General features: G+C 39.2%; 1 protein-coding gene and 5 non-coding genes across 8 annotated transcripts; 3 read left to right on the top strand and 3 right to left on the bottom strand.

The window, feature by feature from the left end:
* Positions 1-380: 380 nt before the first annotated feature.
* On the bottom strand, positions 381-24134 carry ZNF322 (zinc finger protein 322). 3 transcript variants are annotated; one of them, XM_069492944.1, is made up of 4 exons: positions 23849-24134; positions 22934-23022; positions 9975-10045; positions 381-4753 (listed from the first exon to the last, which is right to left on the bottom strand). In XM_069492944.1, the coding sequence occupies exon 4, from the start codon at positions 4576-4578 to the stop codon at positions 3370-3372; it is 1209 nt and encodes a 402-aa protein (XP_069349045.1). In that variant the 5' UTR covers positions 4579-4753; positions 9975-10045; positions 22934-23022; positions 23849-24134; the 3' UTR covers positions 381-3369. The 3 variants fall into 3 exon arrangements, with proteins under 3 accessions (XP_069349045.1, XP_069349047.1, XP_069349046.1); XM_069492946.1 differs by lacking the exon at positions 9975-10045; XM_069492945.1 differs by lacking the exon at positions 22934-23022.
* Positions 24135-38735: 14601 nt separating this feature from the next.
* Positions 38736-38808, bottom strand: TRNAA-AGC (transfer RNA alanine (anticodon AGC)). The gene has a single exon. It is a non-coding gene; the product is annotated as a tRNA-Ala (tRNA).
* Positions 38809-47326: 8518 nt separating this feature from the next.
* On the top strand, positions 47327-47399 carry TRNAM-CAU (transfer RNA methionine (anticodon CAU)). Its single transcript has one exon. It is a non-coding gene; the product is annotated as a tRNA-Met (tRNA).
* A 5767-nt stretch (positions 47400-53166) lies between these two features.
* On the top strand, positions 53167-53239 carry TRNAA-AGC (transfer RNA alanine (anticodon AGC)). The gene has a single exon. It is a non-coding gene; the product is annotated as a tRNA-Ala (tRNA).
* Positions 53240-55747: 2508 nt separating this feature from the next.
* Positions 55748-55820, top strand: TRNAI-AAU (transfer RNA isoleucine (anticodon AAU)). The gene has a single exon. It is a non-coding gene; the product is annotated as a tRNA-Ile (tRNA).
* A 4611-nt stretch (positions 55821-60431) lies between these two features.
* On the bottom strand, positions 60432-60504 carry TRNAM-CAU (transfer RNA methionine (anticodon CAU)). The gene has a single exon. It is a non-coding gene; the product is annotated as a tRNA-Met (tRNA).
* Positions 60505-60948: the final 444 nt, after the last annotated feature.

The raw sequence follows: 60948 nt of genomic DNA, 5'->3' as shown, positions 1-60948 counted from the left end.
CTGGGAATTGCAAATTCAAAATTTTCCTTGATTTTGAGAGTGTCAGTTACTCAAAAAACCACCAAACCACAGATGGTTTTGTTGCTACTGAATTTGAGCAGGGCCCCAAATATGGTCAGTTCAAACGACTACCCCTCCCTGTGCTCTTTACGCAATGCAGTGAGGCGGCTCCAAAAGGATCCAATATCCACAGTAGAGCATAAACAATATTCTTTCCAGGTTCCCATTCCTCTCTGCCTCGGCATCAAAAATTCCTGGATTTCTAGAGATGGTCTGGTGGTTATCTCCACCACCAGGCCTAAGCATCACATGAATATCCACTTTATTCTAATGCAAGTGTAGGGGAAATGCTGTTTCTCTTAGTACAGTGGAGACAAAAATGGAGTTTTTCAGAATAAATGTTTATTTAAGAATTAAGGGCAAACAAAAACATTAAAGTATAGGAATACATCAACTGAATACAAGTTGTCGCGTTTGGTCTGAAATCTTGAAAAAGTTACTCTAACTACTTACCTGAGGTAGATTTAGGTTGGCACTGCTTAAAGGGAACCTCCATCCATCCCAGAAGTTACCTTCTAGTTTTGGTTACAGGCTCCCAAGTGGTCCTCTCCAACCTCAGGTCATGCTATATGAATAATACCAATACCTTTTTTTCTCATGGTTAAAAGCTCTCAGACCTATTTCATACCCCCAAAGTTTTCTGTTTGAGGGATGGTCCTTCGTTAATTTACTTAAAGACTAGAAACAATTACCAATAAGATTAGTTGAAAGAAGGGGCAAGACATTGCCCTGCTAATGATACCAACTCTGTCCCCTTCTCCAAGTTCTCTCTAATGATTAACAAGTAGTCACAGGACTAATTTTCATCACCACCATGCCTTACACCCCATACTATTTTAAGTATTACAACTGTCAAACATATACTAGTGATAGGCATGATTTTCACCAAAGAGAAAAAAATACATCTTGTGTGTTTTATCATACTGGGCAACTTTTCATGGTACAAGAGCTATTTATAAAAATTACTGAAACACGTCAGATCAAATAAACTTCCAGGATCTGTTTTCTAAAAGAAAAAAGAAAAAGATATCCTAGAATCAGATTCCTTATTATCACTATGAGCTAATATTCACTGGCCCTAAGATTACCATGATCATTAATGAGTTATTAGGATCAAAGCTTAGAGCCATACACAAGGTAGCAGTGTAGCAGCTGGCCAACTCCGTGAATCCAAATGCCAATACTCTCTGGAGTTTAGGGATTTGCTAGGATAAATGAAACCAAAATCAGAGAACTCAAACTAGCAACAAAATACTTATTTCCCAGTCTACAGAGTTCTAAATACTACAAGAATCTAAAGTGTTTGTAGTAAATGTTTTTTAATCTGAGGGGAGAAAAAAACTGAGAAGTGACCACTGATAGATCTCTAGATTAATTATAATATTTCTACAGAATGTTAAAGACAATCATAATTATCCTGTTAAACTCGAGAAAAGTGCTTATCCTTAAACCTCTGATGACTCTGCCAACTACTTTTCCCTTCTAGCATTTAGAATCCTGCATTCTAAGCCAAATATATACCTTATATTGTGGTGATGGCAATCCTTTCCCTGTGATTAAAAGGTATTCTCTCTTTCCTTGGCAGAACTGAAATAAATGAAAGATGTATCATTATGGGGCTTGAATTGCTATAAACAGCAGGATAATGGAGTGAAAAGAACACCAGGTTTGAAGTTACTCAAAATAAAAACAAGTCTTGTTCCTCTATTAATAATGCATCATTACATGTTTTTTACAGTGCCCACTCAGGCTTAAACTTTCTTTCAGACTTTCCCTAGCCATTTTGCTAGGAGCTGACTATGGGTGTCTATCACTGAAAGAAATGGTAAGTGAAGTCACAAAAATATGGATACTGACAACATTATAACCATTATCCTGGAATTTGCATTTTGAGTTGAAAAAAATCTCTAAAATAGAAATTTCAAATATCAGTGACACCCTGAAAGATATTTTAGGGAAAAGGAAACGTTTGAGGGTATGCTTCAACTCACACTAAGTAAAAAGCTGAGTATTCTGCCTTTTTATGTGGTTGGTCCTGCAAAGGGGAAACTATTGGGAGAGTTTTGATCTAGGATAACTACCGTCGCTTCTTAGTGCTTTTCACTGCCAGCAAGATTCCCATGTTACTATCAACTTACTAGTACCATTCTAGCAAAGGATAAAAAAAAATCAACAGAGGCAATATACTCCTTTCCCCCAACAGTAACACGTCATACCTTCTATCACAAAGTTACAGTCCTTTCCTTTATTGGATTTCTGAATTTAAAAAAGTAAAAGTAAAGCAATCATTAAGTGGTTCAGATAAAAGAAAAGCATCTTTACCTGAGTTACCCATCAGGTCTACTCTGACCTGCCCTATCTCCTCCCAGAACAAGTTTCTGGTTATCTACGAAAACTATTTCCATACCGACTTCATTTAAAGTCATCTCTACTATATGGGTCAACTATGAGAACAGTTCTTCTCATATATATTATACGTACACAGATTCTCACCCACAATTGAATCTCTCACTGGAGCAAACTTCTCAGCAGAATGGGTTCTTTGGGGCCCAGTAGGATAGGAGCTTCTAGCAAAGCTTTTTTCAGACTCAAGGTATTTATGGGGTTTTTCACTTATGTGAGTTCCCTGATATACCACAAGAGCTGATCATTGACAAGTTTTTCTCATTCAGACACTTGTTAAAAGTCTTTCCTCAGGTTGCTGTGGTTTTTTTTAGGGGGTACAAATCCAAGTAAGGCTCTCCAACTAATGCTTTTGCCACACTTGAGACAAATATACAATTTTTCACCAGTATGGCTTCTCTGATGGGTAAGAAAGTCAGAGTTCTGTTAGAAGCTTTTTTCACACTTGCTGGGGTTTCTCCCCAAGGTGGGTTTTCTTAAAGTCCAATGAGACGTGCATACTGTCTGAAGCACTGTTGACACTGAAGGCATTTTAAAAGTTGTTCTCCGGTGTGAATTCTCTTACAACGAGGAGGGCTGAGCTTTGCTAGAAAGCTCTCTCATACTCGCTGCATTTGTAAGGTTTCTGACCTGTATGAATCCTCTTATGAGTGATGAAATTTGAGCTCAGACTGAAGGTTTTCCAAAACTCCGGGTCTTTGCAGAGTTTCTCATTGGAGTGACTGATAAGGTACTCTGTTAGGGCAGCTCTCTGGGCAAAGCATTTCTTGTATTTCCTACAATTGCAGGCTTTCTGGTCCCCACTGAATTTTGAGCTCTGGAAAGTCTGAGATTTGCCTAGGGTTCTTCATCTTAATGAGTTCTCTGACATGTAAATACATTTTTATGGTATTATAACTTGTCTAGTTAAGACATCTGTGAGGCTTCTGATGCGTGGGGAGGGCTGAGCTCAAGACCTTTCTCACCCATATTACAGATATATGGTTTTTCACCAATGTGTACTGTCTGATGTTGAAGAAGGGCTGAGCTCTGGCGGAAGCTCTTATCGCATACACTGTATTTATAATGTAGCTCTTCTGTCTGAGTTCTCATTTTCTGTTGTGCAACAAAGTCCATACCTAGCAGGAAGCCACTCTCACATGTAGACCACTGGTGTGGCTTCTCTTCCATGTGAATTCTCTGATGCACTATAAGGTCTGAGCTACAGTTGAAACTTTTCTCATATTCAAGGCATTTAAAAGTGTGAGTGTGAGTTGCCTGATGCCTAATTAGGTTGGCGCTCCGAGTAAAACTTCTCATACATTCCAAGCATTTATACGGCTTCTCACCTGTGTGCACTCTCTGGTGCACAATAAGGTCTGATTTCTGGCCAAAGCATTTCTCACAGGCTCCACACTTATAGGGCTTCTCCCCAGTATGAACTCTTTTATGTACAATGAAGGCTGAACGGTGTCGGTAACTTTTCTCACACTTATTACATTTGTAGGGCCTTTCACCAGTGTGAGTTCTCTGGTGGCTAATAAGATCTGATTTCCCACTAAAAGCTTTTTCACACTCCAGACACTTAAATGGTTTCTCACCTGTGTGAGTTCTTCGGTGCCTTATGAGGTTTGTACTTCTACTAAAGCATTTATCACACTCACTACATAGATACGGTTTCTCGCCTGTATGGCTTCGCTGGTGAACAAGCAGATCAGAACTCTGACCAAAATTCTTGCCACAAATGTCACATGTATAGAATTTTTTACCTGCATGTGTTCTCTGGTGTCCTGAAAGGGCTAAGTGGTGCCAAAAGCTCTTCTCACACTTGCTACATTTATAAGGTTTCTCATAATTGTGGATCCTCTGGTGTGAAATAAGATCTGAGCTTTGGACAAAGGTTTTCTCACACATATCACATCTATAAGGTTTCTCCCCAGTGTGGGTTCTCTCACACATAATAAGAGCTAAGTTTTCACAGAAGTTTTGCTCACATTCAAGGCACTGGTATATCTGATCATCTATTTGAGTAATCTCATGCACACGAATAAAAATCTTTTTACCCTTCTGAGGGCATACATGATATAGTTTCCTTTTGTGAGTTCTCTGATTACATCTCTCTTCTGAAGTGTACATTTTCTATGGCTCTCTCCTAAGGAGTTTTCCACTGGTCTTCTTGACCCATCATTGCTTTCATAGTCATTTTCTTGATAAGAACTTAGAAGATACATCTGTTTCAGGCCTTTCAGTCATGAGCCTCTATATGTTTCCAGCATCATATACACTAATTCCTTACTTGGTATTTCCAACCCTGTGAGACAAAGTAGAAATATTATTTATATTCCTGTAACTAAGAAAAATTCTCAAAATTAAAATCATTGCAGAAAAGATAGAAATTCTATATCAGAGTCTGTCTTCTAGGTATTGAAATGGATTGAAATCATCCATTTAGTTTTTCCCTTTAATAATATAAAACTGATCAGCAATATATACGGGAAACTACCAGGAAGAAGTCTTTCTTTAATGAACCCGGGTAATCTCAAAACCTCTTCTTCTTCCTCTTGCTTTAGTTGAGAAATCAAGACAGGTCTAATAATTAGTACGCCTGCTCATACTAATGAAGAAATCAAACAAAAAGGGTCTATAAATGACTCTCTGTAGTGCTTTCTGTAGAAGGGTTTGGAAGGAAATGGTTAATGACCATTAGCATTCCCAGTGCCCAGACAGAGAAGTAAGGTTCCTATGATTCTATCTTCCTAGCTGGGTGATATTAGACAAGTTTCTTAACCACTCTGTGCCTAGTTTCTTCATCTGTAAAATGGGTTGAGTTAAATAATAAATCACTGTTAACCTCATGGTAAGTACTCTGTGTTAGCTCTTATTATCACTATTATTATGATAAAGGGGCCTAAGATTCTGCTTTGATACAATAATATAAACACAAACTTTGCTCAAAAAGGAAAATCCTGATTGATTACAGATAAAAGTCTAGGTTTGGAACATAGCTTTTATGCCAGGCTTTTCTGTGTACAGTGAAGAGTTGTGAAAAAATGTTATTTTCTGTATTCTGAGGTTTAGAAGAATTCACACTTACAGAAATGCCTAAGGATTGAGCATCTTAAAAAAAAATAAACCCTTACACACAGAAAGACCACAGTGATATAATCCTTTTATAACATTAAGAGAAAGGGCCCTCTGCTCAGACTCCAAATGCTCTTACTCCTCTTGAGTAAGGGATGCAGCCACATCTTCAAGTGACTAGGAGATTAAAATGGAGAGAGAGAGAGATTGAAATCTTTCTACTCAAAAGCTGTTTTCCCTAGGGCTACAACACTACATGAGTTAAAGATATCATGGCCAAAGGGAAATACAGAAATGTAGACTACTGCTAATAAAAAAATGTTGGGTTGATTCAAGAGAGAAATTCAGAGGGAGTAATCAGTCACTATATTTATCAACTGCCAACTATACACTAAAGAAGAAACATGAGAAACAAAAGGGGAGGAAAGGCTATTTTCCACATCCTTCACTCTTACTCTGTTCAGTAATCTTTTCATATGGTTGATCCTCTCCTCATACATTCAGCACCCCCATTCTTCACCTAAGAATATAAGCTGACAATTTTGCTTCCTATGTTACCAAGAAAATGGAAGCAAACAAGCAAAACAACAACAAAATACAAATACAAAAACAAAAACACAAACTAAAAAATCCTTCCACATGCTCCCACCACATCAACCAACCTCTTGCAAGTGTGGCCAAGCACTCCATCTTTCCATCTGGTACCATGGAAGACAAACTGCCCCTGCTCAATCTGAGGACAGCCTTTCCAACTGTATACTGCATTTTACTCCCTTTCTTCACAAAGACACCACTCCAGCAATTCTACCCATTCTCTCCTGCATTATCAATTTATCCCTTTCTACTGGATCATTCTAATTAGTACACTGGTTATTACCTCTTCTAAAAACCAAATCACAGCCAACAAGAAAACTTCTCTTAGCCACCTCAACCTTGAGCTACCATCCCATGTCTCCATTCCTCTTCACAGTAAAACTCCTCAAAATAAACCAATCTGTTAATTGTCTTGAATTCTTGTTTTCCAAGGTTTCTGGAACATACTCCAATCAGACATCCACCCTCACTATTCCACCACAACTTTTCCTGTTAGAAACCTACAAGCTCCTAAGAAATCTGATTCCTAGTTATCATTCTGATTTCTCTGCTCTTCCCCTACTTACTCAATGCACTCCTGTCAACCTGGGTCTTTGTTGTTGTTCAAACAAGCCAGATCCACTCTGATTTCAGGGTCTCTGTCCTTGCTACTTCTCCATGGCTGAAGGGCTCATCTTCCAGGTATCTTCAAGGTTCCCTTCCTCACCTCACTGAAATCTTTGCTCAACTGTCATATTCTCAGTGAGGCCATTTCCAATCATCTTATTCTAAAGTATACACATCTCCATTCCAGCTGACTCATACAAACAATACTCCTCTCCTTTCCTGTTTTGTTTTTCTTCACAGAATCTAAGCTCATAAAGGACAGGGGTTTCTGGTCGTTTAATCCACTGCTGTTTCCCTAGCACCTAGAAAAGTACCTGACATATAGTCAGTGTTCAAGCCTAGAACAGAAGTTCTTATTTGGCATCCATGAACTCCCAAGATAACCTATGAAACCTCTGAAATGGACTGAAAAATATTGTTCAGTGTATGTGCATTTTTCTGGGGAGAAAGTCCACAGTTCATTAAATTTTCAAAAAGGTCCAATATCCAATGTGTGGAGCCTACATTCATTTGTAAAGGAAACAATATTAACACATTGACTACCACACAAAAAACCCAGAAACTTTTCTTTGGGGCCACAGTGTTTTATTATGAAAATAGAAGGCCGGATACCATGGCTCACGCCTGTAATCCTAGCACTCTGGAAGGCCGAGGCGGGAGGATCGTTCAAGGTCAGGAGTTCGAGACCAGCCTGAGCAAGAGCGAGACCTCCATCTCTCCAAAAAATAGAAAGAAATTATCTGGACAGCTAAAAATATATTAAAAAAAATTAGCTGGGCATGGTGGCACATGCCTGCAGTCCTAGCTACTTGGGAGGCTGCAGCAGAAGGATTGCTTGAGCCCAGGAGTTTGAGGTTGCTGTGAGCTAGGCTGACACCTTGGCACTCTAGTCCGGGCAACAGAGCGAGACTCTGTCTCAAAAAGAAAAAAGAAAATAGAATAAAAACTTTGATTGTAATTTAAAGGTAAACATAAATAGAAAGATAAAATTTATTGACTTCTATTCATTTATCCACGTTTTTAGAATTAAATTGCCAATATTAATTGTAACAATAAGAACATCAACAAGATTTTATATATGCTTCCCACGGTCCTGGGGTCAAAACTAGAGTGAGTTAAATACAACTTTCATGGCAATTAATGTGTTAAAGCTCACTGAATACAGTATACTAGTAAGTATAATGGATTAGAACTCAAATTAACAACTGCACACACAGAAAACAGTGAGTCAAAATGATACTGCAGGCTTTGAGGGTTGATTGTGGCAGTGACAAAGTATACTCTGGTCTTATAGTCTAAGGAGTTTTTCTATGTACTAGAAGATATGGTACTAACATGATTATCTCCAGGAAATGAGATGACAGATGACTTTCTATTTCATCAATTTGCTAACTACAGTTTTCTAATTTCCATTCAGCAATTTGTATACTTTCCTTGTGAAAGGCACAGAGACTGCTCTTGTAATAAGTAAAAGTTATTTATAAATATGAAAATATATAGCAAGGCTTCAAATGTCAGTTCAGAAATGTACTTTCAGGGGATAGGAGAAAGAACTGAATGGGGTGGAAATAGTGCAATTTCTTCAGAGTCAAGACATACATCCACTGCTGCATTGTGACCACAGAGGGACAGAATGGGAAAAAAGGTGCTGCAAGGCTAATAACGGGAAGTTAAACAGTCTTTGAGAAAATAAAGTAGATAAGCTTAATAAAATAGACATGTTTATGTGAAATATCATGACTATAAATCTTACATTTCAAATATTATATCATATGTCCATGATCTATGAACTGTCCTAGAAATTACATTTTTTTGGTTCAAATTACATCTTTTAGGTGATTCTCATAGAATCACAGAAGAACGCCTTAGACTGTAAGACCAGAGTATACTTTGTCCCTGCCACAATCAACCCTCAAAGCCTGAAGTATCATAAAGAGCATTACTATTTTCTTTTATTAAACTGCATTTATAAAGCTAATGCCAAGTATATATCTTTACCTTACAGTCAAAGGAAGTAAACAAAGGACCTACACTGGGGCTGAACTCCAAATCTAGTCCACCCATCACCTGCCTCATTTCAGTTACGGAAAATTCACCCTTTATTTCCTAAGGCTAAAACTTTTGAGACATCCTGCATTCTTCTATCTCACACTGCAAAATCAAGCAGTTAAAAATTTATTGGCTCCATTTCAGATCTCATCCGGAATCTAACTTCTCACCAGTTTCTGCTACTACTACCCTAGTCCAAATTACCTTTTTTTTTTTTTGAGACAGAGTCTTGCTCTGTTGCCTGGGCTAGAGTGCCATGCTGTCACGCTCACAGCAACCTCAAACTCCTGGGCTTAAGCAATCCTTCTGCCTCAGCCTCCCAAGTAGCTGGGACTACAGGCATGCGCCACCATGCCCAGCTAATTTTTTTTCTATATATATAATTTTAGCTTTCCAGATAATTTCTTTCTATTTTTAGTAGAGATGGGGTCTCGCTCTTGCTCAGAGCTGGTCTTGAACTCCTGACCTCGAGCGATCCTCTCACCTCGGCCTCCCAGAGTGCTAGGATTACAGGCGTGAACCACCGCGCCCAGCCCCAAATTACTCTTATTATTTCTCATTTTCATAATGACCCAAGAGGCCCCACTTGAGTTGTCCCACCAGTCCCTGTCACTGCCTCTCTGACCTCCTTTCTTATTACTCTTCTCTTTGCACAGTCCACTCCAGCCATAATGGCTTCCACAATATGTCCTCATCCAGACATATTCCTCTTATATGCCCTTCCTTTCTTCTGCCTGTAGACTTTTCCCTCCAGTTATGTGCATGGCTCTCTCTTAATTCCTTTGATGACTATTTTTTCAGGTGTCACTTCTCAGGGAAGCCTCTCCTGACCACCCTGTTTAAAAAGGTATGAATTGCCCCCATGTCCCAGCATTCCCTATCCCTCTTTTTTGCTTTATTTTTCTCCATTGCACTTATTGCCTTCTGACATACTGTGTAATTCACTTATTAGTTTATTGTCCATTGTTAAAATAAGGCAAGGATGTCTGATTTGTTTGATGTTCTTTTCCTAGTATACAGAATAGTGCCAGGTACAAAGTGGGTGCTTAATAAGCACCTGCTGAGTGCATGAATGAATTATTGAAATTCTACCTCTCTCCTTATCCAATAAAAGAAAAGGACTGACCACCACAGGGGATGGGAGCTACTCTGACGAGAAGCAGTATGGAAAAGAGAAGGAGACTGAAGTAATTGTAGCTTACCTAGAATCCAGGTGGAAGAAAACATTCATTTCCTGGTTATGAGAATTTGATTTCTCAAGGAGAATAGCATTCTGTAAAACATAAGGATAAAAAACCATAAATGTGAGATTTAGCATTAGATCATTTGCACTCAAAGGACCCAACAATGTCTAAACTAAATTTAAAATGAACAGATGGGTTTTCTTATGTAATTCCTTAAGTTCAATTCTGTAGAGAATAGCTATAGTCCCAAACCATCCCATATGACTCTGTGGAAAAAAGGACAATAAAGAATCTATAATCCATCTGCATAATCTATAGCTTCCTTCGGGATTATGACAACATTGAAGGAAAGGAACCTTAAACACTAAATCTCAGTGTACCCTAAAAACACTAAGGCACCATCTTCCCCACAGGAACTCAGGTTGTTCTGATCTAAAGTACAATAGGGACTACAAAGTATAATTGGGACTACAACAAAACCACCACCTAACTATCACTGGAAGCCATGCAATCATCACAATTTTGGTTTTTCAAAATTTACAACAGCCTAAGTTGATTTATATTTCAGACATAAATAACTCAGGAGGCAGTCAATAATGGGTGCAAAAAGAAGTCAGAGAGCATAGACTTAACTACTGGCATCTTTCTTTCCTCAGAAGCTTTAATCTGCCTTATTCTCAATTATTGAGACTTTCAGTTCCCTAAACAACCTTTCTGCTACTAAGAATTAGAAGGAAAAATGAAACTATTTAGATCCAGACAACATATGGGGACATGACACTTACCCAAAGCTGCCAGTATTAAGATGACAGTTCTAGTACCAGGTAAGACAGAGTAAACGCATGCCAACCTGATTCCTCCCACTGTATACAACTATGAAATCTGGACAGAATATATGACCTAGCTATTTGAGAACTCTGAAAAGTAAATAGCAAGCAGATCAGGGAAGACCAGAATTTAAAACACCATCCAACCAGCAGTGACTTTACTTTTACTTTTTTTTTTTGGTCTCCTTCGGTATCCTCTGGCCTGAACTCAATGCAGCCTGAAACGAAGATGTGAGGGAAACCATGAAACATAATTGTCAACTGAGACTTTTCAGAAAACCTATGAACTTACACACCAATTTTTTAAAACTGACTTCCCAGGGAAGTCAATGGACAGAAAACTGACTTAAATGTGGAAAAGAAGAAACAAAATATTTCTGGAGGAAATACAAAGAACATGGTAAGAAAACAAAGTCAGAGGGGATAAGGGTGGCTGCAAAAACCCAAATCTTTCAACACATCCTTTAAAAGCAATAAGAACAATAAGCAGAAGAAATATAGTACACAAAGCTCACATTGTCCCCAAATTCCAGCTATCACATTCTAGCCACAAGCTATCAATGACAGCAAGGACAATCTGGGAATTCGAGTAAAGAGATGAGGAGAGCTAGCAGTGGACAAGACTGACCTAAAATTTACTGCCAGAAAGAACAACTCATCCTAAGTACAAAAAAATGAAAAAGAGTTCTGATCAGAGCAGGATACAGGGAAGAGATTTATAGTACACACAGGACTTGAAGAGGCAGTCCTGGAAAGGCAATTCTTCAGGCAACAAAAGAATAAAAAGGAAGGGAGGGAACTCTTTGGAAACTGCACAGTGAAGGAGAAAAGAAACAAGAAGGGGAAACTTGAGGTCCTTTAAGATGAAGGAAAATTAAAAAAAAAAAAGTATCATCTTTCCCCTGACTATGCTCTAAAAATACTATCAAAGTTAAAAAAAAAAAAAAAAGCAACTTAACAAGAATGACAAAAGAGGGAACTACTGAATTAGTAACCTTATGACACATATTATAATGTGTAATAATTCACAAAAAGGAGAAAGAGGGAAAGAACTAAGTAAAATAACTTCATTAATTACAGTAATTCCCCCTTATTTGCTGTTTCACTTTCCAGTTTCAGTTATCAATGGTCAACTGAGGTCAAAAATATTAAACGGAAAATTCCAGAAACAAACAATTTATAAGTTTTAAATTGCATACTGCTATGAGCGGCATAGTGAAACCTGTCACAATCCTGCTCTGTCCTATCTGGTACGTGAATCATCTCCCTTTGTCCAGCATATCCACCCTGTACAGACAGTCCTGTCTTAATGATGGTTTGTCTTAAAATTTTTCATCTTTACAATGGTGTGAAAGTGATACACATTCAGTAGAAACTGTAGTTTGAGTATCCATACAACGTTTCTGGTTTTCACTTTCAGTACAGTATTTAAGAAATTACATGACATATTCAACACTTCACACAAATTAGGCTTTGTGTTAGGTGATTTTGTCCAACTGCAGGCTAACACAAGTATTCTGAGCACGTTTAAGGTAGGTTATGCTAAGCTAAGATGTCCAGAGGTTAGGTGTATTAAATGCATTTTCAACTTCAGATATTTCAACTTGATGAGTTTTGAGTTTACCAGGACACACCCCCATTAAGGAGCATCTGTATACGCTAACCACCTGTTAGTCACTTAATAGCTGTCTTGTTTATCAGATGACTGTCATGGTATCACAGTGCTTGTGTTCAAGTTACCCTTATTTTACTTAATAATGACCCCAAAGTACAAGAGTAGTGATGCTGGCATATTGTTATAATTGTTCTATTTTTAAAATTAGTTATTGTTAATTTCTTACAGTGCCTAATTTATAAATTCAACTGTATCACAAGTATGTATGTATAGGGAAAAAGCCATAGTCTATTAAGGTTAAAGTACTATCCGCAGTTTCAGGGTGTCCACTGGGGGTCTTGGAATGTATTGCCTGTGAATAAGAGGGGACTACTTACTGTATGTATATTAACGGCAGGTGAGAGTTAAAAGATACTATTAAACACTAAAAAGAAACTCAGATAATTAAAGGTTAAATACAAAATTGGGACTAAAGGCATTACAAAAGATCTAAATACAAATGTAGCCAATATAACAAATATCAAACATTCAAAAAAAATCATGGAAGGGAATTGAAAAACATACCATGTAGGAAAAAAAAACCCTGAACAAATATAACACGATGCAATTATACGTAACATGACAGTGTTAAGACCAAACATCAATCATGTCAATGAATATGCATGAGTTTGAAACATCTATTAAAGAGATTTTCACCTTGGCTCACAAAGCAAGAACTAGATAATAAATACAACAGCCACCTAAAGCAAAGTGATTCAGAGAGGCTAAAAAGAAAGAGATGGGAAAAGGAACACAAGGACATAAAAAACATAAAAAACAATAAAAGTAGGGCTTTGCCTGATCCCGGTATCAGGCAAAACAGAGCTCAAGCCAAAAGGCATTAAACATGATAAAAAACACTTTTTAAATTACAATAAAGCTTGTAACTGTCATAATTATCTATGTACCACATTACATAGCAGCCACATTTACAAAGCCAAAACTGTAAGAGCTACAAAGAAACACAGATAAAAATATTTACAATAGGAAAGCTTAACATACTACTCTCAGTAAAAGACAAAGGGGGCCAAAAATAAGTAATGATGCAGAAGGCCTAAATAATCTAATTAAAAAGTTCAATATATATTACACCCTAAAAATAATGAGTACACCTTTTCAAGCACACATGAATCATTCAAAAAAAATCTGTCATATATAAGATCATACAGAAAGTATCAAGTTTCATAAACTGGCATATTGTAAGAAACACTTTACGTGTAAAACTAGAAATTTATTAAAATATCACATAACAAAATGTCCTCTCAAATGTGAAAAAAATAAACTATTAACTCTTCAGTGAAAAGGGAAATGAAAAATTTAAAAAAAACCAAATTTCTAAATATTGATAATTGAAAATATTACATATTAGAATCTACGGAATAAATTTCAAGCAGTGATCAAAATAACATTCATAGCCTTAAACACTTTTTTTTTTTTTAGAGACAGGATCTTGCTCTTTGCCCAGGCTGGAGTGAGTGCAGTGGCCCAATCATAGCTCACTGCAGCTATGCTCCTGGACTTAAGAGATCCTCCTGCCTCACCTCCCAAGTAGCTGGGACCACAGGCATGCATCACTATGTCAGGCTTTTTTTTTTTTGAGACAGAGTCTCACTCTGTCACCCTATGTACAGTGCAGTGGCATCATCACAGCTCACTGCAACTTCAAACTCCTGGGCTCAAGCGATCCTCCTGCCTCAGCCTCCTGAGTAGCTGGGACTACAGGCACATACCACCGTGCCCAGCTAATTTTTTCTATTTTTTGTAGAGACAAGGTCTCGTTCTTGCTCAGGTTGGTCTCAAACTCCTGAGTTCAAGCAATCGTCCCACACTGGCCCCCCAGTGTTAGGATTACAGGCATGAGCTACTGTGCCTGGCCAATTTTTTTTTTTTTTTAAAAGAGATGGAGGTCTCACTATGTTGTCCAAGCTGGTCTTGAACTCCTGGCCTCAAGCAATCCTCCCACCTCAGCCTCCTGAACAGCTGGGATTACAAGTGCCAGCCACCATGCCTGGCTCTTAAGCACTTTTTTAATCAATAAAATTAAATCGACTTTAACCAGGGTACAAAAATGTTTTCTGTCCATGACATAAGGTGGGTCATTTTATTAAAAATAAACACATTTGTATGTAAAAGAAATTAAAGTCAAAAGCCAGTGGATAAACTTAGAGAAAGCAGTATAACAGTATTTGAGATAAAGGGATAATATACCTAGCATATAAAGATCTCTTAAAAATTGAGGGAAAACAACAAAAACCTGATAGAAAACCAGGCAAAAGACAATTCTCGCACACACACACAAATATAAAAATGTCCTTTAAAGATATGAAAAGATGTTCATTCTCACTCATAATTAGAGAAATGCAAATTAAAAGAACATGAAATAAATAGGAATAGAGAGGAACTTCCTCAAGTTGACAAAGAACATCTACAAGAAAACTACAGCTAACATCATACTTAATGGTGAGAAACTAGAAGCTTTCTAGCTAAGATTAGCAACAAGGCAAGGATGCCCCCTCTTACCACTACTCTTCAACATCATACTGGAAGTCCTAGATAATGCAATAAGAAATAAGACCAGAGGAAGAAATAAAAAGTATACAATAGGAAGGAAGAAATAAAATTGTCTTTGTTTAAAGATGACATGACTGTCTAGGTAAAAATCTGAAAGAATGAATAAAAAACCTCTCAGAGCTAGTAAGTAATTACAGTAAGGTTGCAGGATGCAAGGTTAATATAGAAGTCAATTGCTGTCTTCTATACTGGCACTGAACAAGTGAAATTTGAAATTAAAAACACAATACCATTTACATTAGCGCTCCCCAAAATGAAATACATCAATGGTCCTTGCTTTACAAAAAAAATAAAAAGATAGTCTTTTCAACAAACAGCACTGGAATCCACATGTGAAAAAATGAATCTAGACACAGAACTTACACTCTTCACAAAAATCAACTCCAGTTGGATCATATAATGGAAGAATGAATAAATAAAATGTGGTGTGTGTATACACACACACACACACACACACACACAATGGAATACTATTCAGCCTTAAAAAAGAAGGAAATCCTGCCATTTGCATCAACATGGATGAACCTGGAGGACATTATGTTAAGTGAAATAGGACAAGCACAAAAAGAAATACTGCATGATCTCTGGAGGCAGGGAACTTGTGGCCTTGGAGCCACATGTGGCCTTCTGGATTCTTGAGTGTGGCCTTTTGACTGAATCTAAATTTTATACAACAAATTCTTTCAATAAAGGAATCTATTCTTGTGAAGTTTGGATTCAGTAGAGGGGTCGCACTTGGGGATCTGGAGGGCCACATGTCTTGAGGTCGCAGGTTTCCCACCCCTGGGAGAGGATGAGATGTTGGTCAAAGGACATAATTTCAGCTAAACAGGAAGAATAAGTTCAAGAGACCTACTGTACATCACAGTGACTACATTTAATAATGATACATTGTTTATTTGAAAATTGCTGAGAGATTTTAAGTGTGTTCTCACCATAAAAAAAATGATGAGGTAATTCATGTTAAACAGCTTGATTCAGCCACTCCACAATGTATACATATATCAAAACATCATGTTTTATGGCATAAATATATACAAATTTTACCTGTCAATTAAAATAAATACATTTAAAAAACCAAAATAGATTATAGACCTAAATGTAAAATATAAAACTATAAAACTTCCAGAAGATAACACAGCAAAAAAATCTAGACGACCTTGGGTATGGTGATGACTTTTCAAATACAAAACTCAAAGGCACAATCCATGGAAGAAAAATGATGATAAGCTGGACTTTATTGAAATTAAAAACTTCTGCTCTGTAAAAGACACTGTCAAGAGAATAAGACAACAGGAGATAGACTAGGAGAAAATATTTACAGAAAACGTATCTGACAACAGACTATTATTCCAAATGTATAAAATATCCCAAATATGCTACGCATGTGTGTTGTATGTATATATTTATATTCATTATTATTCTTAAAACTCAACAAGAAAACAAACTGGATTAAAAAAATGAGCAAGTCATGAAAGACACCTCACCAAAGAAGATATACAGATGGCAAATAAGCATACGAAAAGATGCTCAATATCATATGTCATTAGGGAAATGCAAATTAAAACAATGAGATACTACACATTCATCAGAATGGACAAAATCCAAACACTGATAACATTCACTCATTCACTGTTGGTGGAAATGCAAAATGGTACAGCCACTTTGGAAAAGCCTGGCAGTTTCTTATAAAACTAAATGTGCTCTTACCATATAATCGAACAATCGCACTCCTTGGTATTTACCCAAATGAGTTGAAAACTCATGCTCACACAAAAACCTGCACACAAATGTTTATAGTAGCTTTGTTCATTATTGCCCAAACTTGGAAGCAACCAAGATGTCCTTCAATAGGTCAATGAATAAACTATGGTACATCCAGACAATAGATTGTTCAGTACTAACAAGTAATGAGCTATCAAGCCATGAAAAGACATGGAGGAACTTTAAATATATTACAAAGTGAAAGAAGCCAACCTGAAAAAGCTACATACTGTACAATTCAAACTATGATATTCTAGAAAAGGCAAAACTATGGTATCAGTAAAAAACATTAATGGTTGTCAGGGGTTAGTGAGGAGGAGGGAATAAATAGGTGGAGCACAAAGGACTTTTAGGGCAGTGAAACTATATTGTATACTATAAATGGTAGATAAATGTCATTATACATTTGTCAAAACCCACAGAATGCACAACATAAGGAGTGAACCCTAACGTAAACTATGTAGTTTAGGTGATAATGATGTGTCAACCTAGGTTCATTGATTGTAAGAAATGTACCAATCTAGTGCAAGATGTTGACAGTGGGGGATGCTGTGCATGTTGGAGGAGAAAGGGGATGGTAGGAGACATAAGGGAAATCTCTGTGCTCTTTGTTCAGTTTTGCTGTGAACCTAAAAGTGCTCTAAAGAATAGTCTATTAAAAAATGAAATCATTTTTAATAAGTACAAAAAATACCATTTCTCACCAAACTGTTGTACATTAAAATGTATGACAACCTATTTTGTTGCCACTCTAGGGAAACGGATACACTCATATATTGCTGGAAGGAATGCAAATTGGTACAACTCTGTGGGGGGAATGTGGAAATATGTAACAAAACTAGATACGCACTTACTTTTGACTTAGCAATCCCATTTCTAGAAATGGACTCTAAAGATACATCTCCAATAATATGAAAATATACATACATAAAATTATTCATTGTAGCAATGTTTGTAATGGGAAAATATTTAAAACAACTTAAATGCCAGTATCTAGGAGAGTGCTGAATAGACTATGGTATATCCACATATAATGGAATACTATGCAGCTGTAAAAGAGAATGAGGAAAATCTTTATGAACTGATGGGCAGTGATTTCCAGGAGAAATTGTAAATTTTTAATAATTTATTTTATTTTATTTTTTTTTTGAGACGGGGTCTCATTATGTTACCTGGGCTAGAGTGCATTGGTGTCATCATAGCTCACTGCAAATTCAAACTCCTGGGCTCAAGTGATCCTCCTGTCTCAGCCTCCCAAGTAATTGGGACTATAGGAGTGTGCCACCAAGTCCGGCTAATTTTTGTATTTTTTTGTAGAGATGGGGTCTCACTATATCGCTCAGGCTGGTCTCAAACTCCTGGCCTCAAGCAATCCTTCTCCATTGCCTCCCACAGTGTTAGGATTACAGGTGTGAGCCATCACACCTGGCCAGAGAAACTGTAAATTTTAAAAAGCAAAGTGTAAAAAAAAGTTACATTTTGTGTAAGAAAGTACAAGTAAAAAATAATACATGTATTTATTCATTTGGCAAAAAAATTATGAAAAGATAAACAAGAAACCAATGAGTCTGGTTATCATCACGAAATAGATGAAAATGGGATCCAAAGGACAAGGAAAATGGTATTGGTGTAAAAGGGTGCAGGAGGAAGACTCACATTTCTCTAAGAATATGTTTTTGTACAAATGCACACATGCATTTTTACATTTGGAACTATGTCATGTTCACAAATTCAATATTAAATAATGACCTAAACTAAATAGACAAGATGGGGAAGAAAAGCAATACAAACAAAAACAAATGAGTTTGTGTTTCCAATGAATAACCACCACCCAGAAGAGGAAAAAGGAAAAAAAATAACTCTTTAACGGTGCTGGGACTACATAAATTCAAGCTAAAGATAAAAAGAATTCTAATTAGTAGAGATTTTCCCCATAGTGGTAAGGGTACACTACTTAGGATTGAACAAATAAGTAAACATACTATAGATAATGGCACTTAGATTTCCCACTGTCAGAGAAGGAAGCTACAAATATAGAAAAGAAAAAGGCTAGAATGAGCTCTGTAGTGTTTAAGTGAAATCAGAGGTATCAGTATGTGGTCAAGGTTTTAAGGTATATATAGAAAAAACAAAAATATGCGTATATGTAAAATCGTGTTTTTTTTTTTTTTTCTCCTAATAATGTCTGCTAAGAAGTCATAGAAACAATGAAATTCTAGCAGTAATGAGCATACCAAGCACCCAGATCTTGGTTTCTAAGTACCGTTCTCCATTGAAAGGAATCAGGACTCCTTGGAGAAATGGCTGATTCCAGGGTTTGGAATGTACAGGATAAACCTGGAACATCCAGTTGTGTCAGAAAGTAAAGAAGTGCTCAACAACTGGTGCAATATGCCAAAAGGACCCAGGAGCCAAGATGAAGGGGCTGCCACTGTACAAATCTGGAACAAACAGAACACCAGAATAAATAATCATAGTAATAAATTAGTAACACAGTAAGAATTCATGAATTTCTACTCATAAAAAAGTGAATAAAGGAGAAGGGAATTTTTCTTTTATAGTAGAAAAGCCAACAATAAAATGTAGAAGAAATGATGGAATTTAAAAAATCAATATGCTCAATCAAAAGAGGAATACTGTTTTAGGCAAATATGTAGTGGGTAAAAAGTTTTATGAGAATCAAGATATTCACACAATTTGAAAATACCTCTCCACCAGATAGTTAATAATTACGCAGACAAAAAGAGTAATTTCATAGTATAGAAACCTGAAAGGTACCACTGTAATCAAGCAACCAAAGTTAATAAAACTCATAATGAGAGAAAGCAACAAACATCAAGTGCCTCCTGATACGATGCAAAAAGACAAGAACATAACATTGCTTCCATGGTATCTTGCCAAAAATGTACAATCTGAATCTAATCATGAGGAAACATCAGACAAACCAAAAGTGAGGGAAATTCTACCAAATAAATGGCCTAAACTCTTGAAAAAATATCAAGGTTATGAAAAACAAAATCTAAGAATATGTCCACAATAAAGATGACGTTATAATTAAATAAAATGAGTGATGCTGGATTGGATCTTAGACCACAAAAAACCTTTTATCCCCCTTTTGCTGTAAAGGACATTAGTGGAGCAACTGGCTAAATTTGAGCAAGTTCTGCAGATTAGATAATACTACTGTATGAATGTTAATTTCCTGACTCTGATACCTGTAATGGTAATTTAAGAAAATATCCTTGTTTTTAGGAAATAAACAATTGAGTATTTAGGACAGGCTTTTTCAACTAGGGTTCTGGTCCTACAGAAAATATATTTGAATAACTGTTTTCTCAATTCTCCCAAGAATGGTATAAAGCTAGAAGTATAGTACCTGCATAGGAGAGAAATTAATTCATTAAATATCTTTGGACTTTAGGGCTTCATTCTCTCACAGTTTGAGAAGAGGCTTAAGTGTACAACTTACTCTAAAATGGTTCAGAAAAAATGTACATGAGTATATGTGTGTGTTATTTGAATGTGTCCTCCAAAGTTCATGTGTGAGAAACTTGATCCCCAATGCGGTGATATTGGGAAGTGGAGCCTAATAGGAGGTGTTTGCGTCATGGGGCACTACACTCATGGATTTATGCCATTATTGCGAGAATAGGTTCATTATGATGGGAGTGGGTGCCTCATAAAAGGATGAGTCCAGTCCCTTCTTGTACTCTCTTGCTTGGTCTTGCCTTCTTTTTGTTCTGCTGCTGTGCATTACACAGCAAGAAAGTCCTCACCAGATGCCAACCCCTCAATCTTGGACTTCCCATCCTCCAGAATCATAAGCCAATAAATTTCTGTTCATTATAAATTACAAAGTCTGTGGTATCACCTGTTACAGCAGCACAAAATAGACTAATACATGTGTATACATAGAAAGACAGAATCATAATGCAAACATGGTAAAAATGTTAATATTTAGGGATTATGGGTAAAGGGCATATGGGAGTTCTTTGTTATCATTTTTAATTTTTTGTATGTCTGAAATTAATTCAAAATTAAAAGGTATTTTATTTTGTTTTTTAAAAACATGGCTGCTAAAGCTAGGTATATTTTGATAGCGAAAACTGTAAGTTTAAGTTCTATAACCAGATTTTGGTTCAAAATCCCACCCAGCTCCTTTGTAGCTGTGAGAACTTGGGTAAGTTACTTAACTTCCCTCAACTTCAGTTTCCTCTTTGATAAAATAGGTAAGGTATCACATGCCTCACAGAGTCGCTATGAGAAGTGAGACTGTCAGTAAAGGACTAAGCTCAATGTCTGGGTCTCAGTAGATGGTCAATAAATGGTAGGTTCTATTATTTTCTTAATTCCACACACGCACAAAACTACTAACATTTATTGAACCTATCCTCTGTGCCTGATTCTTGTTCAAAGTTTTGTTCAAAATTCATTTAAAATAATAATTCAGCCAGTTAATGATTAATATAAAGATCATGCAAAAAATGTATGGAGCAATATTAGAAGGAAAAGGAAGAATTCTAACTCAGAATCATATCTTCCAACTAATACATACAGGCACATAGACAAACAGCTGGTATAAGATGGAGGGTTTCTGGGAGTTTTGTCTTTCAAAATGAATATTACTGTTAAGCTCAATAGGAGAGTAGAATGGAAATAACGGACCCTGAGCTTTGTCACAGCCCGGTAAATCAATCAGATTATTCCCTGAAGTGATCAGTCCACGGTATCATATTTGCCCTAAACAGCCAATAAAGCATGGAGCACCAAGAACAAAAAAAATCGAAAAAATAAAGAAATAATTTTCCCATTTATATCTAAGTCTTTTAGATGTCAGTATCTAGAAAATAAAAGATAGTCTGGCTATCAAACCTCAAAGTACACCATGACACTTTCCTAGTTTAAAATATTCTTTTCTATCACACTCAGAGTAAAATCTGAAGTTTTTACTGCTCTACATAATGTGGCACCTCTGCCTATCTTCAGCCTGACAGGCCACTGTAGAGCTTTCGCACTTGTACCTTCTGTCCAGAATATTCTTTCCCCATACAGCTTGCTCCTTTGATTCAAGTCCTGCTTGAAAATGACTTCCTCAAAAAGAAGCACACCCTGGCTACCTTATTTAAAATAGCCCATGTCCCCTTATCCCTATTTCTCTCTATGGCAGTTATCACCATCAACATTTTGGTATATATTTTATACATATTCATTTGTTTGCCTTTTGTATGTAACTTCAATTAAGGTTGAGACTTAGTCTTTTGTTAATTACAATATCCCTAGCATCTAGAATACTTTTGTTTAATGAATGAAAAGTACTAACAAACACACACCAGAACCAAAAGGCCATCATCATCCTTGGAGCCCAAATAACAATACAACAGGCAAGGCCAGTGGCCCTGGCTGGTCCATCTGGCAAACCCAAATACATCTTTCAAGTCTTAGCTCCAGGGTACCTTCCTCTAGAATGCTTTCCTTATCCCATCCTACGAAGAGACTGGCACTCTCTTCCACGCCTAGGATCAGAGTACAGGAAATAAGCAGGCAGGCAATAAAAGTCTAAGCAGACAAGCTAAGTCATAGAAGTTGAGAGCTCCAGGTTATCTTCACAGTTAAAAGATGTATGGGGCAATGAGACAAAGCTAGTAGAGCATTATCTAAAAAATAGATAATGCTTACTGTATAGGCCTTAGGCTTGGGATTGATTACCTAATTTAGTTTTCATTGATTACATGAATTATATCATTTACTCCTCCCAAGAGCTCTATAAAATAGGTATTAATACCAATGTCTGCACCTTACAGATAGAAAAACTGATACTTAGGACAGTTAGATAATCACCCAAGAACTCACAACTAGTAAGTAGCAGAACCACAATTTAAATATCCATCTTCTGACTCTAGAACCTGCCTAAGCATTGGGCACACTGCATTCTTTGTGCTGAAAATCAGTCAAGAAGCAATTACTGCAAATCTATTGTGAATATGCATGCATGTTGGAAAAAGTAGAAAATACACTTAAATTGTTAGGTTAGGCCCCAGTTTATCACTCTGCTATCTTAGGAGCTAAGAAAGGTCCAGTTTCTTTTTCTATGTATCTTCTCCCATTCCTTTCCATCCTCCACTCTTCACCCTCACATGTATATAGAAACACATACCACTTACCATAATAAGAAAGACTCAAGACTGCCTTCCTTTTGGCTCCAAAAGGTTTCTAGTCCAGAACTATTCACAATACTCAATTCTTCCCTTTCCTAGAAGACAAATCAATAATGTAGAAGATGACTTTCTGAGATTTATAATTTTTCTAGAGCTGGCCATCTCATTATTGGTCCCATTTCCTCTCTAGTCTAGACAGCATCCTTTAACCGTATCTTACCTCAACACACCTTTGCTTAAATTGTCTCTCCTGCAAGTAACACCTGCTACTGGTTGCAATCAGTTCCTTTCCGACAGGCTCTAGACAAAATATCAAAAATCTTCCTGGGTAATGACTGAGTTTAACTTCATACCAAAACCCTAATCCCTGTTTTTTTTGTTTGCTTTTCCTCCTTCTCCTAATTGTTTTTGTTTGTATTATCTCAATTTCTAAGGTCAAGGACTCATTCATCTACCACTACGAACCTCAAGGTGCATGTGATTAAGTGTATATAATACAAAGTTACATATGGTTCAGTTTTCTAAAAAGAAATGGTTAAACAAACCAGATTCTTCTCCATACAGAATGAACTACAACATAACCTCTGCACTGAAGATAGAAGGAAAACTCAATTAAACGTTCTTGGTCCCCCCGACCCCCATACATATGAAAGATACACATTGCTTAGAAAAGGGCCTGGCAATGCTTACTATAATTATCACCAGGAACGACCGTACTAAGCTGCTCTTCTTTCAACTTTTCATTGACCGTCTTTCAGTCCTCCGTCCGCCGTCAGAGGGGCCCAGACTACACTCGGTGTAGAAGAACAGGGGCAGATCCCATCGACTGGCGTCGGGGAGTCTCCGGTCCCGCCGCGCCCCCACCCCTATCCCTGGGCACCGCAGGCCGCGCCCCTCCCAGGCCCCGCGGGCCGCGCTTACCCCGGCAGCCGCCGGCGCCGCCCCTAGGCCTGGGGAGAGCACTTCCGGTTACTCTCCGGACACTCGAATCCGGCTGCCGCAGACTCCGCGGTGGTGGACGTAGGGGCCCAGCTTCGGGAAGGTAAGGAAAGCGAACCTGGGGAACCGACGAGAGCGAGGAGCAACTCCTTTTGCGCGACTCGGCGAGGGAAGTTGGGGCCAGGCCGCCCACTGGGCGCTGTAAGGGCCAACAAGGCCGGCTACGCAAATCTCTTCAGCCGGGCTGGGAAGAAGCCGACTCAGCCCCACCCCCGCAAGTCACATGATCGCCCCTCTCCGACGACTAGGGCGCTCCACCCCCCCGGCCTCTGGACCAATGGGGGCCGAACCTGCGAAAAGGGGCGGGGCCCGAGGGCGCCTGCGCTCAATGGGTCCTTGACGATTGGGGCGGAGGGGGCTGTACTGACTCAGTGGAAGGCTGTGGTTGAAGGGAGGCCTTCGCTGCTACTTTGTTTAAGAAGAAACAACTCCAGCAGTTTTGCAGTTCATATTACAGTTCCTCCAAGGCTTTTCAAAGAGAACTCAAGTCAGGAGTAGCGTGACAGAGGTAGATGCCGCTGACCCTGAGAAAAGCACCCGGAAGGTCTGGAAGTGATGGAGGATTCCAAAGAAGCACAGTGGAAGCGCTGTCACCCACGAAAATGGGACCAGCAAGATGGATGAAATGCTGTGAAAGGAGGGTAATGGTGGCCTTGTGTGGGTGGAGAAAACAGCAGCGGGACAAAATACTGTTGGAGGTTCCCCAGTCCTTTCTGATTACCTTTCTTGGCTGGAATCAGCTAAGACTAATCACCTATGTGTGGGCTAAAGTAGAACTGAGATTTCCCTCAGAGTACACAGGTGTATGTTCTCCCGGATCAATTGTTCAGTGAAAAAAAAGTTTAAAAAAGCCCTCAGCTATCAAAGGGGAAGAATGAATACCAGGAATATAGAAGCCTCGGCAGCGTGGCCAAGGACTTGAAACTGTGAGCCAAGTGCTGGTTAGAGAGCATTGAGAGCATCATCAGGGTTACATGTTCAAGAATAATGTTCCTACTTCCAGAATTTTTCCGTACAGGAGCTGCAGCATATTCTAGTTTCCTGGATTTTTTAAAAATGAAACTTTTAAGTAAGGCCAAAATATTCCATCCTGGGTGATCTTAATATTTAAAATAACTTTTAATAACTTCTTTTGAGTGTATGGTATGTACCAAACACTGTTCTAATCACTTTCCATGTATTATCTTATTCAGTTGTAACACAAATTTTATAAGATGTGTTTTAATGTCTTTGGAGGAAAGTGGTGCACAGAGAGATTAAGTAACTTGCCCAAGATTACATATTTAGTGACCGGTGAAGCTGAAATATGAACAGTCTGATATTAGAGCCTATGCTTGCAACCACTGTACTTATGGCTACCTCAGTAGTGGTGAGCGTATTGTGGAAAAGTATTGGAATAAAAAACAAACTGGATTCTGATCTCTGCACTGCATATAAAAAAGATCTGAATAAGTGTTAAATTGAACTCTTCAGCCTTTTCTTTCAAGAGGCACTGCTCCAGGCCGGGCGCGGTGGCTCACGCCTGTAATCCTAGCTCTCTGGGAGGCCGAGGTGGGCGGATCGTTTGAGCTCAGGAGTTCGAGACCAGCCTGAGCAAGAGCGAGACCCCACCTCTACTAAAAATAGAAAGAAATTATATGGACAGCTAAAAAATATATATAGAAAAAATTAGCCGGGCATGGTGGCACATGCCTGTAGTCCCAGCTACTCGGGAGGCTGAGACAGGAGGATCGCTTGAGCTCAAGAGTTTGAGGTTGCTGTGAGCTAGGCTGACGCCACGGCACTCACTCTAGCCTGGGCAACAGAGTGAGACTCTGTCTCAAAAAAAAAAAAAAAAAAAAAAGAGGCACTGCTCCAAGCAACGTCTCTTTTTATTCACTTAAACATTTATTGAGCACCTCCAATTTTTCTGACACTGTGCTGGATATTAGGAATTTAAAGGCAGGTAAGACTCAGTACCATTCTTTTAATGACTCTCAGTCTAGTATGGAGACTGCAGGTGTCATAAGGTGTGGTAGAGGTAGAAATTGCATAAAATGATCTGGGAGCATAGAGATGGTGCACTTAGTTAAGACTTTGCTTGAGAAAGGGTTAGAAAAGACTGTAGGACATAAGGCATGAAGTGAAGCTTGAAGGAATAGAGTTGGGTGAACATGAGACCAGAATGGAAGACAGGAAATAAGTCACAGAGATATATATGTGATTTCAGTTAGTGGACTTTATCTTGTAAGAAATGGGAAGCTGTTCCTGGAATTGTAAGCATGGAAATAGTGCAATTATTCCCAAATTTAAAATATTTAGAAAGATTATTTTAGTTTTAAATATGGAAGCAAGGGTAAAGAATAAGAAGGAGCAACAAGCAAATTATGAGGAAAACAAAAATAGATCATGACATCCAAGGTAGGAGAGTTTCAATTAAGAGGTTGTTGTAGGCTGAGTGTGGTGGCTCATGCCTGTAATCCTAGCACTCTGGGAGGCCAAGGTGGGAGGATCGTTTGAGCTCAGGAGTTTGAGACCAGCCTGAGCAAGAGCGAGACCCTGTCTCTACTAAAAATGGAAAGAAATTAGCTGGACAACTAAAAATATACAGAAAAAATTAGCCGGGCATGGTGGCACATGCCTGTAGTCCCAGCTACTCGGGAGGCTGAGGCAGAAGGATTGCCTGAGCCCAGGAGTTTGAGGTTGCTGTGAGCTAGGCTGACGCCACGGCACTCACTCTAGCCCGGGGAACAGAGTAGGACTCTGTCAAAAAAAAAAAAAAAAAAAGAGGTTGTCAGCAGTGCCACTGTTGTGAAGCAGTGCCCTGGCTTCTGAGTCTGTGCTTGTTACCAGTATCCTATATTGGCTCTATGAGGAGGATCTGTGAAATTGAGGAGTCAAGAAGTTGTTTTCATCTTTAGTGGGGGCAGTTTCTGTGGAGTGTGGTGGAAAGATAAGAGGGGAACACAAGCAGTATTTTGTTCTTTATAGAGGCTTGGCTAAGAAGATGAGCAAAGAAAATCTATTTCTACCGTAGGATACAGGTTGTATACAGGTAACACGACCTAGGGCTTCATGGTAGAAGACAATCGTGGAAATGTTTAAAGGGAAAATGTCAATAGAGAAAGAGGATGAGGATTCAGAAAAGGGGCATTTAATATGGAGAGGCCACTCAGGAGATAGGAGAAGCTTGGGTCCGCAGTAGTGGTGAGGAATTAGCCTTGAACAGGAGAATGAATCTGAGATCAGACGGAGGGAAATGGATTTGTATTGCTTTGGTATGGTTCAGAAAATTTTTTTGTACAAATTTGGAGGAAGGAAACTACAGGTGTCATATGCATCAGGTTTCCAATCTGTTCTGTTAGTCATTCAACAGAACCTGATTCAGAGGAGTTACATTCTCATAAAAGTGTCCTCTGATTTGATCCAAAGACAACAACCAGCAGTATATTTTAAAAAATAAATCACTGTGTTAATGGTTCAACAATTCCAATAGGGTAGCATTGTTCTTCACTTTCTGATTTCCCAGGGCATCTCAGATTTTCTTATTGAAATACACCCAAATAAAAGGAGAATGAACAAGTATAGAATAAATTTGGTGTAATATTAATTTGGTGATCTCATTGTATCTTTAAAATTCATGCAATTTGCATTCTGTCTTATAATCTAGTTGGGCAATGGAAATAGAAAATAAAAAAAGTTGGTTCCTGTCCTTTAGGAATCATAATTGAAAATGAAATAGATATATGCCTAGTTCAGAGGTGGCAAATCTATGGGTAAAATTACTAATCTCCTCCCCATATCCATGGCCAATACCTATCAGTAGTGATTTTCTTTTCCACTCAACAGAAACTTAGGCTCAGGTTCCTTTTCAATACAATATCTGCTGTCAGTCAGTCGGAATGGGCTCTGATTTGCTATCCCTGTGCATAAGAGATATGACTAGAGGAGAGATCTATGCAAAGTATAGTAAGCACTTGGAAGGAATTGGGTTCTTCTATCTGGAGGTTAGGGGATCAGAGGAGACTTTGCAAAAAGAGATAGGCGGTTCATGGCTGTTATGATAGCTTTGTGGGGGTCTGGGATGGAGGAGGGAGAATAGAGAGGGGACACATAAAATGGTTGTGTTGTCAAGTAAGTGTAGGAAATACTGGATTAAGTCAAGTGGTCTATTTTTATTTTATACAGGACTCTTGTAGCTATCACCCCCACAATATAATACACATATTCATATTTTTCCATAGGAATAGAACCCCAAATATTTTGGAAATTATGTGGAAAGCAGAATAAAAATTAACTCTCTTGTAGCTAGGGAGAATGATGAGACAGTGATAGCTACTGAATAAGAGGGGTCAGAGAGGTTAGAAAACCTGGAGAGCATTACCTTCTTGACTGTAGAGGAGGAAAAGAAAAAGGAAAAAAAAAAAAAGAAAGAAAGAAAGAAAAAGAAAACCTGGAGAGCATCAGCTTTAAAAGGTAGTGAGAAATGAAATTGGTAGTATGGAGGGCCCAGTAGGTAGAGAAGGAGTAAACAGAATGGAGAGGGCAAAACCTCATTTGGGAAACTGGAGATTTCCATGTCTAGAATCTCTTTTCAAAAGATCTCAAGTGGAGGGAGCTAGCTCAGATCTGGTGGGGAGAAATAGCAGAGGAATATTGCTAAGTATATCTTGTCCTATCCCATTAATGGCTCAATTTCTTCCTCAGCAGAACATGCCTCTCTCCCAAGGAGGACTCAAGGATCTAGGGCAAATTTCTATCTTGGCCTTTGATATAGTTTGGATTTTTGTCCCCTCCAAATCTCATGTAGAAATTTGATCCCCAGTGTTGGGACTGGGGCCAGTGGGAGGTGTTTTGGTTATGGGGGGAAGATCCTTCCTGAATGGCTTGGTGCAGTCCTTCCTGTAATGAATGAGTTCTCACTCTATTAGTTCCCACAAGAACTGATTGTTAAAAAGAGCCTGATACCTCCTCTTTCTTCTCTCTCTCTCTCTCTCTCTCTTTCGATCTCCCTCCCTCTCTCCCTCCCTCGCCTCTCTCCCTTCTCTCTCTCTCCCTCATATGATCTCTACATACCAGCTACTCTTTGCCTTCCATCATCAATGGAAGCTTCCTGAGGCCCTCACCAGAAGCAGATACTGGTGTCATGCTTCTTGTCCAGCAGGTGGAACCATAAGCCAAATAAACTTTTCTTTATAAATCACCCAGCCTCATGTATTCCTTTATAGCAACACTAAATGGGCTAAGACTGCCTTCAAACCTAAGGCCAGCCTCCTGCTGAAATAGACATGTCTCACCTTACGGGGTACAAATCAGATTCCTAGACAAGCTGACATTTAGCAGTATCTGGGACATTTGTTCTGGAAATAATCTTTGGCTTTCTTCTGGTGCAAAGAGTAAGCAGTACCCTGTGGAAGCTAAAGAGAAAATTATTTTGTTACAGGCTAGGTCTCTTGTTAGGTGGTTGTTACCAACCCAAGCCTTATAATGTGGTGGTTGGAATACTCTAAGAAATGCTGGCCTCTGTGTAGACTTATGTGCTAGCAGGCAAAGAAGCTGGTGTGTGCAGAGATCACATGGTGAGAGAGGAGATGGGGTGAGGGGAAGTGCCAGGCTTTTTTAACAACCAGCTTTTTAGGGAACTAATAGAGTGAGAACTCACCACCCTCCTCCCCAAGGAGGGTATTAATCTATTCATGAGGAATCTGCCCCATGATCCAAACACCTTCCACTAGATCTCACCTCTGACATTGGGGATCAAATTTCAACATGGGATTTGGAAGGGACAACTATTCAAACCATAGCAGTGCATAACATAAAGAAGCCATTTGACATTTCCAATTTTTTGGTATGGGTATAAATATGATATAATTTCTATTTAGAAATAGCAAATAAAATAAAAAGTATTCTATGAATAAGTCATGAATTGCATGTGTCCCAATTACTCTGACATTCACAATAATATCTTTTTCCAGTCTGTAGCTCCCACTTACCTGCCTTAAATAAGCCACAGCATAAGGACTTTTAAAACCAGAGCAAAAAGCAGATAATCACTGCTTGATTGTTACCAGTTCCCTATTTGCCTTTGTGGTATGTATTTTGAGATACAAATATGTATTTTTTCTCATTTTAGGTCCCTATTCCAGCTTAAACAGAAGTGTAGAGCAATATAGAAAGTAGTTGTAGCAAAAAATATGTCCCCCCCACAAAGATCTAAGGCAAGAACTGAAAAGTGCCTGAAGATGTAGCATAGAGGAGAGGTTTTATAAGAGAAGCATATTGGCTTGGAATTTGACTACAGAGGGAAGGGACTTCTCTAAATTAAGAAAAAAAAAATGATTCGTCCAAATAAGAAGGAAGAGAAGAACATCTCAAATGTCTATGAGCATTTTGACACGCAGACCCCTTACTGACATTGGCCAAAACAAATGATAAGAGTCCAGCAAGGAGAGAGAGAGTTCATTAGAAAAGATACTCCTAACATTAGGAAGACACCTGAGGGTTTAGCATTAATCACCTGTGGCATGGATGCTACAGAGCTTCCAGCCAAAAAAACCAGGCAGATAGAAATAGGAACAAGTTTAGCATTACATTCCTCTCTCCTTTTCCTGGAACCTGCATTGGATCCCACAAGCTTGGCCTAAACCTGAGTGAATAAAAACATAGCAAATGACTGATGTTTACCACTGCCTTCAGAATTGGGACTTAGAGTCGGGAACTTCTTTAGATATTAAGGTTGGGGCAAAAGCAATTGCAATTTCGGACCATGAATTTTAAATCATTATAAGTAGGCTCAAACACATCTTTATTAATCAAAATAGGAACCATTACAATAAACACATTTTTGCCAATGAGAAATAAGTTTGTTTATTCCTGCAGCGTAAAAATCCATGCTTCAGGATTTGAGGAACTCTTGGAAAGCATTTTCTGCATCCTGCTGGTTGTGGCAGTGTTTTCCCTGCAAAAAGTTGTCAAGATGCTTGAAGAAGTGGTGGTCGGTTGGCAAGAGGTCAGGTGAATATGGCAGATGAGGCAAAACTTCGTAGCCTAATTCGTTCAACTTTTGAAGCATTGGTTGTGTGACATGAGGTTGGACATTGTTGTGGAGAAGAATTGGGCCCTTTGTGTTGACTGACATCGGCTGCACGTATTGTAGTTTTCAGTGCATCTCATCGATTTGCTGAGCATGCTTCTCAGACGTAATGGTTTAAGCCGGGATTCAGAAAGCTGTAGTGGATCAGACTGGCAGCAGACCACCAAACAGTGACCATGACCTTTTTTTGGTGCAAGTTTGGTTTTGGGAAGTGCTTTGGAGCTGCTTCTCGGTACAACCACTGAGCTGGTCATTGCTGGTTGTTGCCTACAATCCACTTTTTGTTGTATGTCACAATCTGATAGAGAAATGGTTCGTTGTTGTTTCGTACAGTAAGAGAAAACAACACTTCAAAATGACAATTTTTTTGATTTTCGGTCAGCTCATGAGACACCCACTTATCAAGCTTTTTCACCTTTCCAATTTGCTTCAAATGCAGAGTGACAGTAGAACAGTCGACTGTTGGGTTCTTCAGCACCTTTTCGTGTAGTTATAAGATCAGCTTGGATGATTGCTCTCAGTTGGTCATTGTCAACTTCTGATGGCTGCCCCTGCATTCCTCATCTTCAAAGCTCTTGTCTCCTTTGCAAAACTTCTTGAACCACTGCTACCCTGTACGTTAATTAGCAGTTCCTGGGCCAAATGCATTGTTGACGTTGCGAGTGTCTCTGCTGCTTTATGACCCATTTTGAACTGAAATAAGAAAATTGCTTGAATTTGCTTTTTGTCTAACCTCATTTCCATAGTCTAAAATAAATATAAAATAAACAGCAAGTTTTAAGTCATTAGCAAAAAAACATAAAGCAGGAAATGTACATTAAAATGTATAACATAACCACATTTATTTAAGAATGTATTCCAATATCAAATGGCAAATTTCAACAATGCAAAAACCTCGATTACTTTTGCACTAACCTAATAATATAAATAGTCTATGCATACGTGAGGTTTTGGACTGTAGTTCCTACTGGTTACACTTTCTTATGGATACAGTGACTACTATATAGAGGATATTAATGAAAGATATTGCACATCAATACTGAATGCCATAATGACAAAAATCATTAGTTACTGACAATTAGTCATGCAGTTCAGAGAGAAAAAAACCCCAAGATCATGGAAGAATGTAAGTATAAATAATGGGCTTTGAAGAATGGAGACCAGTAGAAATCATGGGAGAATGGACCAGGCATGGAGGTGGGAATTCCTAGATAAGGAAAGGTAGATAGCCTGTTTAACAAAGGGGCTTTAAAATACTCATGAAATCAAATAGTGCTTTCCAGTAGCAAAACCTAGTGGAAATCTAGAGGTGAAAATGTAAACAGTTCTGAGCATGCTATAGCTGAATTATGCCCTGTCCCCACCCTCCACCAAATTCATACATTGAAACCCTAACCTCCAATACCTCAGAATGTGACTGTATTTGGAGACAGGGCCTTTAAAGAGATGATTAAGTTAAAATAATGCTGTTAAAGAAGACCCTAATCCAATCTGACTGGTGTCCTTATAAGAAGAGATAGGGGTAGGACAGTGAGAGAGAGAGAGAGAGAGAGAGAGAGAGATGTACATGCATACAGGAAAAAACATGTGAGGACACAGCAAAAAGGTGGCCATCTGTAGGTCAAGGAGAAAGACCTTAGGAGAAACCAAACCTGCTGACATCTTGATCTTGGACTTTGAGCCCCCAGAACTGAGAAAAATTTCTAAGTCACTCCATCTGTGATATTTTGTTATGGCAGCCCTAGCAAACTAATACAGAGAAGAAGAGTTACATTATAAAAATGAAATATTTAGGGAGATATATTTAGCTGTAAGAATCAGGAAGTTTGAGAGTATGGGAACTGGGCCTTTGTTTATCCTGTTAGCTCCTGAGGTCAGGGATTGTTCAATTACCTTTGAATCCTCAAAGCCTAGTATAGTACCTGAAACAAAACGTCTCAATAATTATGAGTAGAATGAATGATGGAATGAAAAAGAAGAGAGAGAGATTCAAGTGAGATTGTGCAGAAATAATCTATAGTAGCTCTCCTCATGCTTTCTGATGTAAGGACTCTTTAGAGTCTTAAAAACTACTGTGAAACTCAAAGATATTTGTGGATTATATCTATTGGTATTTATCACATTAAAAATTAAAACTGAAAAGGTGAAAAATGTTAATTTTTTTCTAAAATAACAATGATCAAACCACTATATGTTGAAAAATAGCTATATGAAAACATTTATGAAAAATAAATATTTTAACTCTCTTTAATGACTGGCTTACTAGAATAAAGGTAATATATAAAATGTAAATATAAATATAAATTTTTATATTTGTTTCCACATTCAAACTGTTAAGATATAAAATTTTGGTTTAAGCATATGAAGAAAGTCTGGCTTCACACAGATTATGCACTTAGAAAAAAATAAGTCATATTTTAACAGCTTTTTCAGGTAATTGTGGATATTCTTTGATTTACACCCAAACTTGACAGCTGTAAATTTCTTTAGGATTGGTTGCAATGTAGAATCTAAAGCCACATCACTAACTTTAAATGGATCTTTTACCCCTGTGTGATTTTGTGACATATTGTTATTTTGATCCACTGAGATATTTAGCTTTTCTAAATGTTGAAACATTTCAGTATATAGTATCAAACAAACCAAAAAGAACATTCATTAAAACCATCCAATCTCATCAGAAAAGCCTGTAATGCTTGGAATGCTGCCAGCTCATGAAGTTTTCTAAATGCTAATTTTCACTTGCAAGCTAGAATTTTTTCATTGTAAACAAATACTGTCAATTTTCTTTGCAGTGACAGTCTCTTTTCTTTGGTTTTTGAGAAAATTTCTGCCAATAACCAAAGTCTAAATATAAAATAGTGTTATATTTAGTGTTGACTATTACTTGTTTTTCCAAATAAAAGTGGTGCTCCATAAAAAAGAAGAAAGAAAAAGCAGCTCACAAGTCAAAAATCACCTGAATGCTGTTCCTAGAAACAATCGTTTTCTTTTGATTAACAGCTGAAGTGCTGTATCTGCACTTCCCATTTATTCACACAGAATATTAAAAAAAACATGTACTTAAGGGTTGAGATTTAATAACAACTATTTTTTTACTGCTTCATCAATGATATTTTTAAGTAGTTAACACTTCCACCACCCCCCACCCCCCGCCCCGTGTGTGTAGCAGTTATGGACGTAGTGACTACTAGTACTTCATAATGTCACTGCCTTGATCCAATAGTTTTACCCCTGTTGTTTTTGCATTATTGGCTTTTTTCATTGCAAATAAAGTCTTGATGTTATTATGAAAATATTTTTGGCCTTACAGACACCCTGAAAGCATCTCAGAACCTCCGTGGGTCTGAGCACCACACTTTGAATACTGATGATTTAAGTTTTTTGTGGAAATTTGAAGGACAAAAGGTCAAGGTTGCCTTGGCAGTTTTGAACACAAATGCCAGCTATATGGCAGGTTGTGAATTAATATCTGTTGGATGGACTAAAGAATCTGAAATTCTATAAATATTCACTTAACAAATGACTGTGATTATGTGGAAAAGAATGGTGGAGAGAACATCATCTAGAGTGGAGAAACAGCACACTTTTTGTAAAGCAAAATCTGCTTTCAATATCTAGCATTGCCGCTTATCAGCTGTATTTAGTTCTGCTGAGCCTCAGTTTCACCAGTAAGATGGGGATAATGGTATCTATGTTTATGGCAAAAAGTTAAATTGAACTAAATGAAATGATGTCAATAAAATCGTTAATAGAGTTTTTGGGGACATAGAGGTGAAGAGAACACAGGGATTCATCATAAAATCAGTTTGTGATATTTTGAGGGGAATATCTCAGATGACATAGGTGGAAATGCAGATTTAAATTATGACAGGTAAATGTAGACTGCAGGCATGTTTGGAAGCTATTTATTAATTCAACTGCTATTTAGTGAGAACCTACTATTCCAACAGAGGAGACAATGGACAGTAAAATACGTACTAATATATCTGAGGGAATGGAGATCCAGATCAATAGAAAATCAGGTCAGGCACAATTGTTCAGTCGGTACACCATGCCTGTGTGAGGTTCTGTTCAGCAGGATTAAAGAGGGCTATGAGGGGCTTAGTTATCTTCAAGAGTTAGTGACCCTGAGCTAAGAAAACTGGAAATACAGGAAGTAGCCCATTTGGAGAAAGAAATTAGATGGTCGCTGTAGAACCTGAGTGCACACAGCTTTTGGTCTCCCTCTTGGTGCAGTGGACAGCACCTTAATCTCATAATCTGAAGGTCTTGGGTTCGAGCCTCAGAGAGAGTGGTGTCTGTAAAGAAAGCTTATTCTCCTTGTACTTGTCTTAAGTGTAGACCAGTGGTCCCCAACTTTTTTGGCACCAGGGGTGGATTTCATGGAAGACAATTTTTCCCTGGGTGTGAGGAGGATGGTTCAAACACATTACATTTATTGTGCAGTCAAACCTCTCTGCTCATCATGATCTGCATTTGCAGCCGCTTCCCAGCACTAGCATCATCCCTCAGCTCCACCTCAGATCATCAGGCATTAGGTTCTCATAAGGATCCCGCAACCTAGATTCCTTGCGTGCGCAGTTTACAGTAGGGTTCCTGCTTCTGTGAGAATCTAACGGAGCTGCTGATCTGACAGGAGGTGGAGCTTATGCGGTGCTGCGAGTGATGGGGAGCGGCTGCAAATACAGATGAAGCTTCGCTCCCTAGCCCACTGCTCACTTCCTGCTGTGCAGCCCGATTCCTAACAGGCCACAGACCGGTACCAGTCTGTAGCCCGGGGGTTGGGGACTGCAGGTGTAGACGATAACCACATTTCCTTTAGAGAGAATATCATTAGAGCATCCTGGCTAGCTGAACTTATTTGCAGCTGAGACTTAATTTCTTCTTTTCAAAAATAGCAAGAGTGGAATTGCGTCAGGGCCAAAGCTTTCCCACAGTAACTTCCTCCCGGTCCTCATTTGACATGCGCACCAGGGCCGCGCAGTACATATTTCTTAAGAGGGACTCTCCACCTTCAGTGCGGTGCTGGCTCCACCTTGGTGCCAGTGGAGCTCCAGAATGCTGAATGGTCCTGAAAAACCAGTGGGACATACAATGTCTAGTCCAGAAATAATCACGTGCCACAAATACCTAATAGCGAGAGGGCAGGGATGGTTGTTGGGAGAATGGTAACTCGCTGTCTTGGCAGGCAGGAGCCAGCAGGGTACACGTCCCTATTCTCTGGCTTTGCTCCTTCCTTCTCTCTGGATGGATAACCACTGCCTCCCAGCTGACCACTTCAGAGTTGTATGGATGGATGCAGATGTTGAAAACATTGACCTTCTTTAATTGATCTTTCTCTTTTAATTTCATGGCACACAGAGGACAGGAAAACATTGGACACCTTTGAAGTGTGATAAATCGGATCTGTTCCCCCCCCTTCCCCCCCAGTGGTTCCCATGCCAGGGCTGGCAATATTTTGAACAACACTCCAACAGACTGTATATGGGCAATGAAGGGAAATCAAGGAAGAGAGAAGGGGAGGAATCTCTAAATGGGCAGAGATGCTCAAAGTGGAAGAAGGTCTGTACTGGGGGGAAGTGGTCATTTTCTTCTCCTCGATGCAGAGTGCTATATGGCAGGCGGGAGGAGGCTTCCACTCCTTGTTATAGGAGCTGAGAGAAGTTCATTTTAACAACAAGAAGACCTCTCCATTACTTGGAACTGGATTTATGTGGGTATTTAACCTGAAAAACAAGAAAAGCCAATGATAGGAACCTAGAGAAGTTAGAGTACTAGAGAGTATATGGGCTGAGGTCTGGTAATAGGCCTAGGCAGACTCATAGTTCCCAATGGGTTCTAATGGCCTGAGGGCAAGGTGGTGGAATCTGAAGTACTTCACCAAATGCCTACAGGTTCTGGAGTAAAGGAGTTCAGGCCACAGAAACTTCAAACCTAGCATTCACTTCCCTACCAACCTACAGCTCAAGCCCGTTGTGAGGCAAGATCAAACAGTGTCTGCTGGGGTGCAGGGGCTTAAAGGAGATGGCAGAAGTCAGCCAATATGACATCCCCTGCAGACCCTGAGCTGTAATCTGGAGGAGCTCTGGCTCTGCCAATTTGCCTGCAGTTCCATAAAGACCAACTGTTAATCCCCATACCTGCCACTCACTCTACAGATAATACCCTTTCATCTTTTCCCAGTCTTATCTCTTGAACAAGAGACATCCTACAGATCTATCAGGCCCTGGATCAAGTTTCCATCAGAATGAGCTTCCACCAAAGCTCAGTTAACCACTCTTTTATCTGAGTCATCTAAATAGCTTATTATTTATTCATTCAGTTAATATGGAATTTCTGGGACAAGATCCCTAAAGTTGCTAAGAGCACCAGTGAAAATGAGATTCCTTTGTGGATGAAAGTAAAAAATGGAATCCATCACAATGCTCTGAGATAACTAAGTTGAAGGAGGTTTGTGCAGCACTCCAAATTTCAAGGGAAAGCCCATTGCTGCTTATCTAGGAAGCTAATGGCCTATTCATGGATGAGGTGGACTAGGTCGAGCGTGGAGCACAATGGACCAACAGTATTGTTGGAGGGGAATAGATTAGGAAGCAGAAGCCTAAACAACACTCTCCAGACACTGCATGGACATTGTTTCCAAATGGATCTTGTAACATCAAAAATTAAAGCTGAACATTGATTTCTTTCTAACAATTATTTTATTTAGCAACCTAAAAACAAACAAAAATTATTTCATTCCCTTTCATGTCTAAAGGACAGAATATTTAATTGGAATTTTAAACTTAAAAAATGCTTATCTTGGATCACATATAAATAAACTATTTTCTCTATATGCATGGTTTTTCCACTTATACATGGCTAGGTGCACTAGGAATGGTGGTACAAAGATGGAGCCTGGAATTTCCAACCCCAAAGCCACCTCCTAGACAGCCATACCTTCAATAGCCAGTTGATAATTATAACTTTTTAAAGATGAAAGAGCAGAATATTCTTGGATATCTGTGCTAATTAATCTGGCAATTCCTACTTTGGCCTTCCCCAGATGTGGCCTGCTCCCTTCCATGAAATTAAGAACTATAAATTGTAATAGAAACAACAAAGCAAAATATGTTAATATCCTGGGATGGGGGCGTGGGATGAAAAATTACCTATTTGGTGCAATGTACACTATTTGTGTGATGGGTACACTAAAAGCCCAGACTTCGCCACTACGCAATGTGTTCACATAACAAAACTGCACGTGTACGCCCTAAATCTACAAAGTAAGATACTTTCTGGAGGTGGCAATATTTGTGAAGAAGATGGAGTAGGGAAAGATCCTATGGGCATCACTTTAGCTGTGCTTGCCTAAAGATAGGAAATTTGCTTTGAGATCTGATTACTTAGGAGGACCAAACCTGGTGCAAGAGTAGAAAGGAAAGGAGGCTGGAAGTAGGGGTAAGTGGTGTCATATTTGTGAACAAGATGGAGTAGGGAGAGATCCTATGGGCATCACTTTAGCTGTGCTTGCCTAAGGACAGGAAATTTGCTTTGAGATCTGATTACTTAGGAGGACCAAACCTGGTGCAAGAGTAGAAAGGAAAGGAGGCTGGAAGTAGGGGCAAGGGGTGTTTTTGTGGGGAGCAGTAATAGGGGTAGTACTAGAGAGGTATCATTTTTTCCGGGGTAAGAAGCTCTGAGGTTGTTAACCAGAGAAAGAAGCGAATATACAAAGAAGGTTAACAAAAAAATTGGAGAATGCGGGCATTGATCCCGCTACCTCTCGCATGCTAAGCGAGCGCTCTACCACTTGAGCTAATTCCCCGCCGCTAGGTTGCGGGGGAATATGTCACCCCCACCTACTTTTCAGGTTTTTGGGGGCCTGCCGCGAACTTCGGGCGGGCCCAGCCCCAGGCAGTAGAAGATTGAGGGTGGTACTTGTCAGATGTTGCCTTGGGCAAAGCTTTGTGAGCCTGGACTGTGAATAAGGATCTCCAAAGAAGAGCACGGAGGAAGACCTCTCTCCCAACTTCCCAATTTCACTTTTGTGATCTCCCGGAAGTAAAGAGAGCATATCCCAGACGTAGAAGCACTACCCATACTCGCCTGGGATGCTGGCAGCTATTCACAGCTATTCCAGCCTGCTCCAGAGTTGTATCACTTGCTCCTTGCAGGCACGGTCACCCAGAAGTGGTGGGGCAGCTTCTCTCAGCCACAGAGCCTCAAGGCAACCGCACCGTACCCTTGGGCCAGGTCTCCGGCAAACCTCTTCTTGCCTCTGCCTTCCTTCCAGAGAAGTCCAGATATCCTGAAAACCTAATTTTCCTTAACTTCTCAAAGGCGCAAACCGGCTGCCCAGGGTAGGGAGAAGAGGAGAGGAGAATTTTAAGAGGCTACTGCGTCTAAATGAAAATAAGGGCTTTGCTTCAGTTGGACTGAAGAATAGTCGTGAGAAAAGGTAGAGAACGCACCCACTTGTGTCAATCCTTGCCCAGTCCTGAGTATCTGTTGGGTTATTGAGTCTGAAATGATAACTTCCCTTTGTCCTGAAAGAATGGTCAAAATTTTAACCCTTTTTCCTTTCTGAGTTTAATAGGCAAGAGCTATTTTCTATATTCCTTTCCAATTGTGCGTACAGAATCAACACATTTGACCTTAATGTTTTGTCTAACACAGGCATTTAGCTCTGATCCAAGTATCCCATTTAAAGATCTTGACCTTCTTGCCTCCCTCTCATCTTTGATCTAACCCTCAATGTACGCCCCAGATATACTTCTCCATAGGGGAGAATTCTTGGATTTCCCAGAGAACATACAGTTCCTGAGGCTACACAGAGTACTTTCCTCCTCCTGTAGGACTCAGGGAATGATGGAGAACCATGGAGGGCTGAGGAAGAGAAAGCTTGAGAATTTTAATCTCAATCTGTAGATTCATTGCTGAAGTACTTATTGAGTACCAGGCACAGTGGAGGCCAACAGTTTTGTTACAGAAACTGCAACAACAGCAGCAAGTAATACTACTTAACAATTGTTATAGTCTAGGTACTATTTTAGATATTGTATATGTATTAATACAGGTAAAATGCGTAGAAATAGTCTATAGTCTTCATTTTTCATGTGGAAAACTGATGGAAATTTATCATTACAGACCTCAAGGATCTTCCAGCCAAAAGGGAAAACAGTTGGAGGCTATACAATGTCTGCTCTTTCGGCACTTCTCTTGCCATCCCTCCCATCCCCCATTTCTCTTAGTCTATTGGGCACCACACTCTCCTTGGTCCTTTTTATGCCTGTCCACTTCTTCAGTTTCCTAGGCCAACAGAAGAGGGCTTTTCCTTGTTATCCTAGTAGAGGCTACATTAGCTCAATTATCTCAACGTTGTAGTAGATTACAGATCTGTTTCTCACTAAAGAAGAATTTTCATTTAAGATAGGAACAGGTCATTTTCTCTAACTAGCATCAAGTAGGGATTTTGCCTAATTAACATTTGTTGAATCAAGACATGCTATACAGGTAATTTAGAAGCCTGAAAGGAGAGAGTTTACAGATCAGTCAAGACTGGACAACGGATGAGAATCTTGAGCCAGGGACTAACAAACCCATAGGAATTTCTTTGTTTGAAAAGGATTGGAAAGAATGAGAAGGCATTATCCTCAGAGTGACTGGTGGGCGCAGGCATTAATTAGCCAATTGCCTTCATGGAACTGCAGTTGGTTCGGGGAAGCTTCAGGGCCCTCCTTCATGTTCCCAGTTTATGAGGAGTGCACATCCTAAGGATGGGAAAGGTTGCTCATGTGGGACACAAATTCCACAACACACTTTATTATTTATGCCATTTTGGGTTCATTTACAAATAAGGAGATAAAATAGAAAAGCACAGTTAGTCAATAAAATTGTTTTGGCATTATGATTAACATAGAACAATGCTGGGAGGAATCAAGTGGTGTCAAACAGAGATTTGGGTGATGGAAAAGGGAGAAGGATGGAAAGAGAGGCAGATCCTGATGGCAGCCTTAGGAACTTACAGGAAGCCAGTCTTCCTGAAGCCAGCCTGTCTATACAAAGATCAAATGCTCTTTTCAGCATTTTGAGCTCTGTTATGGCCAGCTGAGCTAAATATCACATGATATATGGTTCCTACAGAACCTCATGCAGTTTCTTTGGGCAGGGGATAGTGTTGCAGTTTCAAAAATACATTTTTTATGTGGTTTATCTTGGAAGTTGGAGGAAAATCTATGTACCAATTTATTTTAAGCACAACATTTTTGTCAGAATGATCTCTGTGGAGAGGTGAATTGTAGGATTGAACGTCACCTTCCTTAGTGAGAGAGTATCTCACTACCAGAGTTAAATGCTAGCTTCTACCTTCACCTATCCTCCTTCCATATCTCTCTTTCCTGCTTTGTCTTTCTTCTTAATACCTATCCAACTCTCAGATAATCTAATAGAAGACAAATTTTCATCCTTTACCTGACCATGGTTTGTCAATATGAATAAAAGTAAAAAGTCAACACATTTTCAGGTAAATGTGCTTGGGCCTCTGGACAAAATTCCCAGGCTGTTTTTCACACTTTGTACCCAAAACTTTGGTTTTTCCAACAAAAATATTTTTTATTAACTTCAGTCGGAAGCCCCAAAACTGTCTTTGTAAAGGTCATTTGTGACTAACCTTTTCCTTTTCTGTTTTTGTATGTAATGCTGTATATCATTTTTCTTTAACCTATCACAGAAGTACAGAACAGGGTGACATTGAGCCAAATAAAAAGAGGAGAATCCAGTAAAAGTATTTACCAGAAACCGTTGGTAGCCCAGGGTTTGCCGGAGGAAGGAAACAAAAATTGGAGCAGGTGGGGGAAGGAAACAAAAGTTGGAGCAGGTGGCGATCCTATTACCCCTCACATGCTAAGTGAGCACTCTACCACTTGGACTAATTCCCATTTGTGTGCCTGCTTTTCCAATCTATTTTTTATAACTGGAACACAAATATCATCCCATGTCCCGCTTCAGTTTTCAGACTTCTCAAAAATCTCCAGGAACTTCTGTAGCATGGCGAAGCCAGGACTGGGGCTTCTCAGAGATAGCCTCACACCTGGAAGGCAGTGAACATCCTCTGCTCTGAGCGGCAGCATGGGGAAAAGGGAGACTGAGAAAGGATCAAATTAGGAAAGCTCTAATTCTAATTTGATTTCACTCTCCCAATTAGATGAAAGAGAAGGAAGTACAGTCCCTAGTCAGCAGTTACCCCAATGCTCTGTTGAATGCATCACTTTTTAATTACACCTTATCCAATCCATGCTGCAAATCTGAATATAAGCCCAAGTATGTTTTCATTTATTGTTCCTTCAAATGACTTACCTTTTATCAAGTATCTGTGTTGCTAATTGTTTCTCCACTTAGGGGAATTTAGGTCTGTTGTTACTTGTTTCCTCCTTGAGCCTGGAGTGCAGTGCTTCTCTGCTGAACTTCAGATTATTGAATTTAGAAATTCTTTTTGTTTTTTCCAGAAGGAACTAGATTGAGGAACTCATTTACATTAATTTATTTTACACTGCTCAGTATCGTGATGCCTATTTTTTTCTAATAAACTTTATTGAAGTATTTTCATTGTATTAATTTCCTGGGCTGGAATAACAAAATACCCAAAATTGGGTGGCTTAAAACGACAAACATTTATTTTCTCAGTTCTGGAGGCTAGAAGTCAGAAATCAAGTTTTCAGTAGGGCCATGCTCTCTCTGATGGCTCCAAGGGAGAATCCACTTCTGGGTTTTCCAGCAATTCTTGGAGTTCCTCTGTTTGTGGATGCATCACTGTGGTTAAAGGCTATCTTCTCCCTCAGTGTCTTCACCTTGTCTTTTTTCTTGATCTTGTGTATCTTTGTGTCCAAATTTTCCCTTTTTATAAAGACCAGTCATATTGGATTAGGGGTACACCCCAGTGGCCTCATTTTAACTTGATTAACTTTGTAAAGAACTTATTTCCAAATAATGTCACATTCTGTGGTACTGGAGGTTAGGACTTCAACATATCTTTTTGGGGGGACAAATTCAACCCAAAACATCCCTCATCTCAAATAGTTTCCTCAGGGACCTTTGCTATTAATCTCCCTCACACACCTCTACTACAGTTTCATGCAACCACTAAACTGGTTTCTGTCAATGAGTTTTGTCTGTTCTTTTTTTCTTTTTTTAGTTTTTTTTTAAATTTCAAAATATTAAGGGAGTACAAATGTTTTTGTTACATGGATAGCTTTTGTAATGCTTGATTCAGGGCTACAAGTGTGCCCAGCACCCGAATGGTGTTGATTGTCACCGTTAGGTAGGTTTTTGCCCCTCCCCTCCTCCCCTCTTCCCCCTGCTTGATTTCCAATGACTTTTACTTCCCTCTGTGCACATGTGCACCCATTGGTTAGTTCCAATTTATTAGAGAGTACATGTGGTGTTTGTTTTTCCATTCCTGAGATACTTCAGTTAGGATAATGGTCTCCAATTCCTTCCAAATTGCTGCAAAAGACATGAATTCATCCTTTTATGGCTGTGTAGTACTCCATGGTATACATATACCACATTTTGTTAATGCACGCATGAACTGATGGACACTTGGATTGATTATACATCTTTGCAATTGTGAATTGTACTGCAATAAACATTCAAGTGCAGATGTCTTTTTGATAAAATGACTTCTTTTCCTTTGGGTAGGTATCCAGGGATTGCTGGATCAAATAGTAGATCTACTTCTAGTTCTTTGAGAAATCTCCATACTGTTTTCCATAGAGGTTGTGCTAATTTGTAGTCCCACCAACAGTGTATAAGCATTCCTTTTTCTCTGCATCCATGCCAGCATCTATTGTTTTTGGACTTTTTAATAAAAGTCTTTGTAACAGGAGTAAGGTGATATGTCACTGTGGTTTTAATTTGCATTTTCTTGATGATTAGTGATGTTGAGCATTTTCTCATGTGTTTGTTGTCGATTCGTCTATCTTCTTTTGAAAAACCTCTGTTCATGCCTTTTGCCCACTTCTTAATGGGGTCATTTGTTTTCTTCTTGCTGATTTGTTTGAGTTCTTTGTAGATTCTGGACATTAGCCCTTTATTGGATGTATAGTTTGTGAATATTTTCTCCCATTCTGTAGGTTGTCTATTTGCTCTTGATTATTTCCTTAGATGTGCAGAAGCTTTTTAATTTAATCAAGTCCCTTTATTTTTGTTGTTGCTGTAATTGCCATTGGGGTCTTAGTCATAAGTTCTTTCCCTAGGCTTATATCTAAAAGAGTTTCCCCTACATTTTCTTTCTAGAATTTTTATGGTTTCATGCCTTACATTTAAGTCTTTTATCTATCTTGAATTAATTTTTGTGAGTGGTGAGAGATAGGGGTCCTGTTTCATTCTTCTGCATGTGGCTATCCAATTTTCCCTGCACCATTTATTGAATGGGGCTTCTTTTCCCCAGGGTTCATTGTTGTCTGCTTTGCCAAAGATCAGCTGGTTGTAGAGTTTTGTCTGTTCTTCAATGTCATGCAGTTTGTACTATTTAGTGTCTGTTTTTTTCACTCAACATGTACTGAAGATTTATTCATATTGTTGCATGTATTAGTTGTTCAGTTTTTTTTATTGCTGACTACTATTCCCTTATATGAGTATGCTAGAAAATTTATTAGTCATTTACCTGCTGATAGATATTTGGCTAGTATTAATAAACCTGCTATGAAAATTCATGTAGAAGGTTTTAGTGAGCATATGATTTTATTTCACTTGGGTGAAAAGGAGAATTGCTAAGTCATATATTAAGCATATGTTTACCTTTATAATAAACTGCCAAATATTTTTCCAAACTGGTTCCTTAAATTTACATGACCACTATCAATGTGTGAGAGTTCCGGTTACTCCATATGCTGTCAGCACTTGATATTGTCAGTCATTTTAATGTTAGCCATTCCAGTTCATGTGTAGTATTAATTTGCGCTTAGATTGAATTTGCATATTTGTACTGATTAATGTTGCTGAACATCTCTTAATGTATCTTTTAGTCATGTATGCTCTTATTTTGTGAAATGTATGCTCAAGTTTTTTTCCCAGTTTCCTTATGACTGTATCATTGAGTGTAGATTCCTCAATTTCATATTCTCAATACAAGTCCTTAGTTATGTCTGTATACAATAAATATGTGTGTATATAAAATATAAGAAAAAATTTTTTTAAGTCTATTTCTTATCTTTTCATTTCCTTAATATTGTTTTTCAGAGAACACATATTTTAAAATTTTATAAAGTCCAATGTATCTTTTTTTAAGGGCCTATGCTTTATGAGTCTCTTATAGGAAAGCTTTGCCTACATGAAATATGTGCAGATTTATTTTCTTGTTGTATTTTGCAGATTTGATAATTTTAGTGTTAAACTTTATGTATATAAGGCATTTTGATTTAATTTTTGTATAAGATTTGAGGTAAGGGTAGAGAATCATTTTTTCCATATTTAGTTGCCTGAGACCATTTGTTAAATAAACTTTCCTTTTTTCCATTAAATTACATTTTACATTTGTCACAAATCAATTGACTAGATATATAGTTCTATTTCTGTACTCTCTAATATGTTCCATTAATCTATATAAGCATCCTTGAGATAATACTACACAATTTTGACTGCTGTAGCTTTATAAGAAGTCTTGAAATTATGTGGTGTAAATCCTCTAACTTTGTTTTTATTTTTCCTAATTATTCTGGTTATTCTAGGTCCTTTAGAATAAAATTATCAGTTTCTAAAAAACCTCTTGCTATGATTTGATTGGGACTTCATTGAATCTACAGATCAATTCAGAGAAAAAACTGCTCCTAATAATATTTAATTTTTCAATCTGCAAATACGGCAAATGACACCAGTTGTTTGGGCTTTCTTTAGTTTCAGCAATCTCTTGTAGATGTCTATGTACAAATATTGTACACATTGTCAAGTTTATCTCTAAGTATTTTCTTTCTTTTAACTCTATTAAAAATGGTAATTTAATTTTCCATGTTTTGTTGCTAGTATATAGAAATACAATTAATTTTTGTATATTGTTGTAACCTATGACATAACTAAATTTACTTGTAGTTATAATGCTTATGTTTGTAAATTAATTAGAATTTTCTATATACCTGATTATGTTGTTTGCAAAAAAAAATGATTTTCTTATCCGAAAATGCATATGCCATTCATTCACTCATTTATGCATTCATCGCTTTTTTTTTTTTTTTTGCACTAGCTAGGGTTTCCAGGAAAATGTGGAATAAAAATGGTAAGAATGGACATTTTGCATTTTTCCAAATCTTAAAAAGCATGCACTTATTTTTCTTACCATTACCTACGTTGTTAATTGTAGAAATTTCTTAAATGTCCATTACTCATGGGAGGAAGTTTTCTTGTATTCAACATTTACTGGGAATTTTAAATAAATCATGAATGGGTGGTGAATGGGTTCAAATATTTTTTTGTGCATCTAATGAGATTATTATATACTTTTAAAAATCATATTAATGTGGCATATTACATGTGATTGGCTTTCCAATGATAAACTAATTTTTCATTCCTGAGGCAACCTTTCGAAATTCATGGTGCATTATATAAGTAATGCTGAATTCAATTCGTTAACATTTTAAATTATTTTTTGCCTTTGTGTTCATGAGGGATATCACCCTATAGCTTTCTTTTTTTGTAATGACTTTATCTGCTTTTGTTATCAGGGGAACTAGGTAAATCTCTTACTATATATAATCAATGACACACAAGATTGTAAGCAAACACACACAAACACGAGTATTATTAAAAGTTCCCGTTTGTGGTGTGTGGGGTTTTGTTTTTTTTTTTTTGTTTGTTTTTTGTTTTTTTTTGTTGTTGTTTTTTTGTAGATGCAAATGGAGATAGAGAATAACATAGAGTAGTATGGACAAAAGACATATTACAGGACTTTCTTGGCTCATTCAATCACGCGGTTGGTCAGACCAGTGAACTGTTAAGCGAGCACCTTCTATGTTACTTTTCAGAAAAAGAGACCATGGAAAGTGGAAGGAAGAGTGACTAAGATTTGTGAGGGAGGGAAAAGCCAGGTCACTGGGCCACACGAGAAAAGAGCAGCCAAAGACCGGTATGATTGTCCCTGGTCCCCCAGCCCGCACGGTCCTATCGTTAGGTGAATCCTGGACAGGCGTGGACTCCACTGGTCCTGGGTGCGGAGTCCCTCAGGTGTAGCTTTGGCTGATGTGGAGTAATTTCCAAGTGGCATTACTTATGTTCTGGGAAGGCTAGGAAGTGACCAAGCAGCCGTGCTACAGAAGAAGTGTCGATACCTGCATGGTAAGACATATGGCACTGTCGCCCTCTTAGCGCAGTCGGCAGCGCGTCAGTCTCATAATCTGAAGGTCCTGAGTTCGAACCTCAGAGAGGGCAGGCTTTTGAAGCCTCCCCCACACCCAATTAGGAAACAAACGCTGCGTCTTACCCGATAGTACGAAAATCATTTCCTTCTCTTGCTGCTTTTCAGCCTCCCGGTGCAAACATTTACATTACACCGCAAACTGCCAGCTGTCCGAGGAAATTGGTCTTCCTCTCGGCTCGCACAGGAGGCGGGGGAAATTTCTAGTCCAACTTCATGCTCTCAACGGCACCCAGCCGAAATTAGCCGAAACAAACTTCTTCATTCTCTTCATCATACAACCAATATTGCTAGACCACTCATCTTAGGACACTGTTTGGGCAGCGATTCAAGAGGGAATACAATGCAAATATTCCCGCCCTCCTGAAATTGCATCCCACTTGGGAGGACCGGGGGAGAAACAGGAAGGAAACAAGAAAAATACCTAAGAAGTTGTGTGACCAAGTCGATTGTGAGGGAATCATTAGGCAATAAAGGTGTCGGGAGTGTCGAGCTGACACATTCAGCTTTCAGGGGAAGAGTCAGGGAGGTTGTCACCTGGGAGGCATCCTTTAGCCTCCTCTTCCTCCAGTCGTCTTGCTGGGCCTCTTGTGTCCAAAGTTTCTATTCTAACACTGTCATGAGAGTAATTTTTACTTGTCGAGGCACCTGGGGAGATGAGAGCTTTTTACATGTGAGGCTACGTGTCTCGGTTGGATAAATGATGGTACAGGAGGACTGGGATGGTAAATCTTTCATGTTTCTTCTTCACATGGAAAATGAAGACTGTGGGATTCTCAGGGCGGATTCACAGCACCTAGAGATGAGTCTGAGCAGTTCCATTAGCTACTGCTTTGGCTTCCCTGTGGAATGTGGGCCACTCACACTAGGCTTGTGCCATAGGTGCTCACTAGGGGTTTGACTAGCGGATTTACTGACTGAAGTCAGAGCCCACCAGGGTTCTCTTTTTGGCTAGTACAGACGTCCCTCTAACGTTTCACATAGTCCTTGTGTGAAGAAAAAGCCCTAAATGGGCTTGAAAAATTGAATTCTCTATGGTGAAAGCAGGAAGCCTTGCCACAGAAGGGCATCATATCAGCATATGGTAGGGGCTCAGTACAGATATGTATTCTTGATAGGTCAAGAGGGTTAAGCAGCAAATCTGACCAGAATATCTCTGGTGGAGAAAAGCAATCTTGTTTTCATATCCACCTTTCAAAGTAGAATTCATCCCCAGAAATCCATCTGCCTTTCCATTTGAATGGCATATGGACCATAATTCTTGTCTGTTGATGTCTGGAAGAAAAGGAAGGAAAGATACTTATTGGTCTTTCATCTTGGAGAAAAGCCCTTCCCCATTATGTCTGACATAAATGAGTAGGATGGGAAGGAATTCTGACTCCCAGAACATTAGTGTTTTTGTTGTTTACCTTTTCTTCTTTCCTTAAATTAAACACCGAGTAAAAGCCCTCTTTTCCACAGTTTTCAATGGGCTCTTAAAATTCACCCCTGTCTTCCCTCTACTTTATCCTATCTCAGGATCCTAGTATCTGCCTATGCCAATCTTATCTTTCTCTGTAAGTTAAGGGGAAGGATCAAGCCCCATACAGCGAACGGGGCCATATTTGGAGGGGATCATGGTAGAGATGTGGGACCCTTGGAGACTGCCCTACCTCTTCCACCTGTGTGGCCATAATTCCAAAATTCAGTAACAATCCCAGACCGATTTTTAAAGCAAGAAAACAGGACCTGTGGGACAACCCCACAATTCCAAAGATGTACCCTACTACCCTACTACGACCTTTCACTTCCCTTCTGGCAATTCAAGAAAGGGAAACTGTGCCAGAACTAGATTATTTCCATGGAAAAATACTACAGGTCTCCCTTTCCCCTACATTTTCTGACAGAAGCAGTAGCTTTTCATTGTGTTTCTGCCTGGGCTCGTGCTGGAGATGCTCTGCCCTCCGTTGAGTCAAGGACCCCCACTGTCACAGTACCTGTAATGACAGTCCAGACCAAACCCTTCAGAAATGGCTGCACATTTATGAAAAGATCAGGTGGTTTTTAATTCCCACATGTAGAAACTGAGATAAATTGTTTTTCTCTTTTCAGAAACAGCTCAAATTCTATTACAACATGGGGAAAATCCCAGCAGTAATACTAGAAATGTATGCCATCCCCATTTTTGATCAGAACCTGATGAGACCCAGAAATGTGAAGAGAAGAGAAGGAGGGTCATGATTCTGCTGTGCGGAGTAGTGGGGTGATGCTTGCATTTTGCCCTTTGCTGGCAACCTTTTCTCTCCTTCTACCTGAGCCGTTTCGATGCCAAGAATCCTCTGGGTGATGCTCTTAAGGACCCTGTGAATGGCTTGTTCTTTGGCAAACCCAACATTTGTTTAGGCCAGTGGTGTAGGGTCTTAAATTGGCATTAGAAAAATCTTGCATTTTGACTCTGTTGCTCTATGCTGACTGGGCTTCTGGGCAGGCTGTCCACCAAGGCCCTTCCTTCAGCTGCCAGCTCCTAAAATCATCTCCTCTACTCTTGCCTCACTCAGGCTTAGCAAGCTGCTAACTTCATGGCTCTCAGTCCCCAAATCAAATGTCTCTTTGCTAGAGAGGATACCTCCCTAACTACAGCCACATATTCATGATTTCTGCCCATCACAAGAACTTATTCCATCTCCCTCATAAACACTGTGTGTTTTAGAAAGTGTCTTATGAAGTTTTTTGTTTCTAATTTTCCATCTCTCTTCTGGAATGTAAGGTTCTTTAGACTCAAATCACCGTTTGGCCTCAATTTATCCCCAGTGCCTAGAGTTAAGCCATGCAATATGATTACCACCTTGAAATGGAGATAATAGGTAAGGATAAGGAACAGGTAACTCAAATACAAATTAATGACTTAATAAATCATCCTGCCACATTTCCAAAATGTTAATCTCTGCACCTGCTGATTCATTTTTCTCTTTTTGTGCTTCATCCAATAGTTTGAATTTTACTGATGACTGTTTCTAATGTATAATTTTTATTTTTCCCCAGTTTTTTTTAAAATTAGTGTATAATAAAATGAAGACATAAGGACTCACCTTTATCACCCAGTCACAGCTGTAATTTGAATGTTGGGTGAAACTAGATCAGAACTAAAAGCCTAGTGCCTTTGCATGCATGTTCCTGTAACCATTTCCTCTGCACAGGTCCTTCATTGCCAGTTTCATTCTGTTCTCCACAGGTGAAGCCATAAAATAATACCTCTACTTTCTGTTCCTTCTGGGGAGTACCAAGATGAAGAGGGCTTCAGGATTTGACTAATGAAGCTTGTGAGGATTCTTACACTAGGTAGACCACAAATCTTTAATGTTCTGTGAGCCTGAACACTGACGAAGAACAGTGTGAGAGAGGAAGACAGTGGTCACATTCAGAATGCTGACAGTGTAAACAGCACAGTGTCCTTTTCAGGATAGTCAAGTGTCCTTCAAGACACCTCCTTCTTTTGGGGGCCAGTGATAAAATGATAACATATCTGATAACGGGTTGTAAGAAATTGCTTTCTCAATTTTCTTTTCTTTTAAGGCTGGAAGGACGGTGATGTGCTCATTTCTCTTTTACGTGTTATGAAAACAACCCCCGAGGTGGATTTCTGAAGGTTAGCTTGTCAGAGGGTGCTCCCTGGTGAATGGATAGTGCCATTGCTCCCCCTTAAAGGCTGAATAAAAAGAAGCATCGGCATGCTGGGAGTTACTAGGAGATTCCCTCTTGTCATTTCCTATCTCTCTCATAGGGGGAAGGATGACAACAATTAGGGACTTGATATACAGACTAAGAAAGATTCAAAAGGAATAAAAAAGAATCAGGCACAAATCCTCTGCTAGATTCTTTTGTACAAATCCATTTTGCCTGAAAAATTATACTTTAACATACATTCATATTCTATTTCTCCATCATCTATTTTGTTTTATTTTAGTTTTACATTCACAAGAAGCCTGTTGCTACCAAATAAATGAGAAAATCAGTTAATGGCTACAGAACTGTACTGAAATCTCCCATAAGATGCTGGGAGAAGTTTCCTTAAAAGTGAATAATGCTCTGCATACAAGGACCTTTTCAGCACTAGGTGCTAGCAGTTGTAATGAATATTTCTTAATTTTTACGTAAGTTGGTTGATAGAGCTTTTCCGCTACCCTAAGTATCATCATCCCAATTTTACAGATGACATGGAAGCTCTGAGGAGTTAAACTGTTTTCCTCAGATCATGCAGCTATAAAGAGCAAAACCAGATATGGAAAAAAAAATTCTTTCCAAATTAAAAAAAACAAAACAAAACAAAACAAGCTTTTGCTTTACCCTGACACATAGTCTCACCACCTGTTTTCTCCACACTCACTCATTCATTCATCCTTTCATTCATGTAACAAATGCATGTCAATGAGTGGATTTATTTTTCCATTCATCAGATATTAATTCAGAATCTCTTCTGTGACTGCGACCCCAGGTCAAGACTTCCCAGTGCCTTTGTCTCTTTCTTCTCTTTCAAATCTGTACACCCAATGTCTTGACAAATAACTGTAGATTCTTCCTGCACAACCTCTCCAAATATTTTTATTTTTATTTATTTATTTATTGCTATTCATTCATCTCTCTCTTCATCCATTCTCCCATGGTGTGGAGGATGTATTCTGCACCACCAAGTGTAACAGGGACTGGAGCTGCAGAAAGCTCAAGCTATTCGCCTCAACAGCTGACAGAATGAATGTGGAAAAACCTCAATCCTTCAAAATCTTTACAACTTCTTTCACCTGATCTTCTATTCCAGTTTTCCATTTCCAAGCTTTTGACCTTCAAAACTAAGGACCTTTTTCTACAATGTTACATTGATTATTTAAGCCATTTGTCTGGAGTTTTTCAATGACTTTTAAGCTTCTGTAATGCTCTCCCCAACATAGCTCCAAGTGTCTAGGCTTTTCAATCACTACTTCCCTCCATGCGTATTTTACACACACACACACACACACACACACACACACTTCACTTAAACAGGTATATTTCTTCACACAGGAATCCTACATCCATGCCAGTTTTCTTCACCCTGTGTTCAATCCTCAACAGCATCTCTCAATGGACACTTTTTGATTCCTTTACTCTGAAATGATCTTGCCTCTCATTCTTTATTGCCCCTCCCTCCCTTCCTCCCTTCCTTTTTCTGTTCTCCAAGGTAGTGTTGTTATGTAACTTGTACATGACACACCTTAGCAACAATGGAACACGCATCTCAGATTAAGAAACAGAAGCGCTCCCCCAGGAGTTTCCGTAGTGTAGCGGCCAGCACGCTGGCCTTCTGCCCAAGAAGTCCACGATTCGAAAATAGCACGAGCTTTTTGCCTTCCAGAAATAGCCACCACCACCACCACCACCCGGTTCCCACCTCCTCCTAAGTGGTCCCAGCTACGAGGAACAAGTGGTAATCCCCACCCCCTTCCTTAAATAAAATCATTTAACCATCCTGGGATATCTGTACCACATTAGCTGGACAGTTCTCGGTGGGTCCTGCTAAGCTGAGACATTCTTCTGTTCCGGAATATCTGAAACTTGAAAAGTTGGCGGCGCCAGTGTTTTCCCATTGCGACTTTGTCCTTATTACCTTTTCTCCTCCGTCCTCCCAGACACCAGGTAGCCACTGCGCTCTTGCCCTGGGCAGTCAAGGAGAAGAGTCGCTCTCAGTTAAGCCCCGGTTTCAGTCTACAAATCTTAAACTACGAGCTAGTTTCGGTGTCCCACGAGGGCTAGAAAAAGCCGGCGTCAGCTGGGGAATTAGCTCAGGTGGTAGAGCGCTCGCTTAGCATGCGAGAGGTAGTGGGATCGATGCCCACATTCTCCAAACTTTTTCGCTATTTGAATCTCGCCTCTCCAAGCGACAACCAGAACCCTTCAACCTCTTGGAAAAAACGAGAAAGTACACACCGAACGCAGTAGTAATTTGGACGCCAATGTCGTTCGTGACGTATGGGCACAAACAGTACAAGGCTGCCCATGGCTCTACTGGCATTCGGCATAGTATAGATCTACCAATTTATAATTTGTTTTCTCTTTCTTCCAGGACTGCTGATACCAAGCGACGTAACCAATTGCTCTTTCTCTCACTTTCCTCCTGCAGCTTGGTCCTAAAAGAGCCACAGTCCTGAGAAGTACAGAGCACAGCTACCTGGGCAAATAAAGCCCCCGCTTTCTGGTCAGGGGACTCAAACCGGGAGTCCCAAGTAAACCGGAACCTACCGGGAAAGACATCGTGGAAAGCAAACCCAGGAAGTTGTTTGTGAACTCCCGGGCGTACCCACGAGCTGTGAACAAGTGGCTCCGGTCCTAAACGACTCACCTAAAAAGAACTTGAGAACTGAGCTAAGTGATGGCCCGCTTCCCAGGGCACACATTGGCCACATTCCGGAGACCTCCACACATTATATATTGTAAAGGCTTGAAAATGGTATCGACTTTGAAACCACAACACACAGAAGGCGGGTCCCTACTTGGAACTTGAACACAAGGCAGTCAAGTGCCTGCAAAAACAAAAATAGCAATATTATCCCTAAGATTTCAGCGAGACACAGAGTATCATCACACAGTACAAAAATGTTCGGGTTACAATCCAAGATTATTCAGCACGCGAGGAACAAGTGAAATCTTCATTCATTTGGGAAAGAGAATCCACGGAAAACAATACTGAGATGACACAGATGTTGGAATCATCTGACAAACACTTTAAAACAGTTATTAGAACAATGCTCCAAAAATTAGGGGCCAACACCCTTGAAGTGAATGGAAAGTTAGAATGTCTTAGCAAATAACTGGAAGATGTAAACACGACTTTTAAACTTAAAAATTAAAAAATGCATTAACCGGAACTGTTGGGGGGGGGGGGAAAGACTTCATTGGATGGTCTCGCTGCAGAATGGAGATGACTGAGGAAAAAGTCAGTGAACTTTAAAATAAAATAATAATATCTAGATACTCTGAACGACAGTGAGAAAAGGTTATCGTTTCAAATGAACACAGTCTTAGGGACAAATAGCAAAATAACATTGTTTCTCCACCTTTTTTTTTTTCTTTTCACTTCGGTTCAAGGCTATGCCCACTATTAAGCTCACAGGAGGAGGAGACCCAGTTGCCTCACCGATAGCATTTCCCGCCTATGCAAAGCGCTGAAGAAGGGAACAATATAGCGTGAAGTAGGATTAATAAGGGTCAATTTGCATAGAGGAGACAGTGGATAGAATCTCAAAAGTGAGGCGAAAAGTCAGGGCAGCCTCGTAAAAGATGGATCGGAGAGATGTGAAAGTCTAGTCCCAAATCCAGAAGAAACAGAACATTAGCAAAATGGTCCAGGCAGATCATTTATTATTGACTGTGTAATAAAGCAAGGCAGTGAATTGAGACTTTTTAAATTTATTCAATTATTCCACATATATCTACTGAGCTATTTATTATATTAGTCCCTGTGTACTGTGGGTGTTCCTAGGAATTCAACCACTTTGCAGACGCTGTATTTTGCGGACCCCGTTAGCGGGAACCCAACGAACTTCCGAAAATGAATCTCGAGGAATGTACTGGAGAAGTGGCCAGCCAAGCAGAAACACGCAGAGAAATTAGTTCTCTTTGGAACAGAATACATCAACCTCGTGAGACTCAGCGATCAGTGGAGCTCCCAGCGAATCTGTCTCTAAGGTATTAGTCGAGGCTTCAAAATTGAGTATTTCTGTGCATAAAGTGTCAATCGACTTAACACGTTTCATAAAGAAGAACAAATGAAATGCGAAAGCAAAGACTGCAATGGAACGCATTTATCTAAAGTGTCTTTCAAATAGAATATGGGAGCGCTTTCCCGAGTTTGGTATAAATGGGGTCGGGGGAGGAATCAAATATTCACTTTGGGGAAAAATGGGAACTGTGTGCTAGAAACCACGGGCAGAGGAGCCTGGGTGGGCTACTTATATCTGCCTTGGCAGCCCATGGAGAGGAAGTGATGGTAATTCCGTTTTCCGTCATTTTCTCTGAGGGTCGCTCAGGAGCTATGAAAGCAAAGTAGAAAGGAGGAATAGAGGCGGGCCAGAGAACGCGTGGAGGGTGGTGGGGTTGCATTTTAAATAAGGTAGCCATGGAAACTGCGTCATGAAACATCGAAGCAGGTTACATTTGGATTTTCCTTCTGCAGCATTTTATTTTAGCTAAAATTTTGAGCTAGAACAAAATTATCGAGGGTCATAAGCGAGTTACTGAAGATCATAGCTTCTTCCTAGCTACAAAGTAAACTTCAGAAAACTTTCTTTGGTGACTGGAATAACAGTCCCCTTTAAATATCTAGGGAGAAATAGGAAAACTATTGCAGCATGATGGCCGGTTCCTCAGTTGGTTAGAGCGTGGTGCTAATAACGCCAAGGTCGCGGGTTCGATCCCCGTACGGGCCACAGGTGGGCTTCTTCTTTTTCTTTTTTATGCCCTTCAGACAGCTGTTAACACAAGTTCTGTGACTGAAGAAAAAATAGAAAACGAGAATGTAAATTCATGTGTAGCCAGTAGTTTTGACAGGATACAGTGCAGTTTACTGTAGTTTTGTGTTTGCTGTTTACTGTCCTGGCAAGAGCAAATACTGAAAAGAGCTGACATTCCAGAAGTAAATTGAAACCCAGGAGTAATATGAAAAACAAGTGAAAACACAGAAATACATAGGGGGCGGGGGCTTTTCATCCTTTTACATTTTCCAAGGTGTCTAAATCTCAGCCATGACTAATTCCTAACGTAGGCTTTCCTAACTATACATCTGCTTACTTCCCACAGAGTTGTCCTTGGCATGTGCAGGGTCTCTCAAGTACAACTCCAGCCCTTGCCTCTGCTCCATTCTTCATTTCCATTTCCTCTCTTTTCAATTTCTACACTTGACTCTAGAGACACTGGACTTAAAGAAATGTCCCATACAGAACGCTGAGCCTTTCACCTACTCCATGCTTGTCCAAATGCTTTGTTAGACACAAAACCATCTTCTGGGAGACATCTTCCCTGAAACCTCTCCCGGTTTTCTGAGGTTGACTTGTGTTCCTCCTAGCACTCCCAGAGATCCAGGTACACATCTGTTTTGTGGCATTTTACCAGGTTGTGAATATCTATTGTTTGGCCATCTTCCTCATGAGACTATAAGCTCTTTAGGGAAAGGACGCTTATTGTTTAGTGAGTGCTAAGTACTTTTAAAAGTCTGCATGAATGAATGAAGAGTGAGAGATATGTATGTAGCCCAGGAAGGAAAGAGTGTGTCTTTTGCTTCAAAGGGACTTCACAGGTCTGTAGAATCCATACTATCTCAACATAGTGTATTTAGGTCAGACTAGCAGTAGGCTATAATATATGGTGATTGGTCCCATTTCTCTGAATGTATCACTGAGGCTCAGAGTGGCTCTACCTCCCCCCAGAATCAGGATGGTGCTGAAAGATGAAGCATGCTCAATAGATCCAAAGTCAGGGAAAGTCTGAAAGTTGAACTTCATTGAGGCTGAGAGATGGGAGAGAGCCCTCTTAAATGATGGGCATTTCCACTCCACTGATCTATAGTGAATAAAACAGTGAGCCAAGTACATCTCAAACTCTATTTTCTGCACAGTTAAAGTGATTGGTTTTGCAATTTTCAAAATTCAAAACAGAATGATTTAGAATTAATGTTTGCAAAACTACTCTTTATGAAGTCTTTGGCTATGAGCAGACACACATATACAGAATAGTGATATTTTCTCTTGAAAATAAATGGGATTTATGCTTGCACCCAACAATAATTAAATAGGGAGAAAAAGCTACGGAGTTGGTTAAGTCACTGGCTCTACCCTCAACGCATGGACCTTATACTCCAGCTACTTCCCTATAGTAACTCCTGGTTTCACAGTCTCAAGGCAAAGTCCAGAGGCAGAGAAGTGCAAACCATGTATGAGTGTGTGTGTGTGTGTGTGTGTGAGAGAGAGAGAGAGAGAGAGAATTTACACTATTGAGGAAAATATTTCCTAAATGCTCTCCCTAAGATTTACTCTTGCATCTCATTGGCCACATTTGTGTTACGTGCCCTTGCCTAAACTAATCATTGGCAAGAGAATTAGAACAATTAGATATAATTCTTGGCTCTGATGTTGGAATCCACCTCTTTTGCAGAAGATTGTTGTGGAAAAACGTTCAAGTGCTGGATGAAGTCCTTTCTATATTAGAAAAGGAGAATGGAAGGAATGATGATAAATCTAAATTTTTGTTGGGTAAATAGCAAATAGTATCTGCTATATCTTATTCTATCCCCATCCAGGAAATACAAGAAAAATTATTTAGTGAATTTCTCTACTCAGTAATGTGCTTGTGGCTATAACTATTCTTCCTGATCCACCAATCATAGAAATAACTTGAACTACAACTCTAATTGAGTTGTAGTGATAAGAGCAAAAATGACATTAATATTATATAACGATGTATAGTTAGTTGTTCCTCAGTATCCATGGAGGATTGGCTTCAGGACCCCCTTGGATACTAAAATTCGCAGATGTTCAAGGCTCTTAAATAAAATGGCATAGTATTTGCATATAACCTATGCACATCCTCCTGTATATTTCAAGTCATGACTAGATTACTTATAATACCTACTACAATTTAAAAGCTAGGTAAGTAGTTGTTATACTGTATTGTTTAGGGAATAATGACAAGGAAAAACGTCTGTGCATGCTCAGTACAGATGCATTTTTTTATAATATTTTCGATCTGCAGTTGGTTGAATCCATGAACGTGGACCCTACAGATACTGAGGGCCAACTGTGATGGTTTCAAAATGTCATGAAAAAAGAGAGCTTTTATTCTTAGAAGGTTTGCTCCTATATTTTCCTCTTAAAGTTATATAGTTTTAGCTCTTACACTTAAATTGTTAATCAATTTTCAGTTAATTTTTGTATGAAATGTGAGGAAGGAGTCCAACTTCATTTTTTGTATGTGGATTTCCAATTGTATCAGCATCATTTGTTGAAGACTATTCTTTCCAAATTGAAGTGAGTTGGCAGCCTTTTCAGAATCAATTGGCTATAAATGGAAAAGTTTGTTTCTGGGCTATTGATTCTATTCCATTGATCTATATATCTATTCTGATGCCAGTACCATATTGTCATCATGACTTGTTTTTTATGAGTTTTAAATTTGGAAATGTACATCCTCTAATTTTGTTCTTTTTCAGGATTGTTTTGGCTGCCCTAAATCCCTTGCACTTTTACATGAATTCCAGGATCAGTTTCTCAATTTTAAGTAAGTAAATAAATAAATGCCAGCTGGAGTTTTATAGGAATTGCATTAATGTATAGATCACTTTAGGGAGTATTGACCATGACATGTTTTCCAAATTTTTGAATCTTCTATTTCTTTTAAAAATTATATGTAGTTGTGAGAACATAAGTGCTGTACATTTTTTGTAAATATATTCCAAAGAATTTTATTCTTTTAAATAAAGAATAAACAAAATTGTTTTCTTAATTTTATTTTTAGATGGTACATTGCTAGTATAGAGACATACAATTGATATATTTATATCACTCATCTAGCCTGCAATCTCGCTGAACTTACTTATTAGATCTAAGTATTTTTAGTGGATTTCTTAGAATTTTCTATATACGTGATCATGTCATCTGCAAAATAGATAGTTAGAACATTTAGCACAATGTTGAATAAAAATGCAACTTATCTATGCAAATTTATTCTAAAATAATGGGAAAAGGTTTTTTTCCATTCTGGGAAGAAAAAAAAATGTTTCCTTTTTTCCTGTCCTTCCTAAGGGCTATAAGTATCAACTCTGTGGTTCATTCAAATTGTGGTGTGAAACTCACAAACTTACAGGTTGTTTTTCTCAATGATGGACCATCCAGTCTTATCACATTGCCTGCTTAACCATCTTGACCTCCTGAGCACTCATCTTTGTACCCAGACCCTGCAATATTCTCAGATTATAGGGTTCCTTGGCAAAGCTTTCTGCTTTTCCCAAAGAGCACTAATTGTTCAGGCTAATTAAGGATTCTTTCCTCACCCAGGGACTATGGGAAACTTTCGAGGAAAGTTTGTACTATCCAGGAAGAGAACACTGGTTCTGACTTCGATCTGCATATCCACTAGTCAAACCCCTAGTGAGAACATTCCTCAAAAGCGCAATGTGAGAGGCCAGCATTCCACAGGGAGAAGGCAATCAAAAAGTAGCTAATGTTTACTGTGAAGTTCCTACTGCTCAGACTCATCTCTAGGTGCTGTGAATCCACCCTGAGAAACCCACAGTGTTCCTCTTGCACGCAAAGAAGAACCGTGAAAGATTTACCACCCCAGTAGTCATGTACCATCGTTTCTCCAACCAAGCCAAGTAGCCTCACCTGCAAATATCTCTCATATTCCCAGTTGCCTCGACAGGTAAAAATTACTCTCATGACAGTGTTAGAATAGAAACTTTGGACACAAGAGCCCCAGCAAGACGACTGGAGGAAGAGGAGGCTAAAGGATGCCTCCCAGGTGACAACCTCCCTGACTCTTCCCCTGAAAGCTGAATGTGTCAGCTCGACACTCCCGACACCTTTATTGCCTAATGATTCCCTCACAATCGACTTGGTCACACAACTTCTTAGGTATTTTTCTTGTTTCCTTCCTGTTTCTCCCCCGGTCCTCCCAAGTGGGATGCAATTTCAGGAGGGCGGGAATATTTGCATTGTATTCCCTCCTGAATCGCTGCCCAAACAGTGTCCTAAGAAGACGAGTGGTCTATCAATATTGGTTGTATGATGAAGAGAATGAAGGAGTTTGCCGCGGCTAATTTCGGCTGGGTGCCGTTGAGAGCATGAAGTTGGACTAGAAATTTCCCCCGCTTCCTGTGTGAGCCGGAGAGGAAGACCAATTTCATCGGACAGCTGGCAGTTTGCGGTGTAATGTAAATGTTTGCACCGGGAGGCTGAAAAGCAGCAAGAGAAGGAAATGATTTCCGTACTATCGGGTAAGACGCAGCGTTTGTTTCCTAATTGGGTGTGGGGAAAGCTTCAAAAGCCTGCCCTCTCTGAGGTTCGAACTCAGGACCTTCAGATTATGAGACTGACGCGCTGCCGCCTGCGCTAAGAGGGCGACAGTCCCATATGTCTTACCATGCAGGTATCGACACTTCTTCTGTAGCACGGCTGCTTGGTCACTTCCTAGCCTTCCCAGAACATAAGTAATGCCACTTGGAAATTACTCCACATCAGCCAAAGCTACACCTGAGGGACTCCACACCCAGGACCAGTGGAGTCCACGGCTGTCCAGGATTCACCTAACGATAGGACCGTGCGGGCTGGGGGACCAGGGACAATCATACCGGTCTTTGGCTGTTCTTCTCTCGTGTGGCCCAATGACCTGGCTTTTCCCTCCCTCACAGATCTTAGTCACTCTTCCTTCCACCTTCCATGGTCTCTTTTGCTGAAAACAAACATAGAAGGTGCTCACTTAACAATAGTTCACTGGTCTGACCAACCGCGTGAATGAATGAGGCAAGAAATAACCCTCTAATGTGTCTTTTGTCCGTACTACTCT

Source organism: Eulemur rufifrons, chromosome 18 (genome assembly GCF_041146395.1).
Source record: "Eulemur rufifrons isolate Redbay chromosome 18, OSU_ERuf_1, whole genome shotgun sequence".
NCBI classification, from domain to species: Eukaryota; Metazoa; Chordata; class Mammalia; order Primates; family Lemuridae; genus Eulemur; species Eulemur rufifrons.
The sequence above is the reverse complement of the archived record's forward strand: the minus strand, read 5'-3'. Positions and strand labels throughout refer to the sequence as shown.

Coding starts and splice junctions, on each gene's coding strand:
- ZNF322 (XM_069492944.1), bottom strand. CDS start 4,578: ATGTACACTTCAGAAGAGAGATGTAATCAGAGAACTCACAAAAGGAAA.